This window comes from Diadema antillarum, unplaced genomic scaffold (assembly GCF_040938485.1).
Source record: "Diadema antillarum isolate AM-2024a unplaced genomic scaffold, OU_Dant_1.0 seq00001126_RagTag, whole genome shotgun sequence".
NCBI lineage: Eukaryota > Metazoa > Echinodermata > Echinoidea > Diadematoida > Diadematidae > Diadema > Diadema antillarum.
Genome location: NW_027271940.1, coordinates 950,243 through 1,022,331, shown reverse-complemented (window position 1 = coordinate 1,022,331; position 72,089 = coordinate 950,243). Strand labels below are relative to the sequence as shown.

General features: G+C 38.2%; 1 protein-coding gene across 1 annotated transcript; it reads left to right on the top strand.

Annotated features, from left to right (window-relative positions):
• Window positions 1-19,359: 19,359 nt before the first annotated feature.
• LOC139744000 (UPF0462 protein C4orf33 homolog) lies at window positions 19,360-61,256 on the top strand. Its single transcript, XM_071654468.1, has 6 exons — window positions 19,360-19,430; window positions 21,436-21,644; window positions 22,271-22,328; window positions 41,404-41,455; window positions 53,528-53,724; window positions 60,944-61,256. The coding sequence occupies exons 2-6, from the start codon at window positions 21,440-21,442 to the stop codon at window positions 61,029-61,031; spliced, it is 600 nt and encodes a 199-aa protein (XP_071510569.1). The 5' UTR covers window positions 19,360-19,430; window positions 21,436-21,439; the 3' UTR covers window positions 61,032-61,256.
• The last annotated feature ends 10,833 nt before the right edge of the window (window positions 61,257-72,089 follow it).

Here is a 72,089-nt window from a genome sequence, read left to right as displayed (position 1 = left end):
CCTTCATTAAATGTCATATACTGCGAGTATACATGATAACAATATGGGTAGATGAACATCAATGATTTGATTGGGGGAAGTGGAACTTGACAAGTGGGAACATACAACTGTATTGATGTATGAATGCAAGTTAAACATGATAATGACATGACATGACACTAATTTGGCATGTTTCAGAGAAAGGTGGTATAACCACATCATACATCAATCAAACAACTGTTGTATCACCTTGAAAGAAAGAAAAAAATCCAATTTTAATCTACGCCTGATGACTGAATGTGAATCCAGGCAACAAAACATGAATAAGCTTTGATCTTTCCCATGCCAAGTTCATAAAGAAATATTATTGTATTAAAATTTTGCTTTGCTCTTTTTCAGTCAGAGACATCATTGATGAGTTAAGTGAAACAGTCTCCCTTTCTTTCAGTGTTTTGGAAGAAATCCAGCCACATGAAGCGAACAATCAAGCAATGTCACGCAATTCAAGCTTAAAGTCACCATTAAACAATTTATGCTCTTACTCTGACCTTATACCATTAAATAAAGTTATATTACACAAACACGCACACACACACAGACACACACACACACACACACATATATATCAGTGATCATGCATTTTTTTCTTTATATCAACTTTGATTAGTTTGGCAGACCCAAGAAAATTTCTGAAGAAATTCATATCTTACTTCACAGGATAAAATAATTCATCTCTGACATCCTTCCAAATTTCTTTCCAGCAACTGCATGATATAAAAGTGTTACATTATTTTAGTGAATCTGAGCAGAAACTTAAGTTTTAAAATTCATGTCTTTTAGAACTTCACTACAAAATGACTGATAAAAATAACACATGTACAAGCTACAAATGGCAAAAAGGTAACTCTTAATAATTGCATTATTTCACTCATGTATAGTTAATATTTCATACTTTTATAAAGATGTGTGATAAGTTAAATACTGATCATGTCTTAATTGAAACAAAAACCCAGCATTAGTGCTTTAAAATATTCTAAAATGTGAGTCAGGGATAGAAACAACCACTGTAAAAATTTGAACCAGTATAATCGATGTTAAGTATTGTAAGATATAAATACGAAATGTGAACAATATTTATATTACAAATGTTTCTAGACCAAACCATCTACAGTTATGGTCTGATGAGAAAAATAATGATATCTCCTTATATTTTAGGCTTTATTGCAAAATTGTTATATGGTAGGATGTTTTGTGATATAACTGACCTATACTATATCAAATATAACTCGAACACTTTTAAAATCACTGCTCCCAATGGTAAACAGTACCTTTAAGAGTTCAGAGTGACCTACCTTCAGATTCTTGCTGCTTCAAGCAAGAAAACCACTTTTTTGATGCCATGGTTGAGACAAATTCTGATATCCAGACAGGTAATTTTAAACAGAGAAACGACGAAACCACATTCAAAACTATAAACACAGGTCCCCTTGAAATATCTGATTATTCCGTGATCAGTTGATTTCGAAGGTGAATTCACTTTGCATACGATCGGGCAATCCCTTTGCTCATTCCACCACGAGATCTGATGCGTAAAGTTAAGCGAGAAATACAAGAATCACATGATCCCGTCTCCAGAGAGGGGAGGATAGCATCTCCTTTTATACAAAGTGACTGGCACGAATGTTAGGCAACTAGTCACGTGTGCCATGTACGACTCCTCTGTCTTATCAGCTAGTGTGATTCTTGGCAATGACCTACTAAACATTACGTGATGGCAAGGACCGACTTATTTAATCTCACTGCCACATCGCTAGTCTCAATTTAAAATGCTACAATTGAGTCCCTCATTCCAATTAGTCAACAAGGCGAATCCTACCACTTCAAGACCAATGGCAACTCTTTGAATCCTTCAAATGTACTATGAAGCAATCAGTGAAAGGGAATATGCTTGAAGATCCAAACACAACTGTACTGATAATCAACCAAGCTGGCAGCATAGTAGAAGCGTTCAAAAGTACAGCCATACGTCGGCGCATCGCTCAAGTTCTCGTACGTTAGTAAACAAAAGCAGTTGTCGTCATCAATGCTACGGGTCCCCCCACCCCCTTCGAGTTCAGCCGAGCTGGGGGGAGCTAAAATTATAACTGATAGGAAGTTGAGTGAGTCAGGAAAGCTGTCAGGTCTGGGGACTCTGTGTGTACCAAAAGGATACAAGTCTGTCTGTCACAATCTTCTCACTTTTTCCCCTTCATCAGTTTGTCTACCACTTCCTGGTCCACTGCAACCACTCCAACAATAATTATGTTCTCTCCACTATTCTACATGATGCAATCCATGTTTCTCAGGAGACAGTGCACATTATACAACAGTGCAGATAAGGGTAACATGTACCCTCTCCCAGTAGCGTTGCTGCAGTTGATGCAACTAGAGCTTCAATACGTGACAGTTACCACTTAGAGATGTCATTCGTGTCAGTTTGCTCGGATGGAAACTATCTTCCACTCGCCCTGCTTCTCCCCATCTCCTTTCCTTCCTTCTCGCTTTCTAAGTTAGCTGGAATCTTGAATCAGCTTGTCTCAGCTGTAAATTTGTCTCACAAGATATTCAAGGTTTCAATGGCAAATCCAGACAAGCGATATACTTTTATGTAGTCACAAGCAAGGGTATGCATCCTTTGCTATGGCAATGATCACTTTCCCTATTCTATACCCTTGCCTGATAAGTCCTAAATGTTGCTAACGAATGCTATACTGTTACTGCTCTCCCCGTCATACTGTTGACGCATTTCTGTGTGTGTAGTCTACTGGTATCTTCCAGGTTCTCTTTGTTGCCAAATGTGAATGTTGTAACTGGGTCAATAATTGCCTTGACTGGCATTGATGTAGTGCACCAGCAGTTTGTTTTCTAATGACCACCAGGGTCCCATCATGACACAAAGGGGATCCGGCCACAACAAGTGCTAATTGTTTCGTCCTGGTCAGTGGAAGACCAAGGAGTCAAGTGTGAGGCACCAGTGCTAAAGGGACGCCTGTTGATGCCCCTCCCATGCCGCAGAATTGATTTTATTGACTCCTGACGCGACTGGCACCTTGCCTCTGAGAAATACAAACTTCTGCAAACAGGTCAACTGCATTTTCTTCTTTCTCTCCCTCTCTCTCTCTCACAGACACACAGACACACAGACAGACAGACAGACAGGCATATACACACAGACCTCAGAGCAACTTCGTTATCAGAAGGCACTGAACTCCTGCAAGGCCAGCAAAGGACTTGGCTTTCACCCTTCACTTTCATCCTTCTGATAAAGCCACTGAGGGTGGGCCCAGAGCCAAATAATATGGGACACATTATTGGGCCACTCCTCAAGGACTAAGAGTGTTATAGTATCGATGAGAATTCAACCTAAATATTTATTCATATCTAAATCAACACAGGGCATGATCCATTGACATCCTTGGTTTATTTAGATACAGATCAGGATTTCTGCCTACAGTATGATATGGTCAGCAGAATTCTGACACATTATACACTACAAAAATGATCCAAATTTTGTCTTTGACTTTTGTAAATCAATTGGAATTGAATCTCAATTCTTGACTACTTCAGGTAGGATGTAGATCAGAGGAGCTTCATATAATGAGAATGAACAACTTTGGACTAAAGTATCTATTCCACTGAGTTTAGATACATGATATGCTAACAAATATGTAAACCTACAAACAAAACTGCTGATGTTGCTTTTCAATCATGCAATATCTATGAAGTTGCAAAATCAGACTGAATGTCTGGACACGCACACCCCTTATTTCTCATAAGACTACATCAGTATGTTTTCAAAAGATGCAGATTATGAGTGTGATGGCTGTGATATTGGGTCTATGTTGCAGTCTTTACCTTTCTCATATTACATGGTAGAAAATGTCTATATATATATATATATATATATATATATATATATATATATATATATAGACAGCAAATCTTGCACATATAGACGTGGCTGGTGTTGGGTAGCACCCCTTTAATCATCGAGCTTTAGGGCGATAGGCCTTCCTCAGGATCTATACAGTCAATGACAACAACGTATAAATACAATCAATCTAGGTATCTAGTCCTTTGATGTCAGTATATATATATATATATATATTTTTTTTTTTTTTTTTTTTTTGGGGGGGGGGGGGGTGAACAAGCCAGGTCATAAGACATTAGGATTAATCCTGGTAATCACTAAAATCACATAATTATTCATAAAGTTCTCTTATGAGATGACGTGAAATTTACATTACCATGGTAACATGACAATTCTGTGGCCTACAAATAGCTTCAGCAGGCCATGCTCTATCAAATTCAAATGGTAGATGCACTTTTTGTCTTGAATATTATACATCCAACCAAAATATACAGATAACAGCTCATCTCCTGTCTGTGAGGTGACCGATGTAGCAGGAAAGATTGCAAGGGCTTTGTATAACCAGGTTAGGGTTTGTGGCAAGGGATTTCAACGATGTTGTGGGAAGCTTGACGTAACCCTGGAATAAAAAAGGGCTCTCCTTCTTCCAGCAGACTTGCTACAGCTAAGAGGGACCTGCTCACATCCATAAAATCTCCCTGGCTAGATGCCATGATTCACGTACACACATCTTTCACTCATTTTTGGAGAAACTGGAACTCGTCCAGCACAGAAATTCAAATTTTCTCTCCATTTTAGCAAGAACCTACTCACTGTGTCATTACAGAGAGATCTTGCAGGAGGTGACCAAGTCACACATACACTGATATGAAGGAACAAATAAAGCAAGGTATCTAATTTTGATAAAAAGTGTTCCATTTGATATATCAAATCAAAAGAGAAATAGAATGATAATCCCCCAAATAAAATTTTACATGAATGCTGATGTTTTCGGCAAACTCAGTAAAGGAAGCTCAGTGGGTGGGTTTATTTAGGAGGGTGCCTAGATTCCGTGCTGACTGTTCGTGATGAAAGGATTGTGAGGAAATTTCCTCAGCAAGGGAAAATGTCATCCTCATGAGCTGATGGTTAAGATTGGCTCACTGACGAAAGCCATGTGCCATGAGCTGAAGTCACAATCTAAGCTGGGAGGGGCAAACATTGCTGCCTTAAGCACTACGAAACATGCAAAGAGGTTGATAACTTAGAATTACTCACAAGATATATAATATGTCACTTACAAACACTTTTAGTTATGGGTATCTTCTTGACTTGATTCTTCATGTTTTCTTCATAATGTAACAATTTAATACACACACACACATGCACATGTATGCACTCTCTTCTTTTTTCTTAATCTTTCTTTCTTTAGAAATGAAAATAACAATAACAGTGCTGACAGGACATTTCTCTACCTGCAATGCATACATTGAGATGCACTGACGTTTCAATGTATTTCTTTCTTTCTTTCTATTTGTCCAGTAAATCTTAGGTTCAGACCAGACAATTCTAGACTTGAACAAATCTAACAAATTCTAGCCTTGAACTTGCTATAAATTTTTCAATCATCCATTTAAAAAGTCAGACCCGGATTTTCGATACCATTTCCTTCACAGGTCACGTACATATTATAAACTTCCACTGGAGCACTTCACAGCACTCATTAAATTCATAAATTGGAAATGTAAGACCCAGAGGTATTACTCTTCAAATCAAGCATATCTTAATTTTATCAACAACTATCAGTCTTTACAGAGAATCACTACAAAGAACAAATCACTTGAGTTTGATACAGAATCACTGCCGCATAAAGTGACATTTTGCGAGAATCACTGTTATTTTGTTTACATAATGATACAAGTCTGTGCATGTTGTTATGTTCCATAAATGTACTGGCTTCATACCTGATGGTGTGCTTCTCCTTGACTTCATCTGCCAATTGAATCTTCTCTTCGGGAATTAACTTTGTTACAATTTAAAAGAAAAAATGTTGATCTACATGTAGAACTCATTGGGCAGAAATTAAAAAAAAAATCTATTTTTATGAGATTGAACTTTTGTTCACTTCACGGTATTCTTTTCGACAAAAGAAGCAACGAAAATCTGTACACATTTACATAAAATGTATTTCGCAGAGGCAAAAGGCTTCTGTCACCCTTTTGATTATTGAAAGAATTAACAATGGTACTCAACAAGGAAGGATAAAAAGAAAGTTTATCTCTTGGGAACAGATAGACTGACAGAAGTGACAATGTCTGCCTTACAAAATGCTGACATGGTCCTTGAAACTTGCACTGGACTCTTTCTTTATAAAATGTTATATACTGGTAACCACGAGATAGAGGAGTAGGGCCCTATTCAGTTCTCAGATGAAATGTTGGGCTGTATACTCTACAGAACGTTGCAGCGCAAGCATGTAGCGTGTTATTTTCACTTTGAACTTATTATCTTCTCTTTTGACACAAGCTCATCAAATTCCTGAGGTAGGTCTGTAGCTGATATCCTACTTTCGGCTCAGCTTACTGAGTCACGCATCCTGCAATCGCGTCTTCCCGTCCATCAAACTAATCTGGGCAGTTGACGAGGGTGCAAAGAAAATGTGCAACTCACTGTCTCCCTCTACTGGCATGTTGTGGATAATGACTCAGTCTTCGGGAAGTGGGACAAAATATTTTTAGTCAGGTCTTTGAACTCCCATGATACTATAGATTTATTTTGCACAAATTCTTTTACAATCTAAAGATTCAAATGAAAGGCTTTGACATTAGTGCTCTGCATGCTGAGTACAATTATTTGATGGAGAAATGGCATCCAAGTGGCACAGCACTTTGGAAGATTAACAGGCCTTGAAATAAGGGAGAGTTTGACAATTTAACTAAAACATCAGATAACAAATGAGAAAGTTGCCATGATCTGTAGATTTCAGATCATATAGAAAGGGTCAAAATTCTAGAAAGAATGGCAATACAGTATTCCACAATATTGAACTACTTCCTGATCCTCTCTTGAATACTGTTTGTTAATAATACCCTTGTAGGTTCTTAGTTTCCTTTGAATATAGGAGGTTTTTCTACACACTTCCGCACTTAGCACCATGCACCTTGCACAATATCAGACTTACTGAACACTCCCACTCTTTTTCGATTCTTTTTTTCCACTACCACTTCCTCAGGCCACTATCATTTCAAGCACATGCCTTTTATACAATATGTGGTCTGATGCATTTTTTCACCTTATAAACATTCCCTTTTATCTGGCGCCGTTTATCATCGTTGATGATAGATTTGTAAGTTATGTTTGCACTGTATTTTCTTTCGTCCGCAATGTTGAAAAAATTATAGATGATGTTATTTTGTATTGAAAAAGTAAAACAAAAATATTATTCATGATGTTATTTTGAATGGAAATGATGAAAAATGCAGAAATAAAACCAAACAAACAAACATAGATCAAACTTGATGAATTCATACTTGACTGACCTCTGACACTGAGATTGGTTCACAATATGATTATATGACTATATTCACTGAGCCACTGATTATTTCACCATTTCTTTCTTTTATATTGGGGTGGGGAAGGCTGATTTGCCCATGAGACTGCCAGAAGCAAGGACCATTGGATGTCTGCATGGTTCAGTTATTACATGTTTTTAACACTTCAAGTTTGTTCTTCTGTATTGTCCTCTCTGAACATTCAAGGTTTTATTTAATTTCATATAATTTCATTTTGTTTTACTTATTTGTTTGTTTCTGTATTTTTATACATATGAAACATGCAAATTTCATCATGTGATCACAGGGAAAGCACAAATTTCTATTGTGTTGTGTAAGAAGATAATGGAAGATAAGCTGACACTATACATTAAACAAACAGGAGGGTTACAGCTTTTTAAACTTGATGTGCTTGCAGCCCTTGTAGCAAATCAATGACGTTTTCAGGATAAAAGTGACTTGCTTTGAGAGAAGACGACAAGAAAGGAAAAAGAAGGACGATCTCTCCTTTTGTTGACTATGGAGAGGATTTGGGGAAGAATTCATCACATCTGCATAACTCACTCATTCGGAAGTTCTAATATGAATTCCAAAGATGACATCAATTGATGTTTGCATTGCACGCATAATATACCCTGCTGCTGCCAAGGTAAGCAAACATGTTTTAGTCTATGGTTCATTTGACATTGCACAAAACTTCACTCTTTGAGGGTCCTAAATGTGACTTGAAATGAAAACAACACAGAACTCCTGATTTTTTTTTTCTGCATTAGATATGGTAAGGGTTCATGAGTATGTTTTGGTATCTGCTCCATGCAGCCAGCTGTATTACATCATAAGGAATACTGCAGTATACAAGCAGATGCATATCAATTTTTGGTCACTGCACTGAATGATTGAAATGACCTGAGCAAAGTCAAGGTCAACAAGGTAATGATGAAAGACTTCAGGCTGGAAAGATATGGTGTCAAAGAATTTGCCAGGCATTACTCCAAAGGAAGCTGGCCACTTTGATTCACAGGTAAAGATTACATTTATAGGATGAACATTTTTTGACATACTATAAAAGTGGATATTTTCACATGAGTAACTTTTCACATTCGGCAGCTTACATTGTATGATGAATTTCACATTTTTAATTCTGTGGAATCAGGACATTAACTACTGGAACATATGACATGCAAAAATATTTGCATGCTTTTATTTTCACGCTAGCTTCAGGTTGGGCAAAATGCGGGAAATTTCCACATCACGAAAATTTCCACTTTTACAGTAAATACAAAGGGATGACACCATCAACTGATGTGTGTTCCTCCTGTACAATTATCCTTTGGGAGAAAGTGCTTGCAAGGAGTACAAGTGTTTATGCCACGGAAGTGAACCAGTGGTAATACCGTGTCTTTCCCACTGATTTGGCATCGGTAGTCATTGGCAACAGGGAGGGATTGAGGCAGAGAGAATGTGAGGGAAGGTAACAGAGATTGATCGTGAGCCATTATTTTCTGCATAAATCCCTTTCTACCTTCTGGAAAGAGATCAGAAGCCCCTGAAAGGGACCAGCGAATACCACTGCACTCATATATTCATCCCTTATGTCTATAGTGAGCAATCAAGCTACCATTTAAAGTTTTGAGGCTACCAGCCAGTTCTGCACAAGAAGTCTGGAATGTATGGGGCTAATATCTACTTGCCAAGCCCAGGCACTTTTCCAAATTTCCTGAAAGAGAAAAATTCTTTGAATTAAATGTCTCACTTTACAGGCTAACTTGCGTGTGGCCATTTCTAAAATGTCAAGTAAAGCATGGAGCTATCTGCAAATGTTGACAGCCTTTTAGCGACATGTCTGAACTGTTTCGAAAAGAATGTTCCATCAACCTGCAGCGAATGTTCTGATTCATGTGCCCTTGATGCTGTTCCATTTTTACTCATGATGGCTCAGCTAAAACCAAAAGGATCTACATGATGGATCACTGATGTGACGAGTGCTGGGTTTTTAATCTGTCTCGATGCATAATTTGCAAGGAATAGGAATACCAGCATTGCCTTTCTCTTCACCCTTGGATGCTGCCATGGGTATTCACCCGATGAGGACAGACTGATTTTAGTACAACACCCATTTTCCATAGACACCTGCCCAAGTATACTCGGACGCATCTTCAATTATTTACAACATCTGTATCCATTTGACCATGAAACCAGATGCAGCATATGAGCAATACCATATCTTGGGAGAAACTGGATAATATGATAATATTGCAGGTGTAATCATTCTCCTTGTGAGCCTCAAGAATCCTAGACTTTGTGTGACACCTGCAATCTATTATGATTCTTGCGACAATTTGCTGATTTCATGACTTTTTACATTTACCCTGAATCTGCACAAAGCTGGATGAAGAACAATTTAAATTTTCAGAGCTGACCTCATATTTTGCATCATTCATAATTTTTGCAATCCATTTTTTCATAAACTGCTAGCACTTTTGAGGAAAACTAATTTAAGAAAAGGAGATATTGAATGATAACTCTTACACAAAAGACTGTCATAGAGCAAAAGCTATTATATAACTGGTACCCATTAGTGATTTGAGGAAGTTGGTTTTCCATGATCTCATTTCTTGGTTTATAGACAAATCAGTGAACGCATTTGCCTTTGTCCAGCCTCAAAGAACAACATGTACACAGAGATTAGGCTGAAAATAGTAGGCCTACATGGGGACAATGCCGGTTCATGCTTGGCCAGTGAAAGAGAACATAACAGTAAGAGATACTCCCCTCAATTTACAGACTTAAGTACATGGGGAAAAAAGCAATTTAGAAAGTGATATTAGGCTGTAGAATGTCTGTTTCATGGTTTGGATTTATTTCATGTGGTTACAGAAGAAGCACTTGAATGCATGAACAAACTACCAGGGGACCATGGTTTGAAGTCACTTCTGAAGAACTAGGCAATAAGGATAAAATGCCCTCCCTGGGGGCACTAAGTCTGCTGCACTGCCAGCAGACTTAAGCCAGGGACTTCATAATTGAGACTTTGTGGTCTAATCCTTTTGAGCAATGACAGCTCATTTTCTCATATTCGTGCAATTTTAACGAGTGAAATGAACAAAATCATCAGCTTGATACATGCTTCCGTCACTAAGTCTGTCATGAAATTTTCTTTTAGCTCTCAAAGGCGCTCAGTGGTGTTGCATAGAAAAACATAAGATTGCATCCAAAAAGTCAGTTTTTTATATTATATTTCTCACTGCAAGATTGACTAATGAGTGAAACTACATGTAGGTTAAGTGCAAAGAAGGGTCAAATTTTTCTCGAACCATGCAGAACAATTATTTGTTTGTTTTTACAAGTGATTTCTTCATCAAATCTACTAATATTACTTCTATTCACTACATAAAATATACAAATATAGGCCTAGGTGATATGGACATATGTGAAAAAAGTAACCATTCCTGTTACAGCTTTTTGAGGAGACTCACATGTCATCATTAACAATTCTGACTTTTTAAAATTAAAATATCATTTAGAATTATAGTATACATTGAATATGCAATTAAACTTACATTGAGCTACAGTAGATAAAAATTACAATCAGAACACAATAATGACAATTAACAAAGCTTAAATAGCCCATTAAATGTCCCTGTACACCACAATAAAACAAAAATAATAATTCTCTGTGTCATGTTATTATATGTCCATAATTCGAAGAACAACATTATGCCCTGATGTAAATTTTTAAAACACATTTTGACCTCATCTGAATTATGTTGCAACATGTATTCAATATTCACACTTTTGTGAACTATAGGCGAACCTCCCTAATGTCACTGAATATATTGATATGATAGACAAAAATCAAATGTTACATCTTAATGATGATTTTAAAAAATGTAAACTGACATTATACGGATCCCTCTCTGAAGATTCTGTGGCTAACATACTTTCCTCACACTATACAGGTGTCCAATTTTGTCATTAGAGGATGTCAATTATGAAAAATTTACTAGTAGTTTCATGTGTGGTGTGGCAACTGCTGTGAGTTAAAACAAGGCACATCTTACCCCAGTAAACAATAGTTTTGGAATCCTTTCACTGCTCACGTGATTATCTACAGGAATAGAATGTTCTGTAAAATTATATTCATGAGAAGTTTTGAAATCATTTTTACTGATTATCTTTATAAAATTATGTTTCTTTAAAATATTATATTGACTGTCAGTGTATTTTGAACGGTTTTAAAATTATAGTAACAATTATGACAGCACTCTATACGAAAAGAAGCATCTTTTACATTTACTACCAGTGTGGCTCAAATGACATTCCAGGAGGAAATGGAAGAGAGAATGGACAAAAGACAATTTCCCTATTGCAGTAATTTCACTATTTACATATCACTCAGGATACTGTAAAAGTGCCACTTACAAGTTCACAGCAGAAATTCATGTTTACAATATACTTTTATCTCTGAGATAGTGCTCATAAGAAAATAATACAGATACCAGCTGGCATGCATTAAGGCCGATTCCCAGTGAGATAAACTCTTAATTGCAGGTCAATTACAGCTAAACTTTGGACTAATACAATGTATTCAGTCGTAACACCATGTACTGGTCCCATTGTCCCAACAGTGTAAAGAAAGAGTATCATAATGTTTACCTTAGATTGCACTGATGTGGTAGAAGTTCCGCTTACAATATGTTAGCTTCTGTCTGAGTGAAGACACAAAGGGTTGTATCTTGGAATTTCCAGTCACCGACGCTCATTCCACATGTGGAGTTTTTAATCCCTGTTGACAGACAAGTATGAAATTTATAAATAATCAATTGTTTCAAATGTGACATTGACATACAATCTTGAGTACACAATGAACACAATACATTACATCTAAGCAGGAAGGATAAAATATATTAATGCCATCTTGATGAAGTTAATTTGCTAAGTCTGGTTGGAAACTAGAAAGTGTTCAAATGACAGGAATGGGGAAATGTCAGGTGGTCCTTCGCCATGATTTACCTCCAAGCTACTCCAGGTGTAATTAGGTATACAATCTCCACTCCATTCCCTAATCTATAATGTGATGAGGGGAAATAGCCTACAGGGCTTTAATGTCAAATTCACTTTGTTTACTACCTTGGTGGAGGTAAAAATAATGCCAGTAGGTATAATCTGTTGTATCAGTGTACAAATGTATATATACAAATACACATATACAAATATGAATACATGGCTGGCGGAAGGGGGGGGGGGGGCTCGGGCCCCCCACTTTTTTTGCACCATACAAAGGAATACATAAGGTGTCACCACTTTGGGCCCCCACTCTTTTTTCACCCCGGAGGTGCGTAAGTGGCACTAGAAAGAAATAGATAGAAACCTTGAAATGTGAGTGCGGTAAGGTTATTTTTTTTTTTTGCTGAAGACCTTTTTTTTTTTTTTTTTTTTTTGCTTGTTGGATGAAGAAACCCGGAAGTGGAAGGAGAAAGATGATGAGCTGAAGACCTTTTTTTTTCACACTTTTGACAATGCTCCGCTGGCCCTGCACTACACAACAGGCGAAGGAAAATATCACAGCTCACCTAACTGGGTGGTGTATGATGGTCACAAGCAAAATATTTTCTCCATATATCTCCATATATTTCTCTGAGTATATGATTCACTGACACTTAGTAAGGTTTCTAATCATCTTGGATAAACCATGCCAGGAAATAATTCTTGTGGGAATGACTTCCCTTCAGTATCATTGACCCAGGGAATACACACATTGTGCTATTAAACCTGCATGCAGTTATAAATAATCAAATAATAGATATTCATACCATATCTTTAAAATGTAATGCCATTCCACTCTCATTTTAGCACTTCTGCAACAGCTTTGGAATATCTCAACTGATAGTGGTTTTCTTTTCCATGTTCCATGTTCTCAAGAATCATCTCAGATAAGGTATGATATTTGCTAAATTTTATCCAGCATGCCGTGAAAGCTGTTGTGCCATTGCCATGGGAACCACAATGGCCCAAGTGGGTACCTGCAGTGGCGTATCTAGGGGGGGGCAAGGGGGGCACGTGCCCCGGGCGCCACTCCTTGGGGGCGCAAAAAAAAAAACGAAGAAGAAGAAAAAAAAGAAAAAAAAGAAAAGAAGAAACAGAAGAAGAAGAAGAAACTCACCAGAAAGGGGGGGGGGGAGAAGAATGGTGGGGGGGGGGGGGGGGGGCAGAAAACCAAATCAAAAAAGATAAAAACAAAACATAACGATTACTCGGACAAAATGACAATGTTCATTGTGTTCACACAAGAATTCCATGTTATGTAAGCTGAAATACAATTTTCGGCTCGCTCGCTGCGCTCGCTCTCTAAATTTTATATAGAAGAAGAAGGTAAGAACAAAATGTGATGATGAAGCGGACAAAATGACAATGTCTATTATGTTCACACATGTCATTTTATATTTAGCAGACAAAATGTTTCACTGAGCAGCGGCTGCAATTTCTTTCGTTCTGAAGCGATCGCCAATTGGATCAAAAGAAGGCGCCAACGGTTCCGAACATACGGGGGGGGGCGCCAAAAAAATCAAACAAGATAAGAACAAAACGTAATGATGACGTGGAAATATACAAATTTCGGCTCACTCGCTCGTACTAATTTAGAGTATTTCTTCAAGCCCTCAGTTTGTTGGTAAAAATCGTTATCTATAAGGCCGTCACTATATCTTGATTAGAATTGTAAGATTTGATAAGCAAAAAATGACAAGAGTTCCATGTTTTGTAAGCTGAAATACAAAAATTTTCGGCTCGCTCGCTGCGCTTGCTCGCCAAAATTTATCAAAATTCATTACATTTAAATCACCCTCAAAAGACCCCTTTTGAGGGCTTGAAAAACATATCATGTGGACTTTGCTTAAAGTCTCTACCGGGATGGGGTTGGGGTTGAACACTAGTCTTTTTCAGAAATTAGGGGCGCAATTTTCGAGCTTGCCCCGGGCGCCGTTTTCCCTAGATACGCCACTGGGTACCTGTAGGCATACAGACAGCTAGCAACTGGGTTCGATTCATTCAGGATCAGCCCAGATCATACCACATGGATCATGGTATAACAAACCTTTAATGTCATGCCTATAATAATATAGACATAACATCTGATTTCATATCATAGCAAACTGGTAAATGAGAAGGTACCCTATCAACATCTACACATTCTACTACCGGTACTTAGTCCGTAATCAAGTCAACAGAACGTTATAATGGGATACAAGTGGGTATTGCCACACAAAAATATTTTTGTATTTACGTCGATGTAGGGCAATTTGTCAATTATATAGTTGCAACAAAAATACTTGTCTTGGGTTTCTATCAGCAATACACATTAAGATCAATAAATTAAATTGCAAGTGTCTTTTCAAGTTTTATACTACTTGGAAGTCTTGGCATATAAAATAATTATGAGATACAAATGTACAGGTACCTATATAAATCTATAACTGATGCAAGAATACAGAATAGCAATTCTCATGAAATAGCAAATTTCTTTCTGTATAAATGATCCTACAGTGACGAGTTGGTCAGATTCCCTTTCTATATGCTATGCCTAGACTATGTGATGGGATGGTGATATGATGATGGTGCTTTTCACTTGTTATCACCCCAAATCCTATCTGTATCAGCATTCTGTAAAATAGATGGGCCCTACCACTATCTACTCTATCATGATTTGGTCCACAATTAACACCAACATGGAGAGAGAGTTGACCATTTAAAAACCTGTCGTGGTATTAATCTCCATCGCTATCTCCCTTTTCTACAGGCGGATGCAAGGCGAGCTCGCCTCACTGCCCTCAGTATACCTCCTTGGTTTTATGTGTTGTTGTGCTGTAGTACCAGTGATTCACCAGTGTACCGTGTTGTCCTCAGACCACCTGCCTGCGCCTGCTTACCTTGGTCAAGACAAGCCGGAATCGCTCTCTCGCTCAACGCATCGCTCTTCGCGTTCAGAACAGGTAGCTATGCTAAACAAATACGTTGACTGGCGACGTGGTTGACAGGACGCCAAATCAAAAATGTTGTTAGTCGAGCTGTGCCACTAAAATTCATGGCGCGACAATACACAAGTCACATAAAGAAGCATTCTCAGTCATATTCATCTAAAATGATAGACAAAAATCCTGATGTGTCCACGGAGTTATAATATCGGCATCTGCATCAGGCATCCGTAGTGTACCTTAGTGCAAAGCCAAGCGGGCGTCCCATTACTTCAATGGCTTCAGCGTGTCGCACTTGCATAGTAATCATTCTTACGCCATTGACAGACGGTATCAATTGTTTACCTCTTTGTCTGCCCTGGAGGCGCTCGCAGGGTTGGGCGTGTTTATCTATTTTCTCTACTTTTTTTTTTTCCAAATCGCCCTCTCTTTCTTTCTCTCTTTCCTTTTTTTTTTTTTTGTCAGGTATAGAGAGACACACGCAGCGTAAGTCTGTATGGAGCGCAGAAAAATGAGCCCAGTTCTCTTTCTGTTCAGTTATATTATGAAAGCCAATTTTATAACAAGCAACTCACAAATTTCATGCCTCAGTGATGCTGTCACACGTTCGCTTCAACATCGACAATACAAAGAAAGAACAGTATAAAACTTTTATTCAACGTTAGTTGTTTCTGGCGCACGCAAAGGGGAGGGGCGTGGTCGCGCTACCTTCACATTAGGACTAATGAATGCGCAAGTGCAGAATGCGAATCCAAGCGTGGGTTGTGCGAAAATATTGCCATACTTCAATGAACTCTGATCAGTACAACACCAATTAAATTAATTGCGTTTTGAAGTTCAACAGATATGAATGCCTCTTGATTGATTTAACCATGGAGTTACAGCATGCAATGTAAAACATTACGTGAAGTGAATATGACAGGTGCATGCGATCCGTTTGGAGTGTTTGAGAGAGAGGGAGGGGGAGGGAGATCGAGGAAGAACAAATATATAAAGATCAACAGAATTAAATTGTGACATCTGATATTACACGAATGCCCCATATCAACCACTGACATAAACAATGATTTTGCAATCATGTATTAACAGGAGCACATTCATGCTAAACATTAAGTTAAACATTCACAAGAAGCGGTACAAGTACATTCTCAAAAATTAGTGTTTCCAACTACAACAATATTGTCGTGTGACAGTTTGAATTCTCACATTATTTGTTATTTTGTTAATCAATTTCAAAGGCAAACAAGCAAAAAAAAATGCAAGAGAAAACTAGCAAGGCAGCCACTTCACACTTCAAAAGTGTGGTGCAGTAAAAGTCAAATACATTCCATGACTTGTACATCTGCATGTAAATAGCCTATCAAGAACAAAATCAATGTGGCGGTCATCATTATCCATCTAATTTTCTATTACCGAGATCACTAATGTGTCACCATCTTGTGAAAATATGTGAGTCTAGAAATCCTCTAAACTTTCTAATGTATATATCATGAGATTCCATGAAACTTTCTCCTTCTTGTTTAATTCTGCTCAAAGAATGGAATTCCCCTGTAATCTCAAAAAATGAAGAAGCGCCATAAGCAGAAATAGTGGGAAATCGTTGAAAACGATAATTGCATACATTCAAGAATACAAACAAAACTCGCCCGCACCAACAGACGTTTTGGAAACGTAATTAATTCTCTGTGTGTTCAGAAATAGAGCATATCAATGTTTTTCTTCTCCAGTAAAGTATTCAATAATTATTTTGTTTGACCAAGCTCCACAATGTGCGTGGGATGTCACTTTACAAGTGGCTCGCTTTGTGAAGGCCTCTACACATTAAATCTTCTTGTCTCTTTTTACCCTCACTCCTTTTACGTCGGCCATTTTGAGATCATGAGACATCTTACATTTCATGTATTTATTTTGCAAGTTCTGTTCTTTCTTATGAATTTTAAAAAAGTACAAAATTGTAATAATTGCGGTCAATATATGTATTTTCATAATTTCCATTTTTGATCACTGATGTATTTATATGTTATATTATAATGCTGATTGTATAGGAATGAACAGATGCCTATTCCGGACCAAATATTAGTGGAAAAGTAGAATGTGATAAGCACAAGAAAATTTGCTCGAAATCACACATAAAATTACTAGAAGTTTTGAATTAAAGTTCCTCCAAGTTTCACAGTAATTAATTCTTGAAATGTCAATATGAATATGCAAATGAGTGAGTTGACGTCATTACATTATACACCTTGCACGTATAGGCCTAGTTGATTAGTTTGTATATGTTTCCTACAATTTCTTTTCTTTTAACGCAGTTAAACTTCAGTCTCAAATCCTGTATATCTGAATGCTCATTATCTTAAAGTTGTTCAGCCAGGAATAACATGATATGTTCTATACACTTTTGTAGCGGATTTTTTTAAATGTCATTGCTTGTTGTTGTTTTTTTTTTTGTCACACACGATCAGCTCAGTGGAAAATTGTCAGATGATGACGACATCAGATTACCAATTTGCATATTCATTTCAACTGATGAGAACTGCTTGGCAAAAATTAGGTGAAATTCACAAAAAAATAACTTCTCTAATTCTTAACCAATGTTGATAAAATTTTCACTTTTGTGCTTTCACATTCTACTCTTCTATATAGACTATCTTTTAATAGGTCCTGAGTTGCCCTTTTGAAATTAGAATGAAATGAGTAAGCTAAAAAAATTTGCAGTTTCCGTCATTACCATAGAAGCAAATAAGTACAATGAACACCGCCGGCGCCACGTTTTCAAAATTGGGGGGGGGGGGGGCACTTCCGGGTTTCATCATTAACAAGCAAAAAAACTAAAGCAAAACAAAACAAAACACACACACACACACAACAACAACAACAAACAAACAAACAAACAAACAAACACAAAACACAAAAAAGGCCTTAAGCGCAACTTATAGAGTGCCACTTCCGGGTTTCTTCAGCTGACAAGCGAAAAAAAAAAAGGTCTTCAGCGCAAAAACGAAGGCATTACCGCGCTCGGGGATGTTTCATAAAGCTGTTCGTAAAGTTACGAACGACTTACGAGCGACTAGTGATCAGTTCTTGTGCTGGATTATGGAAATTCTGATAAGTATAGCACATCAGAACTGATCACCAGTCGCTCGTAAGTTGTTCGTAACTTTACGAACAGCTTTATGAAACAGGGTCTGGTTTCAATCTATCTCTAGTGCCACTTCCGGGGTATAAAAAGTGGTGGTGGTGGGGGGGGGGGGGGGGGGGGCAAAGTGGTAACACCCCCCCCCCCCCCCCGGTGGTTGGGCCCTGCCCGTTGTCATGGATATCATAATATCAGCTCATGCAGATCAAATAGGTTTTTATTGTTGATGCACTAGTTATCTTTATGTCAATGAAACCTGTTGTGTACCACCACGTAAGTTTTGAATTTTACCTAGGCCCTATAGGGCATAATGTATTTTTTTTTTTTTTATGACGTGAATCGACTGCTACTGATGTTCGTGATAAGGCAGGTGGGAAATAGTAGAGAGCAAAGAGTATAGAGAGCTTCGAGCTATACTCTTTGGTAGAGAGGTCTACCGGTAGTCGTAGTTTGGATCCGGTCAGTCGACGGGTGTGTGCTTGTTTGTTTGTTGTTTTGTTGTTGTTGTTGTTGTTTTTTGGTGTTTGTTTGTTTCTGTTTTTTAGTTTCTACCGACGCATTCTGATAAACTGTTTGAATTTTTCACTTACACCTAATTTGTAGGCATTCTATAGGCGAAACATTCATGATTCGGATTTCACCTTGGTTTGTGCGGAAATGCAAGGTATAGCCTTGAAATGAGTCTGGGCGGCAACGGCCATTATTTAAAATAACAACAACAACAATGACCTAAACAACAACAACAACAACTTGCTATCCACGTGTTGTATTCGTTCACTGTAAGTTTTACTTCCGATCTTGTACAAGTGGCTGTTAAGTGGGTGCGCGGCGCGGAGCGAGCTGAGATAGAGCCGAAGGCGAAGGACAAGGGGACCAAGATCTTGCATATTAGAAAATCTCAACTTGTAAGCGTGATCATGATCAGTATGTTATTTGTGGATGAAGCTTATTCTGAAAAATATCGTATTACACTAAGATTCATGCTGACAAAGTGACCTTTGTCCGTTTACTCTCTCTCTTTCTCTCTGTTGTTTGTCGTCTGCTGGTTTGTACGATACGAATGCAACAGGTTATAAGTACTTAGTCCCAAATGTACAAATATATGTTATTCGCCATCATATCACTTGCGATCGCGACGATGCGTATAGCGTAGCGAGCGGAAACGAGTTACCGTGGTCCGTGGTAACGTTAGGAAGATGTGTATTAAACGTTAGATCTAATCAGATGCAGATCTATATACAGTAGACTTAGATCTAGTATCTAGTTACATGTCTAGACCCTACAGAATTAAATGCAAACATTTGTTATAACTAGACTAGTTCTAGATCAGATGACACATACACAACACCTTTTTAGTTTGGTTCCTTCTTTTCTCTAGTCTAGACAATTCCAGTAGGGTCCTAATCCATGGCCATGGCAGTATTCTGTGGAATTAAAGCTAAAACTTGAAAAGAACACACTACCGTTGTTGTACCAATTGTTGGCCATTGCATTAGAGAAGGATTGGCACTAATTCAGTTTCATATCCACATGTTCACATTTCATGTTTATGATCAATCCCCCAATTTTCTTCAAATTTTGTGATGGTAAAAAAGCACCAAACAATGTTTGACCTCCAAAATTCGAACTACAAAATTCAACTACACGCAAGAGCATATGTTTTACATGTAGTCGGAGGTCAAATTTTGGACAGTGCTATGGTCGAATTATGGGCAGCTTGCTTTATAGAGTGAAATATATTTAAACACATGACTCAGCAAAATCTGAACCAGATGACCAAACCGAGGCCGAGCTACTGAGGGAAAGCATCAATATCAGCTTCAATCTTTGACATTGTCGCTCACCCATTCGATAAGTAATCTACTAAAAAGCCCAAAATTTTTGGCGAAGTATAGTTGGCCTAAGCCTTAGTACACATCAAACTCTAAGCCCGTAAACCTTAACTCTAAAACTCTGACTCTAAACCTAAACCTAGTATACACAAGACTGTGTTAGCTCCAAAAGATGGCTTCCGCAATCATTTTTCATTGCATTCTAGGGATTTTTTTTTTTTTACAATCACTGGTGAGTTATTTCCAGGACTTCCTGACAAATGATTCGATTGCAAACTTGCCACCTATTTATCTTTAAAATGTGTTTCAAAGAAATTGCTTGCTAATTGGCTCAAAATCGTATTATTGGACATTGGACATATACTTCCAACGAAAACTGATGTCATCCGAGTTCTGCAGAATATCATATTCTTGTTAACTCTGTTAATGCAGTGCTTTATTTTCAGAAAAGTATGAATAAATTCATTAATAATCTGTTGAGCCTGATATGTTCCAGGTGACATGGAAGAACTGATGTCATATCTGAAAATCTCAGAAAGCATTTTTTCCCAATCAATACTTCAGGGATTCATAGTCACTTGACTGAGCTTTAAAAATTTTTAATACTGCATTTTGTGGTCACAATGAATTACTAGTATGTGGTTTTGATATCAAACTGCATTTCATGAGTTCTATCTTTGATATGTTACATATCAAGATAGAACCTGTGAAATGCACTTTGATACCATAACCACATAATTCATTGTGATTACAAATCAGTGATAGAACCCATGAAATGCAGTTTGATATCAAAACCACATAATTCATTGTGACCATAAAATGCGGTATTAGAAATTTTAGAAAAGCCCAGTTTAGTCACCAGTGATATAAAACAGGCGCGTTACGTCACAATCCAATATGCAACAACTCATTTAATGATATCTTGAAGCAAATTAAATATGTTCAGAATGTGTCAAGAGTGCTGCAATCATTTTATTCCGGTAGAATGTTTTGGCAGACCAACTATAGCAGTGTTTGTCATACATTTCCATGAAATGGGCAAATAAGAATCAGCTGGTAATATCAATTTCCTCCGCAGGTCAATGAGTATGACTCACAAGCTTGACTTTGAAATCAAGACACAGTGGGATGGAAGACTGGTGAACCATTCTCCAGTCCAGCTCTCCATAGCGAAGAATGAGGATGAGGATGGTGGCATCATAATAGAAGTGGTTGCACCATTCTATGATGACCCTCCTCCACCTGTATCCTCTGGCAGCTCACAGCCTGGACTGTGGGACTATGAAGGTTTGTTCTTCCTTTCAAATCAATGTATCTCAAATTGATTGCTGCTATATTTACCATCTAGCATTCTCTTTTTATCGTCTGTATTCTTTCTTCTTCACCCAATTCATTCATTCTTTCCCCTCCCTCTCTGGTTTTTATCTATTTTGTCTTTCTTTTTTGTGCTCATGTTCACAAGGAAACCTGTATGCACATGCATACCAGTTCTGATGTTCTTCTTATGTAATGCTGTATCATTTGTAATTTCTTCATGTGCAACCTGTCATAAATAATACTTTGAATGCCGTCTAAATGTAATATTTACCATGTCGACTCAACAATAAATCAACTCACTTGATCTACCAACTCCAATCACAAATTTTCATGCGAAAATTCCCTGGATTTCTTTACTACTCTGTGAGTACAACTTGATATCAGAAAGTAGCTCTTCAATTACCAAAGCTCTGTAAGGAGAAATGAAAATTGTTCTCGATACACTCTTCCTATATCTGAGTTCAGCTATTGGCATTTACTGCAAATAACCATAGATTTGGCACAACTTGCTTTTGTTGAAGGCTATTCATTTTGTAATGTTGCTTGAAAGCTTTGATATTGTATATTTGGTTTCTTTTCTCACCATTATTGTACAGTTGTGGAAGCCTTTTTCTTGGGTGAAGAAGATAAATACCTTGAAGTGGAAATTTGCCCGTAAGTGAAACGTCAATTTCTCCCTTGGATGGTACTACTACAAGTAGTACTACTAATAATAACAACAATGATAATGATATTAATAGGAAAAAAATGAATAATATGCATTTGGTTCATTATGAGAAAGTGCAGGGTACAAATACAGATTGTCTCGCTTTGGAGTTAGACCCAGGGGATTCATATCAAAGAAAAAATAAAAGGAGAGACTCAAAGAAAATGGAAAGGCAGCCTGTGTAGGGAGCAGAGCTGGTAAAAAGACAGTTTAATAAAAGTTATTAAATTAGCTCTCGCTACATCATTCGCCGTCTATGTACCCAAGATATGAACTTCAGTACATTGAGTGCTCAGTATTTCTGAATTTGAGTAAGCCAGTTGGCTGTAGAACAGCTTGTCCTAGTCCTGGTAATGAGTTGTGGTGTCTCTGACCTGCTGTGGATGATATATTGTCTACCGTGTATTCCAGTCAATAATTTTCAAGCAGTAGTGAATGTTTTTAATTCTTCATTACACTTAATTACAGAGACATAATTCATGGTAAATTTTATGTTTGATTAGTAGGGAAAGGTTGCATGTGCATTGCCCCTAGTTGCATTTCAGTTTGTAAACTGATAATTGTACTACCATAACATCCCGAGTTAGAGTGCTAATGAAAATATTCATAAAGCATTTAGAAGACAAGTTAACATGAATGACAGTGCTCAGATGTCATACAGTATAGTGCAAAACAAGACCCATGTAATTTGGATTCTGTCCTTCATATTACTCTGTACACTGTAAAACCCGAAATATTCAGAGCATGAAACTTCCGTGAATTGGAGCTGACGGACTTTTTTTTGCAGCATGAAACTTTCGTGAATGGCCACTGGCATTGATTTAAGTGTTGTATACATGAAAAATTTAATGGGAATTTTACTTTTGCGAATCTTGGCTCCTTGCAAAATTTGTGAAAGTTTCATGCTTGTAAAAATTTCCGGTTTGCAGTCTCTGTCCTAGTGTCATTCCTTTCTTCCTCTCAGTCTGTCTACTGTAGTCTCCATTGCATGTACTCGTACAGCTGTTTACAGCTGAGCATAGAAGGAGAACAGATTACCTGGCATGGCAGTCTAAAGATTTACTTGCATTCTCAGGTTATTGTATATCTGTGTTCTGAGTCAAGAGTGTGTGAATTCAATGAAATAGGTTAGTTTCAACGGGCACAACTTGTCTATAAATGAGGCTTAAAGAACTTTTATTATCTTTATGTAGGGCTCGACATTAGTGGTGGCCCGGAGGCCCAGGGCCACTGGACATTGATTGCAGGCCACCAAATTTTCCCAAAGGTTATCTCTTGGTGGCCTGTTTGGGCAGCTAAAATTCGAAATAAGGTGTGTTAGCCTTTTATTTCGGGCCACCAAAATTTCAAATCCAGAGATTTGAGTGATCTGAATGGATCACCAGAGAAAAGTATTAAGCCCTGCTTTACGTAATGTCATTTCTGCCTAAAATGCAATATTGTTGCCCAGATACTTTATGTTGTTGCTTCAAATAAGAAATGCATTGCCAATATTCTGCTGACCTATCCCTCCTCCCCCCCCCCAACAGTTTTGATCATGATTCCTTACACACCCAATATGGTTCCCACATTGTGTAGTTACTATTAAGATGGAAATTTTCATGCATTTTGCACATTGTGAATTTATGAAATGCTATTTTTATGCTTGTTATATGGAGTACTGTTTTAAGTTTTGATTTCATGGAAATATAAACACCTGGAATATATCCTAACTTGCCAAGTGTGAAAAATTACTCATGCAAAAATTTCCATTTTTTATGCCTCCGCCACGAAGTAATGCCGGAGGCATTATGTTTTCGGGTTGTCAGTCAGTCTGTCCGTCCGTCCTTCTGTCCGTCCGTAATGAATTTTGTGGACAAGGTAACTATCAAAACCTTTTGAGGTATCCTAATGAAATTTGGCATGTATGTGTATTAGGGGGTGAAGTTGTGCCTATCAACTTTTGGGTGCACATGCTCAAGGTCAAAGGTCAAAAGGTCAAGGTCAAATACATAAAACTTCACTATTTCCATCATATCTGTGCAATGCCTGAAGATGTTTTCTTGAAACTTAGTGTATACATGTATTACCCAATTAAGATTATCTGGTGAAAGTTTTGGTTATGAGGTCAAAGGTCAAAGGTCAAAAGGTCAAGGTCAAATACATAAAATTTCACTATTTCCACCATACCTATACAATGCCTGAAGATATTTTCTTGAAACTTAGTGTATACATGCATTACCCAATTGGGATTCTCTGGTAAAAGTTTGGGTCATGAGGTCAAAGGTCAAAGGTCAAAAGGTCAAGTAAAGATATCAAAACTTCACTTTTTTCTCCGTAACTTGGAAATTGTTCAAGGTATCTTCATATGGAACATAGTATATATGCATGTACTGACTGGCAGTGATTATCGAGAGGATTTAGGGATCATGGGGTCAAAGGTCAGGGGTCAAAGGTCAAGGGCAACGCTTCAAAATTTTACTATTTCCCTCATGTTTACGCAATGCCAGCAGGATTATTATTTTTCTACACTAGGTGTATGCATGTTTAACCTAATAGAGATTCTCTGGAAAGTTTTTTTTTTCTTTTGTTTTTGCCTCAAAGGTCAAAAGGTCTAAGATCAAGTGAAAGTGCTGAACTGATTTTTTCCTCCATATCTCGGAAGTGGCTAAAGTTATATTGAAACGTACTACATATTTATGCATCTTCTGCCTTACAGTGATTATCTTATGAATTTTAGGGTCAAAGGCCAGATGAAAATGGTAACAATTTACTGTTTAATACAGAAATCACACCTTTTCTCCATACCTTGAAAATTACTCAATACATAAACATATGAATGGGTCAAAGTCAAGTTAAAGTCTGTAAATCCCAAATACATGCTCTCATAAATAGGTCAAGGAAGGTGAGCATTCAACACATTTGTGACAAACTTGTCATTTTAACATTTTGCCAATTTTGTGAAAATGTAATCACACATTGTCCATGTGTGCTATTTAGACCTATTCTGAGAATCATGCATTATGGCGGAGGCATAACAGTCGCCATAGCGACATTTCTAGTTCAGTAATAAGACACACACATATGTACACACATACACATGCGGAGCAATAGTGGGTGGTTTTTGTCTTTTCAATGTTATGATCAGTGCAAAAATCAACAATCACTCATTAAAAAAAAAATACCACTGCAGGTAACTGTGCCCTGTGTGTCTGAATCACAGTCAGTACTTTCCACAGATATATACCACTAAGCTGTAGATCTAATACCACACTTCAGACTCAACAATTTATTCCAAGAACAGCAAAATATGTAAGCACATTGATTGGATGATTTGTACATGAATACAATTATAAAATACTACATGTTAGATTTAGTTGTTGGCTCAGTGCAGAGTTTGAAAACATATTGCACACCAAAATTTGATGATATCACATGGGTATTCTAGCTGCTTTTCTATCATTGCAGTAGGTGGTATAATGTTACTTTTGCATCTGTTGGTTTTTCAAGAATGTTATGTGGGCTACTTGTGCAAAGATTCCAGACATTATAAATTGTTAGTTTGTTTTTGGTTGTTGTTGGTTTTTTTTGTGTGTGTGTGTGTGTGTGTTTTGGTTGTTTTTGGGGGGGGGGAGGGGGTTGGGGGATGAGGGTTGTCTGATGGGCACATATGTTCTGTTAAATGAATGTTTATGAATTCCTATGATGTATGCTCAAAGCTACGATGTATGCCTCAGAAGAAGACAAAAAAAATAATGATATGACATACAACTTTGAAAATGCCACATTTTAAGGTACAATTTTAGTGCTTTTGTATAAATTTATGCAATTGTTTTTTTCTCTTCATTCAGCAAAAGAAAGTCACATGTAACATTGAACACAAAATAGTACAGTGTAATAATTTGACAATCGTCAATCTATAGATATCTTGTGGTTTAACTCATTATCAAGGATATAATCTATGATTACTCTTTCCAGTATCAAAGATTACTGCCTTACTTTTCATAGTCCAATTCACTGCTAGGTATTAGCAAAGTATGCAACTGATCCATGTCACCCACTAGTATTGACTTCATTAAGTAGGCAAGGAAGTAAAGTCTTCATTGTAAGCAAATGAGCAAGGATTACTGTATACGTCATATATTTCACGAGTCTAAATTTTTGCGAATTGGGAATTCCCGACGATTTCGCGAGTGGTTAAATTCGCGATCGTAGAGTCCTGTACTGAATGGAGAAGTGTACACGCATACGTCACATTCACATCGGGATCAGAGTCATTATTTTCGCGTGTCTTTAATTTCGCGAATAGCACCTGACTTTGCGAAATTTGCGAAAATAAAAACCTTGTGAAATATTTGGCGTATACAGTATTACATGGAGAAATCATGTTCTCCTATTATTTATGAAAAAGATAATGTGTTGGGCAAGGCGTTAGCATTGGCCTGTGATCAAGATGAGTTTCTTACAGGATGGGTTTTGGAGGCTTTTTAGCATCCACACAAGCTGAACTTGCCACAAAGGAATGAATTCTTGGGGCATACAGTAGTATGAGGATGTGAGCCCTCTAGAGGAAAGAACACTATAGGTTCATCATGATCTGTTTGTGCAGTTTGGACATATGGTATTATGTTTACCCCCTGAACACCTGTAAGTACTACCTGTATAATCTAGATGACTTGAGAGTGGAGCAACTTTTTTCTTTTTTTTTTAATATTTGCAATATCTGCTATATTTACTTAAATCAAGGTCATCATTCATATCTAGCAAATTGCTATTTTATTCTTCTTTTATTTATTTATTTATTTTTTTTTTTACTGTGTCACTGTGGTATAGAACTGATTCTGCATTGTGCTGTGCCAGGAACACTGTTTGTTGATCATACAATACCTTCAATTAGAAATGATTCGTGAATCTGTTCCAATTGACTGCACATGACATGTGAAGCTTACATGCAATGATGAGACAATTTAACTAGGCTGTACCTAAGCCTTGTGCCAAGTTTAGTCTTGAATTGAAGACTAGTCCATCAATCTGATCATGTGAAACATTCACAAAACTATTTGTCTTCCCCCCCCCCCTACTTCTTGTAGGCTAATGTTTTAAATAAACTGGACACAGGGCAGTGATCTCTCTGTATACAATTTTTCTGGATGAAATGTGAGGAAATCCCAGACACAATAAGTCCATGCACTTCTTATTTGTTAAAGAGTTTTGTTTGATAGAATGTCATGCTAGTCGCCACCTCTTTAATAATCAGATAGACTTGGGTGAAAAAACCTTTGTCTTGATTAGGCAACTAACTTGATTAAGAGATATTAGGCAGTTGTCTATATGATAGTACATAATAAGATACAAAGTTTGACACAGCGCACCATAACTTGCACACACAAGAATATCACTAACAAGCACCGACTTCAGATGTACATGAATTCATTACATCAAGACAAGTTTTTATATCACTTTTAACACAAAATTTTGTTCTCATGAACTTTTTTTACAAATTAATATGCATCATTAATGTAAATTACAACACATTTCATCAACGTTTTTTTTTATTTTTTAAAAATGGAACACCTCAGGGCATAAAACTAGTTATCATCATTAGTGTATTATCATTATTACCAAGATAATTTTTATTCTTATTATAATGATTAAAAGGGATTTAGTTATTTATCCAAACCTATGGAATAATTTCAATTCATATCTAATTTAGTTTTCTCCTTTTGATAAAATGCATTTTGTGTGAAGTTGTTGTTGTTGTTTTTTTTTTGGTGAAAAATTTGTTCCATATCAGTGCTATATCTTGTCCCATTTTAGCCATGGCATTGATGTGCCTCTGAAATGTTGCTGTTTAGTAATATATTGTCACATTAAAACAGTATTAAGGTTTATCTGGGTCCTAATTACCTAAAGGGTGATGACTGTAATAAATACGGCGCAAAAATAAAAACACGAATATTTTTGCTTGCCATATGTTCCAGTAGTTGATGTCTGGATTCTGCAGAATTAAAAACACGCCAAACTCTTCTTACCCAGCCGAGCGCGAAAAATTACTCGCGCGAAAATATCCACTTTTACAGTATTGGTGGATAGGACTAGAATGCTTTCATTTCATAAAATACCTGGGAGCTTATAAACTGAGAGAGGCAAGTTGCAAAGATAAAAAATGTGAATCCATTCAGAGTGGTACAGAATTTTACAAAACTGTTGAATTGCCGTGCTGAGTGACCAAGATATCAAGCCATGGTCGTCACTTTCCTCGAAGCTCTTTTCATGTGGTATACACCTTATGATCTAGAAAAAAGAGGTAAAACGTATCGTATGTAACCACTGTTTTTGATATAAACCTAGTAGGTATGTGCAATCCACTTTTTGCCCCCCGTGTGTTGTATTTTGCCACTGGTATTGCACTGATCCACGATTTCAGTGTCACATCTTCTTTTGGCAGCTCCTGAGATGAATGATAAAGACTTCTACCATTTCAGAAGATTACTCATAATTTCAGATGTAGTTGGCATCAATTCCTAAAATGAAGTATTGACATAGATAGGTAAATATTTGTAAAGTTTTCACACTCGTTTACACATTATACTTCAAACGGTTGTCCTCAATAGGCAAATGTTATGATTGTCAGAAGTGGTTCACTTTTGTCTTGACCGACATGACAATTAAGAGATAATGTATGCCAAAATATTAACAAATACAGATAAAGAATGAAAGGTTACATGTTGAATCCATCATTCAGCATGTACACAAAACTAGACTGAGAAATTAGTCAGAAATATATTTTGAAAGTGCGATACTAACTTGATTTAAACTTCTTTATTTATCGAATGGACCACATGATGTAACTAATTTCAGTTGTATTGCACGATTTGATAAAAGTATGGATTGCCAAACCCTGATTTCACTGACAACTGAAGAGCCTCAAAAAGTTGACATGGGGACATACTTCAGAGTGAACAGTAGGCCAACTCCAAATGAAGAGAGAAGTTTGAATGACACCACATAGCACAAACACTTACAAGTTTACTGACTAAAACAGACAACAGTTCTTTACAGTAATTCTTATTATGCTACAAAATGTCACCATGTAGCAAATATCGTAGCGTTATAGTACTAGTACAACACTAGTCCTGAATAATTAAGTGATGCCTTGTGTATTATTTGATGATTGACATATAAACAGAATCAATTTTCGTCTCAATGTCAGTTTTACACACAAGCTCATTTTGGTCTCATGTATATTCTGCGCAGCTTTAATGCCTTTTGCTCAAAGACCGAGTGCTGCTCAAACCCCAAGTCCATCATGAGCTTTGCAAAGGACACCATGTCGATGGTGAGCTTTGTCTTGTAGCACTTCCCTCCTGAGAGGTACTTGGTGTCGTTCAGAGGTTGTTCCCTGCCCGTGATGGCTTGAGCTATTTCCTGGCAGACAGATTCCGAAGATTCAAAGTGCCAATTTGAGTAAAGAACATCATACTGCTCAGCACGGCCTTGCACATACAAAAAGTCCTTTTTCCTCCTCCCCGTGTGTGATGACTCATTATTGGGCGATTCTGCTGCCGGAAGTGACCTTTGACCTGGGGAGGCATGCTGATTTGGTGAGGCCACTGGTAACTCAAGGATGAGCTCAAAAAGCTCGTAGTAAGCAGCCTCCTGTCTCAGCATCTCAGTCTCATTGAAGTTGTCAGGAAGGAGCACGCGGCCGAGCCGAAGACAGTTGAGGATGAGGCGGAAGAGGGTGGGGTCCCTGTCGATGAACAAGCTGCTTCCGTCATCGGTTTCCCGCGTCTCGCTCTCGACCACCATAACTGCCAGCTTGGAGTTTGGATATCTGGTTAAGGTGCTGAATTTGGTGGTGAAGAATGTCCCCCCGACATTCAGCGTGACTTGCTTATCCTCCATGTTTTGAGTTTGTATCACTGAATCGTGTCAGGAGACTATATGTGATCCGTCCCCACAACGGCAGGTGAATAATGTCTAACTGGCTCTTGAAGATCACGAAAACTGATTTGTTTATGAAAAATGTTAGACAGTGAACAGATCAAATACAAGTGGGGTTGTTCACCTTTCAAGGTGGTTTTTGAACCAGAATTTGCAGTCATTGAAATCTTGATAAATATGCAAGTTGCACACTGTCCTAGAGATCAATGGAGAATATCATCCCAGAAAGTGCAAGTTCAATCCATTACTCAAATGTTCCGCGTTTTCCAGTGTCGAATAAAGGTCAGGCAGTGACCGGACTCATCTGGTTTTTCACCCAATGTCTCCCAAGTTCAAACCAAGTCAGCCAAGGTCTAGCTTACCACATTGTTGGCACTGGTTTCCCTCGGAAGTCATTTGTTAATTCCAGTCCAATTGTCCAAAACATGCTATCTGACAGTAGAGCATAGTTTTACAGTGTCCTCAGTGAATATATAAAGTCTAGGTGCAGTTGAATGCAGTACTGTCATTCCATACTGTGCATTATACATCTGATGTATGATGCTATTATGCCCATGCATCTAAGACTGTGTCAGGTGCAAACATAGTGGACCGCCACAATTGTTTTGATTCAAGCAAACAAGGCCTCCAGGATCCTAATAAACTCCATGGACCATAACCAACTCTTTCAGCCACTCCTACCCATACTTATGAAGGCTGAAAAATTAACCTAATGGCTATACACCTCCTTCGGTATACACAGTCAGGCAATAAATGCATAATGACCAACACACCCAAGTCATAACACGTAGCTGACCTGAGTGGTAGTGCTATATGCAGTCACTATGTTGTCGAGTGATCATCCACAGAAAAAGCAATGACCTAAACCCTTGCCTCGATATTGTGCTTAAGTGCATGCAGAATGCAGCAGTTGAGCCATTGCACCAGTCCTCAAATAGTCATATTTGGAACAAAATATACTAGATACAGCTCTCGGTTATTGTTGCTGTCCCACACCTTCTGGCTGTTGTGCACACATAAATTACTATCACAGCGAGTAGCGCATAGGCTATCGAGGGGTGTGTAGTCTCTCTCTACAGTCATGTTTATGAATTGTTTTTTTTTTTTATTGAGCAGGTTATCTTCTGTTTTATAATGTTTCCAAAGGGAAGTGGATATTTTTGCCTTCCAAACTACATCAATACATTAGAAAACAAATTTTTTACAGGGATTGTGTCAGTAGGGTCTGAATTTTAGACTAAATTGAACCAAGGGGGATGAAAATGAAGGGGAAAAAAAAATCTGTGCTAGTCAGCATTACCGTACCTTTTCAGTGTGGCTTTGTCATAGTGTGAATGAGAACATTAGACAAATTAGAGCTGATATGGCCAATATTTTTCTTATCAATGCATGGTTACCTAAACACATAAAACTAATGTGTTATGCAGATTTCATGTTTCTCAGTCACATAATTACATATTAGGCCTATATGAAATTGATGGAGTAATATTGATAAAGCAAGATTGATTGATGGACTAAAATTGTAAGAAAAGTGTTCTTTTTTCATTTCGTGCCCATCATCTTCTGACGTTCTTTTCCATATTGCTGCACATTTTTTTTTATTTGCCAGACATTCTTTTTTCATTTTGTGTGTACATTTTGTTTTCCTCTCATCTCATTTCTTCTCTTTTCCTTTCTCTCTCTCTGTCTCTTTTTCTCACTCTCTGTCTCTGTCTCTCAGTTCTTCCGTCTTTTTCTTTTGCAAAAAACAAAAACAAAAACAAAAACAAATGTGCTGCAAATGATATCAGCTTGACATACTTAAAGGGATGGTGTAGTTGTTGTTGAGATGGGGATTCAGATTTTGACTTTTTGTGAGATCATTAGAAACCACTTAAGTTGTTCTACATGAAATATTAAAGAACATACAATTCTATGAGGAATTAAAAATTGATTTGATCAAAATCATTCTGAAATGGCTGAGATATCCAAACACAAAGTAAAACAAAGTGGTCCTAATAAAAAGGTGGGACCCATCTGATATTAAAACCTCTTTTTTTGATATTTCAGCCATATCAAAACTGATTTTCATCAAACACCTGTCAAATACACTTTCAATTTCTCTCAGAAGTGTATGCTCTCTATTATTTTGTATAAATGGTTTTTGGAAAATGTTAAAACCTGAATCCTCATCTCAACAAAACCTATACTATCCCTTTAATATTGCATCGGTAACAGTCCCATTCATACATGCACTAGAAATAATGGTTATTGAACATTCTTTTTTGCTATGTCATGAGAAAACTATTAATTATAGTAAGTAGACATACATGCATACACACACATGTTAACTTATGTGGTATATGCCATGGCAGGCAATGCAAAAATTGGTCCAGTTTGATTGGGGGGGGGGGGAGAAGAATAGATTTAATTTGCTTTCTCTAGGTTATTTGTACCTTACTATCCTTTTGTAATCTTAATATTCCATATGTCTTATAAATATGACATATGATACACTCTATCACTCTATTGAGAAACATTAAGAATCTACCACAAATTCTTCCCTGCAGTCCCAAATATTTTACATCTACCTATAATTCATGGAGGAAACTACAAAGGCTCTGCAATGACAGGTGATTAACTTATCAGTGTAATAGATATAATCAACTGTGGCAATACAACACAATGAACTAAGAGCCATGAATATTCAGTAGATCTCTTTTTTATCATTGTTTCCATAGGAAATGTTATATTCTCATATTACCACACTTTGGACATGAAAAATGTTACAATTTTTATGTCAGCACCTTTAAAGACCCTGCAAAAAAAGAATCAAAATCACTTCATCATGAAGCCACACATAGGCCTACATCTTTCAAGAGGAGCTCACCCTATGTTGGGATTGTAAACATTATACTCGTGCTTCATGTGAAACTCTAGCAAAAACTCTCAAAAACTCAGCATACTCGTCAAGTTCCACTAAAAGAGTCACATTCAATTCAATTCAGTTCAATTCAATTCAATTCAATTCCATTCTATCATTCAATTCAGTTCAAGTTTGCTTTTGTTTCCATCCATAAAAGGAAATTCATAGTACAAGGTGATACATAAAAATTTGTTAATATAATTGTTAAACAATTTGAAAGGACAAATCATTTTATTATAATACAAAATATATGTATGAATGATAATGTAGCAAAAAAGAACAATGCACACTTTGCCGTTGTATCAAAAAACAAAGAAACATGCATGGTAATGGAAAAGAGTGATCCACTGAAAAGCAAAGCTTGTAGGAGGTGGATCACAGAACAAAAACAACAACAAATATCAACACCAATATACCAACATAAGGTATTTATGCTAAATTAATCTATGTACAGTTGGTGCATTTGTTCATTGATGTATAGGATGCTAATGAAATAAAAACATGGTGTATCAGTAACAGTATTTGTTTTAAAGTACAAATAACAAAATACAAACTCAAGATAACATAACAATGTCATGGCACAACGGCTATTCATTGGGCCATGTGTACCAGAAAAATATGGTGACCAAAACAAGATACAAAGGCACACTGGTGGTCATGAAAAATAAACAGACAAAAAACAAACAAGAATGCACACATTAACAAAATACACAAGTACTGCTCAACGAAGAATGAGAAAAAAGGAGCAGTGAAGAAAGGAAGAAGGGTCTGTAAACACATCACTCCATCTCAAGGATACATGTGAAAGTGTAGAGGATATTATATAAACAATGTAATTATCTGTTATATACCCACATGTGAAAACAGATATTTTTTTCAGTATATATTTACATATGATAAACTTCATAGATCCTTTTAAGCTGTCAGCTAAGCTACTGTATATAATGCTATAATTTTCGCGTACATAAATTTTCACAAATTGCGGCTGGTACACATTTTCGCGAGTGGTTACATTCGCGATTGGGGGACCAGAAAAAATATGAAGTGGCAAAGAAAGTGTGAATTTTCAACTTACTAGCAAATAAGAATGATTGATACTAGTTATACACTGCATGAAAAAAACTTACCAAACTCTGCGAACTAGTAAGTTAAAATTCAACATTTTTGAAGTGGTTAAGTCCATCGCGCTAGATTTCTGACGAGTGGTCCCCTTGAGATAATGGATTGGCTCTCTGCAGTATTCGTAAGTAGACGTGGACGTGCTATATGTACGTAAACAAGCTTAGCCAGTATGGTCTGTTCGGTAAGCCGTGACATGGTATACTAGTACTGAAATGTTCGTATCATCAAGGCAACGGATTCATTTTGGAAGGTAATATTTTCGCGAATAGCTCCCTACTCGCGAAATTCCCGAAAGTAAAACCCCCGTGAAATATATAGCGTATACAGTATTCCAAAATCTGGGTCCAGCATAAACAAATGTATTTTGGGTATGTACGGTCAACATTAATGGGAAATGGTCGTCTTGGGGGATATTTGTGTATGTTACTGTTAAGATTAAATAAATCACATTGAATTATTTTGGGTAGATGATTGCAGTTATAATTAAACATAAACTGGCCGAGTTTTAAAAAATATCTAGACTATCTTTAATTTTTAAGATGGACAGTTGCTAAAAAACTAGCCTTCACACATAATTTATTACTGTATCGACCAAATATAAGACATATTTATGGGTCGTCATGTACTTTTTTTTCTCCTAAGCATGAAAAAAAAATTTACTCAGTATGTACATATTATGAATGCATTGCAAACCCTTATCAAGCAATATATGTGTGAAATTTCATCACTACAGTGGCATTGAAATCCAAATTTTAGTCATAAATGGTTTGTTGGCACGGCAATATACAGTATGATAGGCATAACGGTACATTTTTCAAGAGGAGCTCATCCTTGATTGAGTATGTAAACATCATACTCCGAAAAACAGGATTACATAGAGACCAGAATTGCCTGTCTTGTTACTAACAAACATAAATGGAGAAAGTATTGACACAAAAGTAGTTTCCGGCAGCTCTCTGTGTATGGTGGTGGAAAAGAAGAAAAAATAGTAATAATTAAGATTATTCATAACATTCAATATTGCTATAATGATAGGATAACCCCAGGGTAAACATTGTCGTTCAAAATATTCATCCTCAACACCAGCCACTCCAGTGGAGTACACTAGACTTTTCTAAATCCTTGCAAGGCCATTATTATCTGAATCATACTCCTTCACAGAATTTGAAGAAGATAAATCTCTGCATTTTATGTATTCTCCATATAATTTGACTGACCTAAAAAAGATTGATATTCGGCCTTGTGTGCAATCATTTTGTAACATGTGAAGATTTCAATTACAGTCCCACGCACATTCATACAGGTTCTAGACACATGAACCCGGTATATGGCTGAACTGTATACAATACTTTGTACATTGTAGTTTGCATGCAAATGAACATCAACAGGGGCCCTATAACTTCTCAGTCTTTGAGTGGGCTCTCCTGATTGGTTGAAAGTAATGAACCTTTTTATCTCTCACTAGATATCCTGTCCTTACACTATCAGCTAATCACATACAAGTTTACAGAGTGGTAGCCAGCACTACAGCCTTTGGAGTCATTTGCCAATCAAACTAAAGCCTATTAATTGGCTTATTGCCATCTGGTGACAGCCGAAAAGATCTGGCATATCAAATACAACTGTAGGCATATGACACATGCTGGGTTAAATGCTGTGTCTTCTACTCTGTGAACCAGTGGCATTCACTTCACAACATCTCAAAAAAAAAAAAAAAATCTAGCTATCTGATTGCTTAGTTGCTCATCTTGAGACATACTGATTACAAGCTGGTGCTGTTGAGCCATGGAAATCAGTTACAAATACGCATTTACTCATTCATTTTACTAGCAACAACTTCAACTTATCGATTGGATCACTGTTGCATAAGACTGATTCTACTCTGCCACAATACAATGTGCAACCAAATTTGCCTTTCACAGAAAAAAAAAAGGTCACCATGTATGTACTAAATTTAAGAATAGGTGTGTACCACATTCACTGATCAATGTCAGAGGTGTTGTATAAAACAAATGGTCTTTGCTTGTGCAATGAAACAAGATTTCAAACCCATGACCATTCACTATTTGTGAAATGTTGGAATCCTTACAGGGAAACATTCATCAGTGAAGTTTGAGAGGAAAATTGTAAAATTGGTATAAAAGTTGTCTCTAACCAGCACTAGGTGAATTAGCGAGGTCTGATGAACATTCTATACAGCTTGGCACCATTATCCTTGTCAAAACGTGAGTTTTCAGCAAAGCCCAGAGCAGCCATCATCTGATAAAATATAGCCACATGGATGGACTGAGAATGCCTGTAAGCTGCGCCCTCTTTAAGATGCTTTGGTTTCTCTAGTTGCTGGTATCTTTTTGTCAAGGAATGAGCAATTTCTTGGCAGATGGACTCGGTAGACTCAAAAACCCACTCAGAGTAGATGTTAAAGTGACCTGAACTGGCACCGCATCAAGACGAAGTCCTGGCCATTTTTGGAAGGTGCATGAGGTGTTGCTGCCATAACCGATGTACGACCTGCAGTGGTAGTTGTTTCAGGTGGGACTGTGGGCAATTGTGAGGCGAGGTCGTAGAGCTCAAAGTAAGTCATCTCTTCTTTCAACATCACCATCTCGTTGAAGTTGTCGGGAAGGAGCACGCGGCCGAGACGAAGACAGTTGAGGATGAGGCGGAAGAGGGTGGGGTCCCTATCGATGAACAAGCTGGTCTCATCATTGACTTCCCTTGTCTCACTCTCCACCACCGTACAGGCAAGTTTGGAGCTCGAGTATTTAGTCAAAGTGCTGAATTTGCTCGTGAAGAATGTTCCTCCGACATTCAGTGTCACCGTCCTATCCTCCATTGTATTTGAGTGATTATATTAGTGTGGTTACAGTGCAGTTTTAAATGTGATATCTCTCAGATTTGTCAAAGCAGGCACTCTATGTCTTTTATACCTGCACACTGGCTAACAAGTAATTCTATGGTGCATGAGGAAGGTGAGGTAAAAGGTGTCATGCAAACTTTAGCACAATTGACATGGCATATAGCCCTTCCCATTTATCGCCACACCACTTCAAGTTTTGTTCACTGCTTAATTTGCTGGTATCTGCTTTTTAGCTGCCTGCCAAGAAGAGTCTCTGCTGGGATGTTTCAGATCATTTCTTGATGATGATCCCAATGGAAGATCAACTTCACAGACTGATGTGTTGTTGTATTCACGATCACTGATCATACACACACTTGTGACAATCGTTGGTGTGGAATTCCGTTGACCCCTGTCCACGTGGCACTCAAAGGTATTTGCTGCTGATTCCTATAGCTTTGCCTTCAGTTTTCACTGGTTCTGAGTAGACACTGCAGCATCTGCCTGCACAAGTAACCTATATATGTGGCTGGTAGGCAAGAGTATGTCCGTACCATACGATATATCTGATGATCTATAGCAGGGAAGGCAAATTGCAATAGGCCTATTAGCTGCCCGAAGGAATTGATGTCTCTGTCCACAAAATTTTACCACGTAAAGTACTGTGCTTGTAGAGAGTGCACATGAACTGGCAATGAGATGATGAGTCTCACTCGCTATTCAATTTTGGGCAGAGGGATGAGTGCAGCAACAGTGAGTAGAGTAAATTATACAAAATTCACATTGTGGACACACCCACAACGTTGTAGGATGGTGCTCTAGTAGTCTGGCTGCCTGACCCTCTGCCTGTATTATTTTTCTTTAAAGAATATTGATGCCCTCTAACGTTAAAAACAGGAACAGGTTCAGGCGGATTATCCTTTGTCTATGGCATCGACAACACTTCATCATATGTGGTGGCCTTGTCACTGCAGAGGGCATATATTTGGGAAGGGACCTCGCAGGGTAAAAGGTCTGGAAGCCAGACTAGTGCTGTGGTAGACATAATACACAACTTTCCCCCAGAGCAGGTGCATGTTACTAGCCTGTGTGTACCAGCATGTGTTTGTATGTGTGTCTGTGTATATTTATTATGTGTTTCTGTATTAATGTCTGTGCTTGCTTGTGCAGTGAAAGGCCTTGATGTGTTTGTCATATCACATACTGTTTTCAATAGTAATGTTGCCACCTGCATAATATTGTAGAATGGGCTATACTGTATATCAAATTTCATTAACCAGGACTGATGTACTAGTTATACAGTTCTCATTTAATGAATTCTTTCATTTTTTCGTGGATGAAATGTATTGAAATTGAAGTACATTTGAGCATCTGTTGAACTAACTGAAATGTTTAATGCTTCTTTGAATTAAAGGCAACCAAATTACTAACTTTATGTGGATAGATATAACAATGAAACTTTGTATTCACTTTGATTTTTTTTCCAATAAGCAAGGATTCTCTGCAGTAGGTGTATAAAAGATGACATTCCAATACCAGTATTTATGCTGAAGAAACATTTCCCTTTTATCACATGATTTTTATTTCTTATTAAAACATTAATTCAGGATTTCCTTTTACTGATTGTCAACAACCTAGAATGGCTATATCATGTGTGCCTGCCAACAAAAACAAACAAAGTTTCTTATACAGTCTGTACATGAGAGCTCGACAAAATAAATATTCTTTTTTTTTTTCTATTCAATACACCAGGAAGACAGGTTTCTGAATCAATTTGTGTATGCCTGTGCATGTGTAACATACATATGTTTTATAAAGTACTTGGTTGTTTTATGACCACTCGTGGATTGTTATAGTGATTACAGGAATGTTCATATTATTTTCTGTATACAGCCTGTTATTTATTCTCTAGTGATCTTGTGTAAGGTGTGTTAACCCCAGCTGTCACTACCAGTGCAGAATTAGGGTTTCCAATTATAAACAACTTTCAGGGAGTTTTGGGCTGTTGAGAAATGCAAAGTTTTTTTGATTATGGGGTTTAGAAATGTGGAAAAACAGTGTGATTGCAGATGTGTTTGAGCCAGAAATGTGTTCCTGTAGAGTTGATAAACGCACATTCATTTTGAAATGACCTGCCCATGACAGCCCGCCCACCTACACACCTCTGCTCCTTGGGTCAAACTGCACAGACTGCGAAGATTACTTTAGCTTGTGATGTCAGATGCATAAGACATTATCAAAATACAAATTAGACAATATAACTTATTTTTGCTCTTCTTGCCTTATAAAAGAGCACAGACTTGCATCTTTCAGAAGGAAGGTAGGATTATATTACCTGTAACAACATACTTCAGAAAGAAATTAAGGGAATGTATACCCCTTTTTTTAAATGAAATTTTGCTGAATTCTCTTATTATTTTCTTTTTATATTGTTCTACATATCTGACATCATAAAATGTGGTAGTCTTCTCATCTGGCAGTGACTATGCAGAAACTTTTCTGAAAGTCACAATATTTGAAAGGAATGTCCAATTTTCCTCAAACTGTCACTAATGTGTTATACTGATATTGTTGTATTCATTCAATCCACACGGGTATTAAGGTAAACTTTTCCTTTAAGTTGCTCCTTTCTCCTCAACTTTGTTTGGTTAAGCATGCAACTTTCTGAAATGGGAACACCGAGATTTAGAAATATTATTTGTCTTTTCTGTCAAATGTGTTTATGTTGTGTTACTGACTTTAATGAGATCTACTTTAATTTGTAATCATTGACATAAATGGGCCAGAGATACAACTCACTTCTCACTGGAAATCATGTAGAATTAAACCAATAGAGATGTGTCTCATGTGTGGATTTATTTCAGTGTTAATTGCCTGATTGGCTTGTTGTCTGTCGAGTCGCGAGTCCCCAGCTGTGGCATTGTGATTGGCAACTGCCCCTATAGACTTGACGGAAGCTATTATTTAGCAGAGCAGATTGAAAAGTCTCTTGCAGGCTGATTGGGAAAAGCCTTATTAGCCATGTCCCACCTTGACTCATGGACACAAAGGACCATCAAAAACTGACCTACATCCTCTTTTTTCCACAAAAACATTCTGAAGTTGGACAAATATGTATGCACGGCTCACAAAAATCCAGTAGACATGTCTAAAGTGTTTAGTATTCAAACTCATAGGAAGAATGTGATCACATATAATTTCTTGGTAGAAACTTAACATAGGAGCGAAGGGTCACTGTCTGAGATGACTAGAGGGGAAAAAAGAACAAGTTACGCTGTATGAGAGGTACATTTAATTGTATACACTTATCTTATTTTCACCCCCCCCCCCAACCTGCTTGTTTGACAAGCACACTCTAATCAGCTGAACAGTGGCACGCAATATAATTCCCATCAAACCTGTACTGTCGTATCTCACTTCAGAATTCCAATTTCTGCCAACTGTCGTAAAGTGATATCTTTGAACTTTTGATTGCAGGAGGGATTATCAAATCTGAGAGGCCATGATTTATGATGCATCAAACAACCATGTAGCATACGAGAGTCTTTTTCCGTGTTACTAATGTGATAAAACAAAGACATTGCAGGGAAATATTCAAGATATGCTCAGTGGAGGGGGACAGTACATTCCAATATACTGTAAAATGAGGAATGTCAGCATGCATTTTAATATGCCGATTTAGCAAGAGCCAAGATTCACGAAATTAAAATGCCAGCGGAAGTTCTTGTCGACATTGTATGCGTTGAATGCGAGTGACAATTCGCAAAAATTTAATTTCACAAAAATATCTTGGCTTTACAGTATTCTGCTAAAGGAAACCTAAGCCCAAATATCAATGTGGATCGAGTGAAAGAAGGAATATCAGTTTAAACCATCAGTGAAATTTTGTAGAAAATTGGAAATTAGATTCAAAAGTTATTGAGTGTTTCAGTGTCATCTTAAAAATAAGACTTAGTACAACTAAAGTTAATGACATTACTTTTTACAACAATTTTGGTTTCCTTTAATCATGTTCATACTTTAGCAATGATTGATATATGATGTCACCATCTTGACAGAATCTTGGTTTGGAAGGATTTTGCGGGCCTATTCAAGTAATCTGATGAAAAATAGTTGAAATATTATTCTAGAATATGAATGGCACATACAAAGTAGATTCTTTTACACTGAATGGTTCTTTTATTGATAAATAATCATTGACATATGACAGTTTCATCATTTTTTTTTGCAGACATGGTCAGTATCTAGTTCTACAACTGGATGGAACAAGAAATATAATCAAGGTGAGTCTTAACAGCTACATCATTGTGTTCTAAATGATTTTCTTTTTACCACAGCTTTCAGTCTGTGGAGCACTAAGAAATATATTTCAAGCAACCACTTATCATTCTGAGAAACTGTCTGAAATGTGTTTAAAGTGTTACCCAAATGCTCTCAAAAGTCAACTAACCGTCCCATGCCAAGAACCACTGATAGTTTGGAAGAATTTATAGCTATGCAACTTTCTGCATGTAGGAATGAGGAAAATGTTTGATCACTGGTAAGTGTAAACCATAAGGTAACACAGATTTGAACAATAAATCGTGTTTGTACATGGACTCTTTTGCTTTGAGATACCATAAAGTGAGCGTATCGTTGTGCTGTTTTCATTTCTTTTGTGTTGTAATCTATTATGTGTATTCCAAGCATATCAAACAGCAGCTTTTAACAGCATGCCAATAAACTACTAGTATAGCACAACTATGATTTCTTTTAAGAGAAAACAAGAACTTATTTCTAACATTTATTGGATATCTTGATTCTGTGGAAGACTTTGGTCTATCTATGTGTTTTAATGATATATTGTAAAAGCTTTTTTTTTTTTTTGCGAGGATTTAATTTTCACAAATTCTGCAGATCATTGTTTGGCTGCAAAATTAATAACATGTGAAAATATTGCCAATGGACTGGCATTCGGGCACTTTTACGATAGCCTCGATGTTTAATCACGAAAACAACATCTCACGAAAACAACATCTCATGAAAATTTGAGTCATTGGCACAAAAAGGGTCAAGGGAGCTTATGCTTCAGGAGAAGAGTTAAAGGACAAGTCCACCTTCATATACATGTGGATTGAGTGAATGCAGCAATATTAGTAGAACACATCAGTGAAAGTTTGGGGAAAATCGGACAATCCATTCAAAAGTTATGAATCTTTAAAGCATCTGCGTAGTCACTGCTGGATGAGAAGACTACTACAGTGTATGATGTCATATGCGTACAACCATACAAAGAAAATAAAAAGAGAATTTCACAAAACTTTACTCTTTGAATAAAGTGCACATTTCTTCGACTTGTTACTGACATATGTTCAGGGTAGTATCATTCCCTCTGCCTTCTGAAAGAGAGAAGTCAAGTGTTCTTTTGTTGTGCAAGAAAAGTGAAAATATGTTGAATTTTCTTTATTCTTTTTTTATATCGTTGTACTCATGTGACATCACAAGCTATAGTAGTCTTCTCATCCAGCCTTGGGTGAGCAGAAACTTCAAAAATTCATAACTTTTGAACGGATTGTCCAATTTTCCTCAAACTCTCAATGATGTGCTCTACTAATATTGCTGCATTCACTCAACCCACATGTCTATGAAGGTGAACTTGTCCTTACAGTGACTGTGCCTGTACAACCTGCTGTCTTGTCGTTAGTGTTTTCACACCAACAGTGTAGGTGAAAAGCAGTGTGAAAAAAAAAAATGTGGGTGCATGTTCCTCTCCAGTCCTGTTCTCAGACTTTCATCAGGCCATAATATATATGTGTAAATATTGACTAGGATAGGTGTGCCTTAAATTGACAAACCATGTAAATTGTTGACTTTGTTGATGACTCTGCAATTGAGTATATGAATATAAGAACGACCCAAGTCCATGGAAGACCATTTCGAGTAAACTAAAAAAAACGTCATATCTTTTTTGTTTGTCCAATAATATTCTATTTAACTGTGATGGGAAGGCAACATTGTATATACAAATTAGAATATATATTATTATGACAACTGACATTAACATTAATTGTGGAGAGGCCATTTTGTGTGATGGACTTGGGTCGTTCTTTGATTCATATGGACTTGGGTCGTTCTTTGATTCATATACATGATATTCTGCTATAGAGATGAGAGAAGGACGAGAGAGGGCGCTATAATATGAATGTAAGAATGACCCAAGTCCTTCATTCTTACATTCATATAAGATTTAACTCATTTATTTCAGGCACTTCCGGGGGTAATTAGGATTTATCATTTATACACAAGATGAGTTCATGCATAAGCTACAATTTCCCATGTCAAACTGATTTTGGCCAAAAATTGGACTTGGGTCGTTCTTATATTCATATACTCAATTGTGGCAGTTCTGCCCAACAGGCAGTAAATGAAACATTTGGGACTGCTACCAAGGGGGTGTTTCATCAAATTAGGCAGCGCTGACAATTTCAACAAAATCCTTGGTTTTGATTGGCTGAGATGCTCTGGTCACTGACTGTTACCATGGTGATTGTCAGAGACTGACAACTTGTCAGCACTGACTAACTTGATGAAACACCCCCCAGTATGCACCCTTGCGATTTGACGCAACAATGAATAAAATTCAATGTCAGGATTCCGAGGGTATAAATCTGTAAATTTCCGTAAACTTCTGGTTGTGGACCTCATTACTCTGGTTCCAGATTTTAGAAGTATACCAAAAAAAAAAAAAAAAAAGACTCATTAAAGGGTTATCTGAATGGGTATGATCACTTATGAATCACATACTTTCAGCAACAAGGAAATTTCAAGCAGCACGACAGTTACAGATAGTGTTCCGAAGCGTTGGCTGCATGCAGGCAAGTAGCTATATAGACAACTTGTTATCACACGTGTTCGTGCTGTGGTTTCAACTGGGTGCAAGGAGGGGCCGGCGATATACCAATCTATGTTGCATGATTGCACGAAATGATCAGTAGCAGCAACCTGGCAAAAGATTGCACGAATATCACCCTTTATTGAGTTGGTAAGAATTTCTACGATGAGAATAGTCATAATGTATATTTATGAGGGTTCTGTGCCATTTTAAATTGCCTCTGTGACAATTGCTCTTATGGAATATGTGCATGCTTTAAAATCAAACATAAAACCTACCAACAAGCATAACCCTAACCCTAATCCTAATCCCTACATCAAGCTAAACCTAAAACCCTATCACAACCCTAACCCTATAAAGTCCTTGCAGAAAATAAGACCAAAGCGATTGTCACAGGAGCAAATGTCGTGTCACCGTTTATAAGTGGTACAGTTCTATATCTATCACCATTGAACATATAGTCCTTGCTTGCCAGTACCCTTTAAAATAGTATTTTCTACCTGTTGTACAGTTACCTCTTATCATAACGTTTTAGCAAATGTTGTATCTGAATCCTAATTTGAACTTAGAGCAAACTTTCCTTTCACATTGATGGATTGTTCAGTCAGAGAGAAAGTAAGATATCCTATTGGGACTTTTGAATGAATAGAGTCAGTATGCTCTAAATTTGCTCTGATTATCACTCATTCACTCCATTGTTCTATTCATTCTGAATCAGTGAAATCTACCTTGCCTGTATTCATGTGGCATTTCAGGATGATCATAGCAGTGTCATTCAAACATGATTGTCTTAACTTAGCATCATTCAGGGAACAGCCATCAATGCATATCTGTAGGCATCATTACAATACACAGCTTGTTTCCATCAACTTTCTCTTTCCCCTGTTCACATCATATTCAAAGCCTTCAAACAACAGTTTGGCATCAGTATCTGTAAATGAAATGAACTGTCATATGCTTTGGACGGCATGAACATTTTCCCCTCACATTTCACAGTTGCCAAGCTTATCACGAAAAGAAATCTTGCCTCGACATTGCGTTTTCCTTCCGTATTCGTGGCAACAGCGTTGTTGAAAGCTCACAATTAGTATGGAGATGTGCGATGACAGGGAGGGGGAAGTGAAGCAAAGATGGCATTTGGTGCAAGAGTCCCAGGCAACATTTGATCCCTCGAGCTGCCTTCAGGAATACAGGACCCTGGCGAGCACCAACAAGTGACTGATTCTCCTCATCGCCCCCCCCCCCTTTCTAAACTGGCAGGCAGAAAGTCCTTTGTCCGTTAGAACTACATTGTAATGTTGGATTTGTCAGCCAGGCAGTATGTAATGGTAGAGCTAGAAAAGGACGGTGATTCATCCTCCATACCATTTTTTTTTCTTCTTTAGTGAATAAACCACTCTTCATGCCACAAGAACAAGCCATGCAACACTGTTATGACAAGCCATCTGATCAATTTAATATGCATGTCATGCAGGAATGCAAATTTTGTCAAATACTATCCCACAGTGTTTGCAATACAATCCTATTACTTACTTTATGAATGCTTCATTTTTTTCTACTTTCTTGCTCAGTATAACAATTATGTTATCTTTGTCACAGGTATCCTAGAGGACAGTTTGACAAAATGTTTGAGCAAATTAAAGCTCAGGAAACTAGGGCACAATTTTCCCTTCCAGAATATCATCTCCTTGTGCCTTACAGTTCTCTTACTGCAATCCTCAATCTAGGGAAGCCAGAAGAACACGATTGGTCCTTGTGGTCGTATATTTCACTTTCATGTCAAAGTTCCTTTCTTTATTTTTTTGAGGAGAACAGATGTGTTTACTAGCTGCATCTACTTTGCAAACAGACCTACTGGCAACCTCCCACTGCTCAGCTGATAATTTCACACCCGCACTCACATGAACCTTATACATGCAGATTGAACTGGGTCAGAAAGAGATGGCAATTTGCATTGTCGTGATACTTATATGCAGTCACTCAGATGTTTTTTTTTTTCTTCTAGCCACATTTTCTCAGATTTTTAAAACTGCATATCAATTCTTCCGCTTACAAACTGCTGCAGTTCTAGAATTTTCAGCATCTTTATGTAGGTATGTGGCATGAAGTGACAAGTAACTCGTTGAGGATGGTTTGATTTTACTACAACACGCATTTCCCATGGACGCTTGCCCGAGTATACTTGGGACTTGTCCTCAAACATAAAGATAAAGACACTGAGGGAAAAAGAGAGAGCAGAGAACTTTCCCTTTATGATAAAAGGCTAAAAATGTGCTGTTGAGTCACCAAAGACTTCTCGGGACGAGAAGACCAGGTCTGCTTTCTGTTAACCTGTTGAGGATGGGCTGATTTTGCTACAACACACATTTCCCATAGACACCTGCCCGAGCATACTTGGGACTAGTCTTCAGTTGTTTAAAGAAGACCTCATAGGAACCTCGAGGCTAAGCCCCGATGCTAGTTGTTTGCTCTGAAGCAGAAACTTCAGAGGACGTCTCCTGAGTTTGAACTACGGAATTCATCCCAAGTATATATTGGAATCAGTGAATGCAGCACCATTAGGAGAACTTATCAATGAGATTTGAGGAAAAGTTGACCATCTGTTTAACAAAGTAATGGTGTTAATTAGTGAAATGATGTAAAGAAAATATAAAGAGAATTCCACATTTCCCTTTTCCAAAATAATGAAAGAACACTTGACCTACTTCAGGAGGCATGTGGAATGATATTACTGTTGACATATACATGTATGTCAGTATACAAAGCTGGGAAAATAAATATTTTTGTAGAAAAAAAAAATGCAATTTTGTGGAATTCTCTTTATGTCTTCTATAGGCCTATGTCGTTCCACCATTGTGACATCGTGAAGTAATTAATACTATGCTACCTTTCTGCTGGTTGTTTTCTGAAAACCATAGCAGACCTATGGCAATATCTGTCTCTGTCACAGCGTAAATCACATCAGAACAAGTGTGGGTGTTTCCTTTAGGCTGGAGATAAGTTGTGACTAAAGTAGCAATATAAAGGGAGTGGTGGAGCAAAAATTTGGTGCACAAAAAGTCACACTTGAAGTCAAAAACAGAAATTTGGTGGAATTTGAATTTCAGATACCCGATTTCCCACGTTAAGGACTCTTATGTTTGATTCTCACATGCGGCTGTAGAGTAACTTGTCATACAAAAGGGACCAGATTAGTTGCTAGGTGTGATATATGAATATGTTTGTCTTGTTGATTCAATAGTAGTAAGTAAATACAAATAGATTGAGGACTTACCAGATGCTCTAGCTGCACTTATATATGGTCCCTGCTGCCTGTCGGACAGAAAGTTTACAGGGCGGTGAGTCGTTTTAGTCCTTTATCTCCAAAAAGTTTAAGTGTTCCCAGCTCTAGTGCATCGTGATAAATCACCGGCCGTCCTGCTCTGAAGCGAAGCCTAGTTGTGCACCCAGGAGAAACCACTTGATGTGACTGAATCATCGGATCAGGCTTCGCTGTTCCCTTAGCCAAGCAGCAGTACGCAGGAAGGTTGTTTCCCCTCCGAAAACCAGTCATGGAAGCTCCTCACCTAATCGGCTAAAACCCTCCGCGTCCCAAATGGCTGGGGCCACTGCCTTATTTTTTTTTTCGTTTTGTTTTGTTTTCCTTTGCTGCTGGACAGTGCGTTGCTGGGCTCAGTCTATCTAAAAATTTACAATGTGTATCAAACTGATATGCTTATAAAGTAGAACTTTTAAATATCTTTCATACCATCACAAAATGTCAAATATGATATGATATAAAGACTGATAAAATGATGAAGATTTAGTTTAGTAAGCGAGAATGTTTTTGACCTTTTAGAAAATAATGGTATGATTTTTGTTTTCTGCCATAGCCATCCAATCAGACAACTTCAAATCTTGAAGAAATTAGCTTTAGTGCATCAGTGCACAAAAGTTTAAACATGCTTTGAATTCACAATTTTTCCTGCGTTCCTCCTTTTGCCTATATTGTAGCCAGGTTTGTTGCTGTAATGTGCTGTGCATGTTTTCATCAGTGTGCAGTTACATCATCAAAACTTGACCTAATTTTAAGTTACCCAGCTCGCTTTAGGCATGTGCCTCAGTCTGACAGATTGGCCATGGTGATGCAATAGGGATTAAGGGGAGTTAAAGGTTAATTCTGTTCATTGGCAGATAATCTTCATGCATCTATATGCCAATCTGTTATTTTCATCCTGTTTAAGTTGAAATGAATAATCAGCTTTTACCATATATGCCAATCTATTCTTTTCATCTTGTTTTAACCCGTTTAGGATGGGCTGATTTTGCTACAACAAGCATTTCCCATAGACACCTGCCGGAGTATACTCGGGACTCATCCTTAACAGGTTGATTGAAATAAAAGATGAGCTTATACTCCTCTTTATCCCTATGTCTGCTCATCTGTTATTCCATTTTGATAGACCTCTGAAGCAGTTTGCTTAAAAGAATGTTAAATGTAAAGTCAGGAAAAGTGAAGCTACTTTTTTTTAAAACCCAGAACTGAAAACAGGTATCAAACAAGTGACATACAATCACAATAGTATCTTTGAGATCTTACCCATGAAAATTGTCTAAAGATTTGCCTTGAAATTCATTGGCCTGGCTTCAGTGAATATTAATTGAATGTCAGGAAGTGATGAAATGTGAATCAGAAAGGTTGGCTAGGTGTTATGGATAGAGATAAGTGAGAATGGGACAAGCATGCCAATTATATGAGGTCTGTCTATGCCAGTATTTTTGTTTCTGTCATGTGTTCCACTAGTCACATACTACACCTGTGTGTTTGCCAATATATTCCTCTTTCCTTTCCCATTAGCTCCCTTTCTCTCTCCGGTTTCTGTGTGTCTGCCTACTTATTCTTAACCCGTTTAAAGACTAGTCCTGAGTATACTTGGGCAGGTGTCTATGGGAAATGTGTGTTGTAGCAAAATTAGCTTGTTCTCAATGGGTTAAATTCCCCCTCTCTCACCTGTTTCTCGCTGTGTCCTATCTATTCCTCTATATCTCTCCTTGAGCTTCTTTTTTCTCTCTTTTGTTTCTATATGTCTGCATATATACAGTCCTCTGTCTCTCCTTTATCCCCCTTTATCTCCTTTTCGTACTCCCGTTTCTCTCTATTTGTCTATATATACTCTCTAAAAAAAATCGAGTGAAAATTTTCACTCTAAAAAGAGTGAATACAAAAAAGAGTGAATTTCGAGTTAAATTGGAGTGAATTTTGAGTGAAAATGCTCATTTTCACTCATTTTGGAGTGACGTCAGGGATCACTCGAAGATTTTGGAGTGATCCCTGACGTCACTCCAAAATGAGTGAAAATGAGCATTTTCACTCAAAATTCACTCCAATTTAACTCGAAATTCACTCTTTTTTGTATTCACTCTTTTTAGAGTGAAAATTTTCACTCGATTTTTTTTAGAGAGTATTTCTTTATATTTCTCCTTTATCTTCCTTTCTTCCATTTCTCTCTGGGTATATGTCTTATCCTTATATCTCTCTTTTATCCTTCCTTCTCTAACCAATTCTTGTAGTGCCCTATCTATTCCTCTATATCTGTCCTTTATACCCCCTTCTTTTTCTCACTGTGTGTCTATATATTCCTCTATATCTTTCCTTCAGCTCCCCTGTTCTCTCCTGTTTCTCTCTGTGTCTTTCTGTCTGTCCCCTTTATCTCTCCTTTATCTCCCCTTCTCTCACTAATTTCTAGCTGTGTCCTATCTATTCCTCTGTATCTCTCCATTATATTCCTTTCTCTCTCCTGTTTCTCTCTGTGTTTATATATTCCAGTATATCTTTCCTTCAGCTCCCTTCATGTCTCCTGTTTCCCAATTGTAATATCGATTCCTCTGTATCTCTCCTTTATCTTCTTTTCTCTCTCCTCTTTCTCTCTGTGAGTCTGTCTATATATTCATCTGTATCTTTCCTTCAGCTCCTCTTTTCTCTCCCGTTTCTCTTATGTGTCTATCTGTGTATTTCTCTATATCTCTCATATATCTCCCTTTCTCTCTTCTGTTTCACCCTATGTGTCTATCCATCTGTTCCCTTTTATTTTTTATTCAGCTCACTTTCTATGCTCCGTTTCTCTGTGTGTCCTATATATTCCTCTATATCTTTCTTCTCCCCTTTTCTCTCCTATTTCTTTCTGTGTGTCTATGTATTCCTTCAGCTCCCTTTCTCCTGTTTCTCTCTATGTGTCAGTGTATTTATTCCTTTATATTTCTCCTTAAACTCCCTTCCTCTTTACCTGCATCACCCCCTCCTTGCTCACTCCCTCTCGATGCGTTTCCTCCCAAGGATTCAATTTCCTGTATGTGGTGTACTTCATCCCACCACCACTGATGTGTGAAGGCAAAACAAATTTAAAGGCACCTATTTGTTATGACATAACCCTACCTAAACCCCTTCCTTTCCCACATCTCCTTCAGCTTCCCACAGAGCTCCCACGCCCCTCTGATCAGCTGACTCTTTAAGTTCTACCCTACATATATATTTTTTTCTCTTTATTTCTTTCAGATCTCTATAATCTCTACTGTGATTTGATTTAGGATTTACACATCCAACACCCTTAGTTGGTGGTGTGTTTCTTGAACACTGTAAATTAGGGAAAACACAAAGAGAAACAACACAAATAATAAAATTTTGTTCCCAATAAAATATTTTTTTCCTAATGTGACAGAGGCATATGCCACCAAGATATCATCAAGCACATTTCAAATTCAGCAGGGGAGGGCTGGTTGCTGCAGCCCCCCCCCCCCCCCCACATGTGGCTCTTAGTAAAATACAACAGATAACACTAAAAACAAAGCCTGAAAATCCATGACTTTCAAGGGTTCAAGGGTTCAAGATTTCTGTAAAACTCAAATAGTTTCAAATAAAAACAATCCAAGGCAACTGTGGAAAATTTTGAAAGAAATAGCGCCCACCAGTGTGAGGTTCACCCCATTGAGTCTGTCACTTGGTGATGAAGTAGAATGTGATCCTCTCAAAATTGCAACTATGTTCAACAAGTATTTTGTATCAATTGGGAGTGAACTTGTTTCAAAGTTCCATTTGCAAAATCAGTCACCTGTTTTATTGTTAGATAGAGGGCATGCTATGAACACATTTACTTTGACTGACATTGATAAAGAATTTGTTGAAAAGGAACTAAAATCCATTGAAGCAGCCAAATCCTCTGGTCTAGATGGTTTTAGTAGTCATTTGCTCAGGTTGGCAGCACCTGTCATAGCACAATCAGTTACAGAGATGTATAATTGTTCCATTCGAGCAGGTGTTATTCCCCCTTGTTGGAAACGGGCAAAAGTAACCCCAATTCACAAAGGAGGAGACAAGACTAACATTGACAATTACCGACCAATTTCAGTACTACCTGTTATTGTCAAGATACTTGAAAAAAGTGTACACAACCAACTCCATGATTACTTTGTTGACAATGGTCTACTTACCCCCCATCAGTCGGGTTTCAGAAAGGGCCATTCCACTCATACTGTTTTGACTTTTGTTACTGACCTCTTATTGAGGAATATGGATAGAGGAAGTTTTACTGGTCTTGTCTTCCTTGATATAAGGAAGGCATTTGACACAGTAGATCATGCGATATTACTTAGGAAGTTACAAATGTACGGTATTGAGGGAACAGCTCTTAAGTGGTTTACTTCCTACTTAAATGAGCGAACTCAGTATACTGTTGTTCAAAAAAAGAAATCTGCCATTCATGAAACAAAGGTTGGAGTACCGCAGGGGTCCATATTAGGACCTCTATTGTTTACTATTTTCATGAATGACCTGCCAAGAGTAGTTGATGAATGTGATATAATGATGTATGCAGATGATACTGTTATGATGTTCAGTGACCCAAATCCTGAAAGAATAGAAATGGTTTTAAACCGTGAACTCAAGAAAGTGAAGTCTTGGTTAGATGAGAATCACCTCACACTCAATGTAGATAAAACACAGGTACTTGTTGTTGGCACACAACAGAAGTTTGTTCAGTCCAATCTGAATATGGTCTTTAAGGTGAATGATGAAATTATCAAACAGGTCCAAAGTGTGAAGTATTTAGGGGTCTGGATGGACCAGCATCTTAGCTGGCAAGAGCAAATCAAATATACCTCAAAAAAGATAGCAACCAGATTAGCATTACTCAGACGAGTTAGAAAATATCTAACTCTTGACAGCGCTAGATTGCTTGGTAATGCATTGGTCTTACCTTACTTTGACTATTGCTGTAATGCTTGGACGAATTGCAATCAGCGCAACAGGTCGATACTGATCAAACAGCATAAACAAATGGCAAGGATAATACTGAAAGCAAATTCTTTAACACCCTCCTCTCAAATGTTCAAAACTTTGCATTGGATTCCCATGGAGGAACGTTGGCGGTTCCATCGGGCTAAGCTCTTATATGATGTAATTAATGGTTCTTCTCCTTCCTATTTGATTGATCGCTTCACGCTATGCAGTAGTACACATCGGTACAGGACAAGAAGGGCGGGCACCCATGGTCTTGTTTTGCCTAGAGTCACCTCTGAGAGTGGGAAAAGGGCTTTTTCTTTCTCTGGAGCTATGCTTTGGAATGCACTTCCTGCAATTATACGTAGTTCTCCTTCAAAAGCTACCTTTTGCTGTAATTATTTGAAACATTTCGCCTCATAACCTGGGTTATTTGTTATCTGATATATGTAGATCTTGTTAGATCCATTTTCTGTAATCTCTGTTGTATATTTCTGTAGTGTTATTTGTCTGTTAAGTTTGACTTTATGAATGAGTTTGTGACACAGGGCCTCTAGGGAGAACAGTGCATTGTCTACTGATAGGGCCACCCTGTATAAATATGACTAAATATAAATAAATAAGGGTTCTACCTTGAGATTCTTCCCGGGGGGGGGGGGGGGGGGGGGGGGGAGCACTGAGCCTGGCCCACCTAACTGTGAGCACCCTCTCCCTACACCTGATCCTGTAGAAAACAAGATTACTGATTCATGAATTTTTAAAAAGTTAAGAAGAAACAAAAAAAAATTTCTTTAACATTTGACATACAGTTACATATATATTTCATACATTTATTTTCCATGACTGTCCAAAGCTTACAATACTTAAAAGTTCCCTAGCTGGGAATCTGTCCCTGCAATTCTTTCTCTCTCATATCAGGTCAGTGGAAGAAAGCCTGCAGATAGAGAACCCGAGCTCATGCAATGTCACTGCATGAGTAACATTACCTGACCACCCTACCCCACTCCACCCCCTCCTGTGCCAAGAGTCGTCACCACAAGCATTTTTTATTGTCTTCAGTGTATAATGTCAGTTGACTCAGCCTTCCTGTCAGGTTCGTGCAACTTTTCTTCAAGGGAGTCAAACCAGAGAATAGCATAGATTCCTTGATAAAACAGGACTTCCTCTTGCCGACATCCTCATATCTATTCTCACACTCATTATATTCTTCTTCTTTTTTTAATCTTTGCACAGGAAGGACTCCCCCTGGAGTTTGTGGCACTCATCCAAGATGACAGGTCTTTGTGGAGGGGATCGGCAAAGCTCCCCGCTGCCTACCTACCAGGGGGTCTGAGGAGGTTTAATGCTTACGCAATCCATGGAACAGGTGCAGAGAGGGAGTATGAATCCCTGTACCCGGCTGAAGGGGACAAACATGACTGTCCAGACTTGTAAGTTTGAATAGACATTGAATAGGAAGGTATGTGACAGAGAGAAGGGAGGGGTTGCCCCAAGGAGGAAACGGAGATGATTGTACACAAAATTTGGATCTTCCTTATGCTGTTATGATGTTTGGGGTCAAGGAATCAGAGTGTGGGTGCTCAGACAAAAGAAGAAAACAAAACTATGTTGCCTTTTCTAGATCAGTTGTATCATGTGTGCAGTTTTTCTCTCTCCCAAGATCAGACTTTTACACTGCTTTGATGATTATTAGGTGATCATACCAGAATATGGGACACACACACATCCACACACATGCACACACCTGCATGATATACACTTAGCTTCATTTCTGAGGACAATCCATGAATCTTCTCTGCCCTTTGTATTTGCATAACTGACGAGAAATTAGATTTGCATAGTCTGCTGGACACCTGAGGACTTTTGCAGTGCCTTCTGAATAAGGACATGCAAGTGGTCTCAAAATTTGTTTTAGGTCTAGATAGCCCATCTTCAGACGTAAAGGTGAACAGGCAACATGTACTTCCATTGCTGTGGCTCATTGGATAGGACCATAGACCATTGGGTGCACATCACAAGTACGACACCCAAGAATCATAGAGCCCATGAGTCATACAAACCATGAGTTCAACACTAAGCAAACAAGGCCCACATGACCAACACATTAAGCCCCATGTTGTAATGTCAAACTCATGGGCTGTATTTGCCTAGTGTCGAACTCAGGGCTGTATGACTCATGGACCTTTTTTTGATGTCAAACTCGTGGGCTGTATGACTCGTCGGTGTCGGTCTGGTGGGATAACCCCTGCCCATTAATCGTGAAGTCTCTGGTTCAAGTCCCCTGGCTGCGACAGTCGTGCCTCTGGGCAAGGGACTTAATCCTTACTGCACAGTCCTTTAGAGGGGACCTGAAGCCATTGGTTGCATGGCTGCTTACTGATGAGCATTCATTGCTTCCATAGCAGCCACATGAAACAAATTACCATACCTAAGAGCGTATCCCACTGGAGGAGACTGTGCTGTGACTGCCACGAATGATCAGTCACCAAAAAAATGGCCTGTGCTCTCACAAAGAAAGTGACTCCAGGGCAACTTGAGATGTATCTCGATCCAAATAAGATGGTAATATATTCATCCAGAAGTTGCAGAGATGTCTCGGAGACCTCACAGATAGAATTAGTCTCCACAACTTGGCTGTGACTAGAAGGAGACCTTGCAGGAGATGCTACAAAGATGTCTCCGCAATATGTTTTGAGACTTGAAAGAGTCTCCAAAAAAATTGAACATGTTCGATTCTCTCGCGACTTCCTGGAGACTCGGCTACATTCCAGGAGATGTCACAGAGGCATCGAGGAGAGGACTCCACGACCAGGGAGACTTGAATTTACCACCAGGTCACCAAGAAGGCTCCAGCCCAGTGAGACACCCACAGGGGGTGCGAAAAGCGAATTGTACCGTGCCGTACCGGCGCCAGAGGAGCGCTCGAACACTCCTAAAGTGTACCTTACCGTGCTGTACTGAGCCAAAAGTGGACCACTTCCTGATGTGCTCTAAAAGCGTACCAAAGCGTACCAAAAGTTCGCATGTGAGAATGGGCTTAAGGGATTCATATACGTCATAATGCAAAGAGTTCATTCTCTTTGTTCGGGACATCTGTAAGTAGTTCAAGTGAATCCAAGTGAAGAACCCTTTTGCTACAAAATGCGTGACCTCTTCTAAAAATAAGTCATGAGGTACGCTTTCTCAACAGAGCGCTCAAACGCTCAAAATCTGGCACAGTTCAGTACGGTACACTTTCATTCAGTTCACTTTGGTTCGCTGTAGAGCGCTCGAATGCACCTATAATATACACACACATGTACATGCACTGCTTGTGCTCAGAAACTGAATTCTTTTTTTTTTGGGGGGGGGTCTGATAATCATCCATGAGAACGTGTTGCCATGCAGTGCATGGATTTAGAACCAGTTTTTTAATAAGATTATTAGCAGAGGAGCAAACCTGCTGTATGGGGCATGTCTGGTGTGTCATTTGAGGCACAGGTTGTGAGGAAAATGAGAAGAAGGAAACATTGGAATCCTCCCCAGTCTATAATTAAGCTGAGTGGAAACTTATGCAAGGGGGACTGTTGGTATGACTCATGCACATGCATTGTGCAAAACATAACCCATGCTTGCACAGTTTCAGCTGAATCATCTCATGTGAAAAGCTTTACTCACAGTTTGAGCTCGATCATCTAAAATGGAAAGCAATTTGCGAAAAAAGAAGACGGCTTTGCACCCAGAGCTTAAGGCAAGAGAAATAGTCTCTGTACAGCAATGACCAAGATTTACAGTAGGCCTTCATTGTATCATCACACTCTCTTACAGGAGAATTTGGAAGATTGTTTGAGGAAACTGAAATAAAAATACAGAAAAAAACGTGGATCAATTCATTATGAAGGGTGTCAAACAAATAGGAAGCCATGTATGGCCAGTGGAACACCAGTGAATCTTGTCTTATTTTTGTCAATTAAGTTTCAAACCTGAACAGCTGACATCATAGAATTCCATTTGGTTCTTTGTAGTTTGTTATAAAAAGACTTGGTTATATCACATATTCACAATTCATACTACAAAAGTTTTTAAAAATGGTTTGTGTATCATGTATTAATCCACACTAGAACCTCTCATTCACAGTAACTCCAGTTGGCGTCAATGTGCCAGTGCATTTGAACCCCTGTAACAGTCTTCAATTGCATTAATAGAGGGAAGTTATAGATTATCTCTCACAGGTGTCAATGTCACTGTTAAATTGGTATCACTCTCATTTTCTCGTTGATCACCATGAAAATTATATAGATATTTCTTCTCCTTTTTTGTGTGTGTCACAGAATAACTGCAAATGAAGTCATTCACCATTTGCTCACTATCCTTAAGAGGAATTAGCACTTCTTATTACCAACCTGGGAGGCAGGTTACCATGAAACATGACCACTTCAGTCCTGTTGAAACCTGTTCCATCTGGCTGGATATGAGGAGATTTTTATGGTCTTTAAATCAATCCCATTTGCTGTGCATAATTTTCATGTGGCCATGTTACTCTGGGTCCTATTGGTCATGCTGAAATGGTCATTGGATGACTGACAGGGTTATGTGAAAATGTTAAAATCTGTTTGGAATGAGGCAAATAGAGGTCTCACTGGTTTTCGCTCCGTCACGAGATAAGAATTCCCCGGAGGCGCCACGAGAATTAATCTGACAGTGTGCGAACAATTATCCAATTGTGGGTAATGTCAGGTGGGGTTAGCCAGTTCGTCTCATTATACCGTAGTCCTGATTCATGACGGAAACTGTTAGTCAGCTTTCTTGTTGTCTCTCTTGCAGGTATGAACTCTTCCTGGCTGTGCTGGAGGAGAAATCTCCTCACTTCATGTCGACCAAACTTTCCGCTTTCACCAATTTCGGAAACTTTTAAAGTGTGGTGAACGAGACATTAAAATCAAGAAAATCATGTAAAAGAAGGTGTCAAAGCAGAGGGAAATGTCTCCTAAAACAGATTTTTAATGTGACTTCTTAAAAGATATTCGTGCCACTGAGAAATCGCGAGTTAAAACTGATTGATTTACTTCACCGATATTCACTCTGGAACAGCCGTCTTTTGCGAGCCCTAAAATATGATGTCATGAAATGAACAAAACCCTTTACGAGTGCAGCGGGACACTGAGGCCGCCATTCATAAAGCACTTACTTGGTGAGCGGATGCAATATCTGCCCTGTCTTTAGTCGCATCTGCTTTCTCGGCTGAGACATTAAAACGTCCAATTTTTACCTTAGTATTGTACGGAATGACTTTGAGTTTGACGTCGAGAGTGAATTGAGTGATGACAGTGACAATGACACTGATAGTGACAGTGGCAAAGTCTGGGTGGTAGAAGAAGCGAGGGAGAGGCGACGGAGCCCACTGTGTGGATGGAGTGCGTAGCACAGCGTATCAGCGCAGGGCTGATTCATTCATTTCGTGACATCATAATTTTGGTCACCAAAATTTCGCCGTCAGATTGGGTTCAGGTGGTCTAAAAAGGGTCTCTAAACACCATCTCTCCATCGTCTTTTTCAAGCCCTAAAATATGACATCATGAAATGAACAAAACCCTTTACGAGTGCAGCGGGACATCGAGCCCGCCATTCATAAAGCACGTTCATTTCGTGACGTCATAATTTTGGTCACCAAAATTTCGCCGTCAGATCGGGTTTGAGGTGGTCTAAAAAGGGTCTCAAAACACCATCTCTCCATCGTTCTAGAGAGGTTTTCACCTTCTGAAAGTTAATTATTCATATTCCTAGAGACTTAAAGGGATTGTATAGTTTTGGTTGAGACCTAATCTCAGGTTTCTAACATTTTTTGGTGAGATAATGAGAAACGTCTTATGAAATATGAAATAGCATTTAAGTCCATGAGGAATTCAACTTTTATTTGATGAAAATTGGTTTTGAAATGGCTGAGATATCCAAAACAGAGTGATTCTGATAAAGTGTGGGACCCACATTTATTACGATCGCTTTGTTTTACCTTTTTTTTTTGTGGATGTTTCAGTCATTCCAAGGCCGATTTTCATCAAATAAACTTTGAATTCCTCTTAGAATGGTATGTTGTGTACTATTTCATAGGTTTTTCCTTGCTATCTCGCAAAAAGTTAAAAGCTCAATTCTCATCTCCACCAATACTGTACCATTCCTTTAAGCTTTCCAGAAATGTATAAATCACCTTGTTTATGAATATCATCCTTTTTTTCTCGTTCACCATACTTTAAGCTTTCTTTGACTGATTATGTGTGTATTTTAGATGCTCTACATTGTCTCTTCAATCCACTTGTTATGAATGACGTGGCAGTTTCATGTCGAAATAGCTGTGCATGTGTAGCAGGAGATGTCTTGATATGTTAGAACAAAGTCAGGAGCAGCTTTTGATATCCTGTTTTTCATGTGTGGATGAAAAGAACAGCAGTAAACCAAAATATTTCATACATTGCAGTATGCACAAGTAATAAGATTCACCAATATATTTCTTGAAATGTTGAGCTAGAATGCTCTGTCCTCGGAAATTGTTGCAGCGCCATCTGTTGGAGCATTCTGTAACCGACTGACGGTTAATCATAGTTGATAGTCTTTGTTCTTCATATTTGTTATGTGCTTGTAAATATCTGTAAATAAACTGTATTATGATATAGATAACACAGTTTTCAAGAATCTTCAGCTTGTTGAAGGTGGCAGAATTAACCAAAAGAAGAAGAAGAAAAAATGTTCGGATTCATGTCCCTATTTCTTGTAATTATAGCTGTCAATCTAAATACAGTGTACAACGTAAAAAAAAGAAAACTGACAATGATCAGTCTTTCGCTTATAAGTTCAGCTGACCTCTTTTGTGAAGGTCAAATGAATTAACATCGGAGTCTTTCAGGGTGATTTCATTGACCAGCCAATTGGTGTGTTCGGACATTGGTGAGGAATGGTGTGCTCGGACACTAGCGAGGAAGCTTGTTACATCGCTCCTGGATGGGATGAGAAACCTCAGGAAGCTGGGGCAAGGTCAGGTCAAAGATGACGGGATATGAAGCTGGACAGTGGGGCAAATTTGGATAATGCTTCATCCACTTTGATCCTGACTCATCCCAAATCCCAGGAAACCGCAGCAACTTTGTGCAGTGTTGAGCGGCAGTTTTTTTGTTTTCAGAATATATATATATATATATATCATCTGCACTACGACTGCAGTTGAAAAAGTAGGGCAGTTATTAAGTGTATGTGTAACATGTATGGTATATGAGAACATAGTAATGACAAGCAGTTTATGTACAAACAAAGCATGGAGCCAGTTTATATAAAGAGGTAAAATCATCACTGAGTGCTGTAGTGATGAAGAATAATGTAATGAAAATGATAATGAGATCCATCAACTTCAGTCTTTCTCTTTGCATATTACTGGTATATTCCCCCTCCAACACAACCTAATTTAGGCTTTTACAACAAATTCCTTGCCCACAAACAGAGGTGCAATTCCCGTAATGGCTTCCACTGCAAAACATTTGATAATTATTCATCATCAAGATATATACATGGCTGAATGCCTTGATACCGGTAGTGCTCATGGATAATTAATGTCTCTCTGCAGACAAGTAATATCGTCATTATGGCATGGGGGCTGATTGCAGACTCTGATTACCTTGAATGGAGTCAGGTTTACATAGGCTGTGATCTGGGGCCCAATACATAAAAGATGTTAGGATAGCAACTCTTGCTGGAATGACAACTTCCCATAGCAACAACCAATCAGGAAGCTGATGTTTTGTTGGGTTTTTTTTTGTGTTTTTTTTTCATTACTATAACAATTGCCATTCCAGCAAGAGTTGCAATCATATAAACTTTTTAATGAAATGAGGCCCTGGTGATATGCTTGGTGATTGGGGGGGGGGGGGGAGGAGGAAGGGGAGGGGGAGGGGGATGATTGCTAAGCTCTTTCCATGACAAAATATCTTGGCCTATAAAGGCCTATGGATGTCGGCCTGTGATTTTGTGCTGGAGCAGAAATGTGAGGGCAAACATCTCATTCCTTGTCATCTGTATCAGACCTTTAAGTCACGTCTGGAGTGTCAGAAAGTCAGTGTGCAGCTGTACTCCGTCTCTGGCCACTCCCAACTGATTTGTCCCGAAGTTTGGTGAACTGATCGGAAGTTATTTCTGAGCTACGGCCATGTTTGGGATGTGCTGCTGCAGTGGTGTGGGAGATGATTTGTTGAGAAGATTCCCATGCATTCTCAGACATACAGCACTTATTTGCAATTAGACAAACTCACATCTTCTTTTACAGATTTCTTTTTACAAGCTCAATGAAATTCTTTCAATGAGCAAAGTTGTCTTATATGCACATAGTTCATGTGTCAGAAATAATATGTTTCCATATCAAAGGCTTATTGTACAGCTTTTTGTAATGTGTGCCGGTTATTCACTCATTCCATAGCCCTGAACGTGCTACCCCTTACTCTTAAGGCATAATGTTTTATAGATGAATTCGAAATCTGTGAGAGATTATAAAGATCTGAAATAGGGAATCTTGCAAATCATTGTGTTATAAAATTAATGTTCATGCAGATTTGGATTTAACATGTTTGATAACGTACTTTCCATTGCAATCATTAATAGTAAATACTATCTGCTCCATCTTTGCTCCACCAGTCATCGTCTAGAGTACTTCAGAGATGTAGACTGGACAGGGGTGGTGGACGTTGCAGCGCTGCCCTCAACGTCTTCAGTCTGGAAGTGATCTTCAAAGGAAGCGGTCTTCATGTCGGCCTCACTCTCTGGAATCTGCGTAACGAATGGCATCATGCGTGGCAAATCAGACAGGAACGGAGTGCAAAAGGTTCCAGAGTATTTCTGGCTCGTCAAAGACAAAAGGGCTCAGAAAGTTGGCATTATTGCCATCGTCTGTTGCAGCTGATCCTGGCAGTGTTCCGTCGATTACAGTTCAAGAAGATAAGATGCTGATTGTGAGCAGGTGCTGTAGATGTGTACTGATGGATCGTTGTATAGAGGAGAATCTTGATCCTCAAAGTTATCCAATATCAAATTTTATTCATTGTGACAGAAAGAAAAGAGTTTTATAAGAGAGGAAAAAAAGATAGTTCTTCTTGAAACTTATCAGAGAAATTATGATTATGTATGTACTTTGAAAATGTTTTTATGCAGTCCTGCAAAATTTTCCCATATATTTTTCTACCTGGTAAAGTTTATCAAAGTTTGATAGATTAATGACCGCATTATGGAAATAAACGTTTAGAAGTATATGGCCTTGATCCATCTCGTAAATCTCTGGTGATGAACATTCTAGTGGGTCTAATAGGAACAACTGCAGTCAGAGAAAAGATAGTAACATGTGTGAACAGAGTAAAGAATAAACCCTATGTGACAATGAGCTGTGCTACATACTTTTGCTGCTTTGGTTGTGATTTCCGTATCCGGAAGACGATGTATTAAACACACTGTAATGTCAAGCAAAGAAGTTCAGTGTGCGTCACTTCTTGGCAACCAGCAGCTTGGCCCTCTGAGAGGCAGGGGGCCTTGCCTTCTTCCAAGGCACTGCATGTGGCCTGTTTTTTTAGTGAGATTGATATCTCGGCATCTCAGCCTCATAGGAGATCAAAAGAAGATAGTTGGATAGGTGAAAAATAATGGGATTGTTGGCCCCCTGAATAGTTTTAGGTGCAGGTGTTCATTGTGTTATTATTAAGGGATGTATACGTAACAAGGAAATTCATCTTCTTTGAAAGGATTCATGTGGCTTGTGTAAGAGTGTTTGAAAACATGACATTGTAAGTCTTGATTATTGCTATTCCTCTGTGTCGACAACTTTGTATCTTGCTGAGGAAAGTATTACCACGACCAAACCCAGGTCGAAATTCCCATAGAAACCAGTAGAGCTAAAACCAGTAGAATTCTACTGGTTTGTACGGGTTCAGTGGAGACCGATTTTCTACTGGTTTCAATATGGAAAGTGAAATAAAACCAGTAGAAAACCAGTAGGAAATTTGTACTGGAACCAGTAGCAGACCAGTAAGAATTCTTATTGGAACCAGTAGAAACCAGTAGAAATGCTTGATTTAAACCAGTAGAATCCAGTGAAGACCAATGAAAACTCTCAATGAAACCAGTAGAAATCTCAACAAAACCAGTAGAAATCACAACAAAACCAGTAGAAAACCAGTAGAAACCAGCAGGATTTTTTTACTGGAACCAGTAGAAATCTCAACAAAACCAGTAGAAATCTCAACAAAACCAGTAGAAATCTTAACAAAACCAGTAGAAAACCAGTAGAAACCAGCAGGATTTTTTTACTGGAACCAGTAGAAATCTCAACAAAACCAGTAGAAATCTCAACAAAACCAGTAGAAACCAGCATGATTTCTTACTGGAACCAGTAGAAATCTCAACAAAACCAGTAGAAATCTTAACAAAACCAGTAGAAAACCAGTAGAAACCAGCAGGATTTCTTACTGGAACCAGTAGAAACCAGCAGGATTTCTTACTGGAACCAGTAGAAACCAGCAGGATTTCTTACTGGAACCAGTAGAAACCAGCAGGATTTCTTACTGGAACCAGTAGAAACCAGCAGGATTTCTTTCTGGAACCAGTAGAAACCAGCTGAATTTCTTACTGGAACCAGTAGAAACCAGCATGATTTCCTACTGGAACCAGTAGAAACCAGCAGGATTTCTTACTGGAACCAGTAGAAACCAGCAGGATTTCTTCTGGAACCAGTAGAAACCAGCAGGATTTCTTACTGGAACCAGTAGAAACCAGCAGGATTTCTTACTGGAACCAGTAGAAACCAGTAGGAATTTCTACTGGAACCAGAAGAATGCCAGTAGATTCCTTACTGAAACCAGAAGAAACCAGAAGAATACCAGTAGATGTTGTACTGGCCCCAGTAGAAACCAGAAGAAATTCCTACTGAACCAGTAACAGCATGTACCAATGCATTTGGAAGAAGAACTTGCACTTCAAGTGACTCCCATTATAACGACATCTTCAGGACCGACAGTTTTCTTTTTGTTACATTAAAATGTTGTTACAGCTCAACAATGCAAGAAAGAACATTGTAAATGTCGTACAGTTGTAAATACAGGTAATTTAAGGACCTGATTTTTTACTTTTTTGATACATTGCAAAAAAGTTTCCATAGAACCATGTCCAATATAATGGATGTGCACTAGTAGTACAAATTCTTCTTCAAATCAGCAAAAACAAACAAACAAACAAAAAACCTATTTGTAATGGTGCCACCAGACATCAACTAATGTACAGTACTAACCAATTTTCGACTGAATGAGACATACCTGAATGTTCAAAATTAAGAATGCATACATGTACACAACACATGCCACACAAATTCACACTGCATTTGTATGCATACATTAATCAAAACATGAGACTTCTATCACACACTGTAAGTCTGGAGTAAATACAGTCTTAAGTTGAGGAAATTTTATTACAGGTCAATGGATGATAATCATATTACATGAGTACATTACATTTCAAAGTATTCATTATTCAGATTACTTTTTTTTTCACCATGTTGTTTTGCCAAGCCAAAGAATTTTTATTTCAGTTAACAAATTCGTTCAACTGATTATGTGACAGGAATTTTTGTTTTTGAAAGACAAATAAGGCCTCGACAGGTATTTGAAAAAAAAAACATGTAAATTTGTATTACATCAAAAATACAAGGTTTACATTCCTGTCATTGAGCACTTTCCATATGCCCCATTTGTTTGTTAAAGCGATAACTTAAAGATGATTACCCTAATCATAGAAAATGTTCATCTGAAAGGATGCAAAACTCATACGTACACAAACAAACTTAATAATAAAGATATTAAACTGATGGCATGACAAACAAAACTTCACTTGACAAAACAAAATACAGCATTGGTGGTTGGCAAAGAATAGATATTCATAATTATGTGTGTAAAATAAACCATGCTGTCTTGCTGGCATCATCCAGGTACATACATCTACGGTACATACACAGATAACACTAACAGCATCGATCATAGATAGAGTTAAAAAAAGCGGCACCAAAATGGGATTGGATATTGTAGGTAAGAGGCAATGAGTAAAAAAAAAAGAAGAGGAAAATAAACAAATAAACAAATTCATAGTCACATCTGAATGTAAGTTTACAGAATAGATTTCAATTACCAAAATGCTCACGCATGCTTGGCAGCTCATTTTATGTTAGTTAACAGCCTTTCAAAAACATAAGAGAACCTCATGTCAAGGACCTAAATACCACGATTCACCTGTAATTACCTGTTTGAGTGCATATCACCTTTCTTACTATATTGTAATTATACACAGCCCTGTCCCTTTGCTGCACACAGCATTTGGTTGGGCTAGTTTCTTTCTATAATAGGTCCTTGTTCTGTCAGCTGGAAAGTGGTATGCACAATCTGTGAGGTTTAATGTCTAATAGTAGTCATAGATTTTTCACAATAAGTCAAGAGTCTTCACCTGGGACCTGATAAAATCATTATCATTTGCAAACTGGCAGGTCTGCAAGTTGCAAGGTTACACTAATTTAATTAAAAAAAAAGAAAGAAAATGCATCAAACTGAACATTACCCATTTGACCATTTAAAATAAAAAAGAAAAAAATACAATGTACACCGTTGCATGATTCAATTACACAACTTTGAGCACAAACAACACAGCATGGACGCGGCAGGTTTTGCACTTCAAGCTCACACCCGTTAGTCTTTTTATCCGATAGCAAGTACAGCTATACTGTGTTATTGTCCAAGTTAGTCCTCACCTAATCCTTTGCCATCAGTACAGCGCAGGAATCTTCCCCTCCTCGACCAGCACAGCAACTCTCTTGTGCAAAATGATAAAATACTGTACATGAACTAAGTATATGCTGACTTTCTTGCAGTTTATACTTGTACCCATCATGAATGTAAAGATACACTGTAGCACAGAAGATCACCCAAGCCCAGTCATCTGGTTCTGACATACATGTATGTACTAAACTTGTACATTGTACATTACGGTACTGTTCAAGTATTTCCTCATTTAAGCTGTCACCAGTGATGGAATAACACAGGACATAGTGACACTCCTTTTCCTCCAGTCAATCTTTAAAGTACATTGTAGCTAACAAATCTCTGCACTGATGATGATGAGTCTGGCTGAATATGATGGTTCTCTCAGTTTTACATTTCTTTCGCTCACATAATTCTTTCACTAGTGTGAAAATATCTTGAAATTTTCCTGAAATGACAAGCTGACAACATACACTTTTTGTAAGAGCAAATATTTGGCCAGGCCTCCCTGGTTGGGCCCATCTGGTGCTTGTATGACGATTTCAAAATGCTGAAGGCCCAAACTCTCAGTGAGGTCATCATTCTCTGAAGAAGGCAAGGGAAGATGTAGGGCCCACTCGTGGCAGTCAAAATACCAGGTACGTGGCATAGCGGAGCTCCGCAAGTCGATCTTAGCTGGCTTCCTCTAGTCTTCATCGTCTCCTAATACTTAAAGATAAAACAAACAGAAAGAGAACTTTGAGTAATCAATCAATTTTCAATGTTTGATGTTAAAGTGATATATTGTACTACACGTTGTACGTAAATCTTGCCAAATTGAGAACATTTGTTTAAAAAATCAGCACATTTTTCTTCTTCATTGGAGATCAACATTCAACAATCATATCATTATGGTCAACTAGTGTTTCAGTTTGAACTCTTTATACATACATGTATGATTAATGTACAACATATGTTACGTTTCCACGCCTGACTCTGTCAAGGGCGTGTTATAGTTAACTTCACATATTCTGCTCAATGCACAAACCCGCCCCCACCGATTGATAAATCACTAGCACAGGGTAGACAGTGTTTCTGGCAATTCCATTTCTCTCACTTACAATGTACCGGGTAACCGGTACATACTGTATAGCCTGTATTTTACTTGGTGATTGACTAGCAAGCGGTGTTCCCTACGAACTGTTGTTATAATATACTGGCTTTTTGTACGCTTAAATGGTCACAGATTTGTCATACAATTTACACACACACATGAAAGCAAAGCTTGGCATTTTTTTTCTACAACTTTGCTCACTGCATGTCCAAAATACGATTCAACATAAATCTACAAGTTAAATACATAGCTGTACATTTATTCTCAAATCATCACTATTTTGTTGGTGTCTAATGTGGCAAACAGAATGTTTCGGTTAGATGAGAAAAACTGAATGTACATGTATTCTCAAATCATCACTATTTTGTTGGTGTCTAATGTGGCAAACAGAATGTTTCCATCATGGCACACAAACTGATATTGAGTGATAAAGAGCTAACTTAAATCCAACTTTGTAGTTAGCGTTAATAATACTTTAAATCTAGGCTAACAAGAGGTCTAAGGCAAAACACTCACTAACTGGCCAACACTGGTGCTCGGTTTGTCTCAGTCGGGTTCCTCATACACTTGCACTGCAGACGAGTACAGCATGGCTATGCATATCAGTGAACCTACTGCGTACTGGTGGCTGTAGCTGTTCCAGTGTCTCACAGTCCATTATCGGGCATTGTCAGTCTCCGACACGTACCACCACCACAACGGTAGTACCAGATACAGTTTGGATTCACAGTGGATTGTTTCGTCAATTTTCACGATGTCACTAGCTTGCACATTTCAAATCGTTTGAACATACATGTAGTATGGTGTACGACATTTCTGAAACATACCGTAGGGCGTACTAGTACACCGAAAAAAACGTAGCGTTCAAACGTACGGCTTCGATTCCGATCGTCACCTAGTATGATCAGCTATGGTTGAATACGGCCTGGAAGCAAACTCGACATCAAAGTCACTCTCAAATGAAATAAAACGTCAATGTTTACCGCTAACTAAACCTTAGATTCCTGAGCTCATTGAAGATTCTCATTCCGAAACACAAATGCAATCGTAAGTGGAGTTTTCTCGGTATAATTGGCTGCTGGATGACAGAGTTGAACAGATTGCGATGGGTGCGTTGATGTGTGTACGACAGCGCAGTACCGACGTACAGCTCAAATATGAATGCGGTGGCGGCCGGCCGGCCAGCCAGCCAGCGCAGGGCTGGGGAGCGGACGGCGGATTGCGCTGCCCGCCAAAAGTAGCTCGTTTGCATAACGGCTAGCTACGCGGTAGTATGACGTCATGTTGCCGTTTGAGACCCAGGGATTTATTGATGAGCATAACGAGTTTAAAGACAATTAGGTTATAACAATTACATAAGTATAATTTTATTTCAAAATATATGACTTATATTTTTATTTTTTTTTTGCAATTGTTAATATCCACATGATAACAAAATTAACAAAATTTTCCGTAAAAGTTGTTCATTGTAACGACGTTCTGTTGTTTGACAACTTCCAGTAGAATCCACCGGTTTCTATTGGTTTCTGCAGGCACTCGGTTGGTTTCTACTGGTTTGACTTGTTAGAAGTATTTTGACACCCCATTTTAAACCAGTAGAATCTACTGATTTCTGTCGGTTTCTACTAGTATTACTTCACAAGTTTACAACCCTCTTCAAACCGGTAGACTCCACAGGTACTCGTTGGTTTCCGCTGGTTTGACTTGATATTTTTACATCCCATTTCAAGCCAGTGGAACCTTACTGGTTTCTGTCGGTTTCTACTGGTATAACTCCACACTTCTACAACCCTCTTCAAACCAGTAGACTATCTACAGGTACCTGTTGGTTTCTACTGGTTTGACTTGTTTGTTTTTACATGTATAGGAGATGACTGGTTTGTACTGGTTACCACTGGTTTGACATGATATTTCGACACCCCATTTTAAGCTAGTGGAATCTACTGGTTTCTGTCACTTTCTACTGGTATAACTTCACACTTCTACTAATCCTCTTCTTACCAGTAGACTATCTACAGTACCTGTTGGTTTCTACTGGTTATTTGATTTTCCATGTATAGGAGATTGACTGGTTTGTACTGGTTACCACTGGTTTGACTTAATATTTTGACACCCCATTTCAAGCCAGTGGAAACTACTGGTTTCTGTCGGCTTCTACTGGTATAACTTCACACTTCTACAACCCTCTTCAAACCAGTAGACTATCTACAGGTACCTGCTGGTTTCTACTGGTTTGACTTATTTGTTTTTCCATGTATAGGAGATTGACTGGTTTGTACTGGTTACCACTGGTTTGACTTAATATTTTGACACCCATTTCAAGCCAGTGGAAGCTACTGGTTTCTATCGGTTTCTACTGGTATAACTTCACACTTCTACAACCCTTTTCAAACCAGTAGACTATCTACAGGTACCTGTTGGTTTCTACTGGTTTGACTTATTTGTTTTACATGTATAGGAGATTGACTGGTTTGTACTGGTTACCACTGGTTTGACTTAATATTTTGACACCCCATTTCAAGCCAGTGGAAACTACTGGTTTCTGTCGGTTTCTACTGGTATAACTTCACACTTCTACAACCCTCTTCAAACCAGTATAGACTATCTACAGGTACCTGTTGGTTTCTACTGGTTTGACTTATTTGTTTTTCCATGTATAGGAGATTGACTGGTTTGTACTGGGGGGGGCGATGGGGGCGATCGCCCCCCCTAAGATTTGGACCGGGGATTTGGGAGGCGGAAAAAAAAAATGCGCGTATACTGTATATGCATGCACATGAAGCGGGTCTCCTTTGCAACCTTTCATCAAATAAGATATTTTTTGAATATTTCACTCAAAGTGTGCACCAGATCGTTGAATTTAAATTCAAAATATGCAAAATCTCTCGTGCTTGGGGGGGGGGGGGGGATACCCCCTCCCAAACCCTCCCCCTCTGTGCCTCTTTCACTAGCTTAGTACACTTTTTAGATTTACAAAAAATTATGAATAATTCTGAGTGCACAAGACTTATCACTTATATTCCGAAAACTCAAGGTTCCCTCATGTATAAGGGGAATTTCCCCTTTTAATCGACCCTTTCCTCCCTCAGCCCCCCCAATCAGTTTTGTGTGTGTGTGTGTGTGTGTGTGTGTGTGTGATATTTCCCAAATGTTGATTCCATCAAAAATGCGTAGATGAGATATCTCAATTTCAACCTTAAAAAGGCAAAAGCTCGATCGGAAGGGAAGGGTGGGGATAACACTCGCCCACGCCTTCTCCCTGCTCCCCCGCCCCTTCCCCCCCCCCCTTCCACCATGCATAGAAGTATAGACTGTGGCTATACCCAGATCGCTTTATTTCAATTCTAAAAACGCAAAAGCTCCGCGAGCAGGAGGAGGAATCCCCCTTCCTCATACCTCACTAGACTTTATACATACACACAGATGGTGCACATTCGGAATAAGAGCTACATTCCGTGATTTTATCACTTCGATGAAAAAGTATTACACCAAAAATTTGCAACAGATCGCTGAATTTCAGGTCTGAAAACGCAAAATCACCTTCGTGTGGGAGGGGATATGCCCCTATCTACACCCTCGTGTGCGTGCTTTTTCTGTTTGACTGCTGAACAGACAGTGTTCATGATATTCAGTGTAAGAATTAATACAAGAAGATTATTTAAATACCATTTTATAGGCAAATTGTTCAATAATAATCTACACTAAATTATACTGCAACTTTAAACAAGTGGGACTGTTTCATCTCGTTAAAACACGCAAAAACATGCATCAAATTGCACCATTTGCAACATCAAAATGCTAAAAGTTCTCACCGTGGGAGGGGGTACACCCCCTCCCACACCCTCCCCCCTCGCTCTCTCGGGTTCAGTTGCGTTCATGATATTCAGTGAAAAGAAGTAATACAAGAAGCGTATTTAAATGATAGCATTTTATAGGCAAATTGTTCAATGATAATCTACATCAAAATATACTGCAACCTTAAACAAGTGGGACTGTTTCACGTCAATAAAACGCGCAAAAACATGCATCAAATTGCACCATTTGCAACATCAAAATGCAAAAAGTTCTCACCGTGGGAGGGGGGACACCCCCTCCCCTCCCCCTTCACTCGCTCCACTCGCTCGGGTTCAGTCGCGTTCATGATATTCAGTGAAAAGAATTAATACAAGAAGTGTATTTAACGTATACCATTTTATAGGCAAATTGTTAAATAATAATCTACACTAAAATATACTGCTACGTTAAACAAGTGGGACTATTTCACGTCGATAAAATGCGCAAAAACATGCATCTAATTGCACCATTTACAACACCAAAATGCAAAAAGTTCTTACCGTGGGAGGAGGACACCCCCTCCCACACCCTCCCCTCCCCCTCGCTCGCTCCGCTCGCTCGGGTTCAGTCGCGTTCATGATATTCAGTGAAAAGAAGTAATTCAAGAAGTGTATTTAAATTGTATAGGCAAATTATTCAATGATAATCTACATCAAAATATACTGCAACCTTAAACAAGTGGGACTGTTTCAACTCGTTAAAACACGCAAAAACATGCATCAAATTGCACCATTTGCTACATCAAAATGCAAAAAGTTCTCACCGTGGGAGGGGGACACCCCCCTCCCACACCCTCCCCTCCCCCTTCACTCGCTCCGCTCGCTCGGGTTCAGTCGCGTCCATGATGTTCAGTGAAAAGAATTAATACAAGAAGTGTATTTAACTTATAGCATTTTATAGGCAAATTGTTCAATAATAATCTACATCAAAATAAACTGCTACCTTAAACAAGTGGGACTGTTTCACGTCGATATAACGCGCAAAAACATGCATCAAATTGCACCATTTACAACATCAAAATGCAAACAGTTCTCACCGTGGGAGGGGGACACCCCCCTTCCCACACCCTCCCCTCCCCCTTCACTCGCTCAGCTTGCTCGGGTTCAGTCGCGTCCATGATATTCAGTGAAAAAAATTAATACAAGAAGTGTATTTAACTTATAGCATTTTATAGGCAAATTGTTCAATAATAATCTACATCAAAATAAACTGCTACCTTAAACAAGTGGGACTGTTTCACGTCGATATAACGCGCAAAAACATGCATCAAATTGCACCATTTACAACATCAAAATGCAAAAGGTTCTTACCGTGGGAGGGGGGACACCCCCCTCCCACACCCTCCCCCCCTCGCTCGCTCCGCTCGCTCGGGCTCGGTCGCTTCGCTCCCTCGCATACTAACCGCCCCCCCTAAGATGAAATCCTGGCTACGCCGTTGCACTGGTTTGACTTAATATTTTGACACCCCATTTCAAGCCAGTGGAATCTACTGGTTTCTGTCGGTTTCTACTGGTATAACTTCACACTTCTACAACCCTCTTCAAACCAGTAGACTATCTACAGGTACCTGTTGGTTTCTACTGGTTTGACTTTTTTGTTTTACATGTATAGGAGATTGACTGGTTTGTACTGGTTTCCGCTGGTTTCACTTGATATTTTGACACCCCACTTTAAAGCCAGTGGATTCTACTGGTTTTTGGCGGTTTCTACTGGTATAACTTCACACTTCTACAACCCTCTTCAAACCAGTAGACTTCTACAGGTACCTGTTGGTTTCTACTGGTTTGACTTATTTGTTTCTACATGTATAGGAGATTGACTGGTTTGTACTGGTTACCACTGGTTTGACTTGATATTTCGACACCCCCATTTTAAGCCAGTAGAATATTCTGGTTTCTATTGGTTTATGCTGGTATTACTTCATCACAATTGTATGACCCTCTTCCAGCCATTACTACTGGTACCTGTTGGTTTCTACTGGTTTGATTTAATTCTTGTTTATACATGCAGAAAAGTGACTGGTCTGTACTGGTTCATACTGGTTTTCCCTTCTTTTAAAGCCATCTTCAAA

Coding starts and splice junctions, on each gene's coding strand:
- LOC139744000 (XM_071654468.1), top strand. CDS start 21,440: ATGAGTATGACTCACAAGCTTGACTTTGAAATCAAGACACAGTGGGAT. Junction 41,456..53,527: donor GAACAAGAAATATAATCAAG/GTGAGTCTTAAC, acceptor ATCTTTGCACAG/GAAGGACTCCCCCTGGAGTT. Junction 53,725..60,943: donor AAACATGACTGTCCAGACTT/GTAAGTTTGAAT, acceptor TTGCTCCACCAG/TCATCGTCTAGAGTACTTCA.